General features: G+C 33.0%; 2 protein-coding genes across 7 annotated transcripts; one reads left to right on the top strand and one right to left on the bottom strand.

Moving 5' to 3' along the window:
- Positions 1-12,777: 12,777 nt before the first annotated feature.
- Positions 12,778-26,371, top strand: LOC145307210 (astacin-like metalloprotease toxin 2). 3 transcript variants are annotated; one of them, XM_080149590.1, is made up of 18 exons: positions 12,778-12,837; positions 13,047-13,107; positions 13,553-13,624; positions 13,996-14,063; positions 14,938-15,024; positions 15,128-15,184; positions 16,303-16,354; positions 17,366-17,466; positions 17,845-17,975; positions 18,054-18,125; positions 18,452-18,506; positions 18,729-18,803; positions 19,458-19,499; positions 23,463-23,582; positions 24,315-24,407; positions 25,208-25,272; positions 25,776-25,840; positions 26,261-26,371. In XM_080149590.1, the coding sequence occupies exons 1-17, from the start codon at positions 12,789-12,791 to the stop codon at positions 25,794-25,796; spliced, it is 1,221 nt and encodes a 406-aa protein (XP_080005716.1). In that variant the 5' UTR covers positions 12,778-12,788; the 3' UTR covers positions 25,797-25,840; positions 26,261-26,371. The 3 variants fall into 3 exon arrangements, with proteins under 3 accessions (XP_080005716.1, XP_080005714.1, XP_080005715.1); XM_080149588.1 differs by having other exon boundaries at positions 25,762-25,840; XM_080149589.1 differs by lacking the exon at positions 18,729-18,803 and having other exon boundaries at positions 25,762-25,840.
- A 10,044-nt stretch (positions 26,372-36,415) lies between these two features.
- LOC145307445 (uncharacterized) lies at positions 36,416-60,491 on the bottom strand. Of its 4 annotated transcripts, none has more exons than XM_080149891.1 (11): positions 60,433-60,491; positions 59,465-59,506; positions 55,600-55,677; positions 51,294-51,392; positions 51,031-51,129; positions 50,792-50,890; positions 50,524-50,622; positions 50,254-50,352; positions 49,345-49,443; positions 48,953-48,995; positions 36,416-38,230 (listed from the first exon to the last, which is right to left on the bottom strand). In XM_080149891.1, exons 1-10 carry the CDS (start codon positions 60,482-60,484, stop codon positions 48,970-48,972), a joined length of 792 nt encoding a protein of 263 aa, XP_080006017.1. In that variant the 5' UTR covers positions 60,485-60,491; the 3' UTR covers positions 36,416-38,230; positions 48,953-48,969. The 4 variants fall into 4 exon arrangements, with proteins under 4 accessions (XP_080006017.1, XP_080006019.1, XP_080006020.1 ...); XM_080149892.1 differs by lacking the exon at positions 36,416-38,230 and adding an exon at positions 46,439-47,338; XM_080149893.1 differs by lacking the exon at positions 50,254-50,352.
- Positions 60,492-72,089: the final 11,598 nt, after the last annotated feature.

Raw genomic sequence — 72,089 nt, 5'->3', positions numbered from 1 at the left:
ATATAAATATTATGTTTATTCAGTTCTGACACTCTACAAGTGTTAATGTTCGTTTGCCCCTTGCTTTGCTTTTGTGGATGTTGTCATCCTTGTTAAAACTGAAAAAAAGACATAAAAATCGCGAAACCTCTTCACGTGTATCTATATCTATAATACAAAGTATAATTATGTCTGTCCCGTAAGATTTCGATAATCAATGAACATATCGGATTCTACTATTCTAGGGAATATACCTACTGGTCCTGTGGTGGTTTTAGGCTATTTTCTTTGGGGATGGGACACCCCCAACCCCCCCAAAAACACAAAAAAAATCCACCTCAATTTTTCTATGCTGAAGGCTCTCAAAAAAAAATTTAGTTTTAAATTACCTCTTGGGCAAAGCCCCTAGAGGCTAGGGGCGAAGCTGCTTGTTAATTAATATAGTAATATATTCTTAAAAATACATATTTTCTATTTTTAAAAGCGAAGCTTTTCTATAATTAGGGTTTGTCCGTCCGTCCGTCTGGAACGGATAGCTTTTTTGTTAATTTAGGCATGTTACAATTGTCCTATAGATTCCTGTAGTAGTTAAATATGATTTAGAAAGCTTAGCAACTCTATAATCGTCACCAGAATGTCCGTATGTCCACTTTAAACATTTTTATTTTCAACTTTTTTTAAAATAATTTTTTTGTGAAATAATTATCTGATTGATCTGATTTTTGGAATACTGATTTCTTGGACATCAAAGTACAATTCTATACGCGAGGCAACTCTATAATCTAGACCTAAAAATGTAAGTATGTCCTTAAACATTATCCTGTAAACACATTTACTTACAATTTTATTTCGACGTTTATACATTATTATTAAATGTTTATTAAGTTCTGACACTCTACAAGTGTTAATGTTTGTTTGTCCTACCCTTTTAGAGCTTCGCTTAGATGGATGTTGTCATCCTTGTTTTATGAAAATCAAAAATTTTTAAAAATCTTCTAAATATTATTTGAAAAAATTATCTAATTAAGTTATAAAAATCTATCTGAAGATTGCGAAAGCACAAAACTTTGAGTTAAAGAAAAATTAGATTAAATTATTTCTCACATCGTATTATAAACAGCTTTCTGTGGATATAAATGTACAATTATTAGATTAAAATTGGTTTTAATCTTATGATTGTACATTTTATTATTAATTCGTAGAAAAGTGGATATAATACGATGCTAGACATAACTTTTTCGTATGGATGAGAACCAGTTCTAATTCACCGGATATTAATCAGTTGCGAATAAATTCGAGAAAAACAATGAAGAAATTTGAAATTTTAGCAGACAGTCCGTAACGTTATGGAGGAAATATGATTTTCTCAGCTGCTATTAAGGTTAGACGGCTAAATTATTTTTGTGAAGATTTCCTATATCCTATATCAGTCATGCTATAAAATATGAACATAAAGGGAAAAGGGTTCTTGATTTTTTTTCTCTCCAATATATCTCTAAATCCCCTTGTGCGTATTTCTGTTCATGTTTTTTTAGTGCTTTGCTACTTATGGACGTTGTCATCCTTGATAAAGAATAAGAAGTTTTTTTTATCCTTTTCTAAATTGAAAGGAGCACCATATTGGTTCAGTGGTTAGCGAGGTTCTTTGGTATACACAAACAGAAAGACGCTCACATAACCTGTTACTTAATTATAAGGATACTAGCGGCTTCGCCCCTAGCCTCTAGGGGCTTTGCCCTAATAGGTTTGATCAACCTAATTTTTAGAATTTTAGATTGAAAAAGCAAAAGTAAAAAAAAAAAAATAATAGTGCAGATATTCTACAGTTAGGTCTGTCTGTACAGCCACCTTACTGTATTTCAAAAATTGCATCCCAAATGATCTATGTGTGTCTGTGTTCACCAAAGGAATCTAACTAATCATGAACCGATACGGTTCTCCTTTACATGGTGGCTTCTAATAGGTCCTGGTAAAATTTATAACTATTTTGGGGGAGGGTAAGACCACCATCCCAAGAGAAATCTCACTTAGAAAATAATGACCCCCTCCAAAGAAAATGTTTATTAACTTTTTCTTTTAAAAAACTGTAATTGTAAGAGGGGTGGGGGTTGTCTCTAGGGGCGTAGCTGGTGCTAGTAAAGTTTTTTGTCTGAAGCTTAAAATTACGGAATTAATTATGAATAAAAAGCACGCAACCTTTCTTTTAAAAAACAATCCTAAAAGTTAAATAATGTGAAGTATAGGTTTAAAAGAAAAAAAGTCTTTAGTTAGTGCTATTTATTTTTGATGTTAAATAATTTGCAAAAAAATGTTTTAATGCTATGTTGATCAGAAATATGTTAGAATTTGTTGTTGAAATGGATGGTCTAAATTTGAAAGTTAAATCTTTTTTTAAAGCTTATATTATTTATATAAGTTGTTTGTATCTTTTTGTGAAAAAATTTTTAAAAATCATTTATTGATTGTTTTTTAAAGATTTTCATATTTTTTTCAGTACTTAAAATTGAAAGAAAAGACCCTGCTGAAATATTTTGATTTTACCTGGATTCATCATGGTTTTATGTCTATTTTCACCATACATAGGTCCCAGGGCTCGGCCATTACTTTTGTCTTGATTTAATTGAAGCCTGGCGTGTAGCAGCTATACCCCATGGAGGCTTTAGGTGGCAATTGAATGAAAGGTGCGAGGCAACCCTAACCCCTTCACTTTAATTTCAAAAAGAAAAAGAAATACTATTTTTTTGGAGATTTTTTTCTAATTTCTCTTTAGAGGTTAATAATACCCACCCTCAAATAGTTATATACCTTTTCTGGACCTTTGGAAAGTATTGTTGTATAGAAGGTTCATATCGGTTCATCAGTTAATGAGGTACACAGTACACACAGACAGTCACTTCCTGTTTCTTTTTAATATTATTATTTAATTTTCAGGGCCTACTGGTTCAGCAACATCCTTATTACTTTGAACAAGGATGACAACATCCATAAAATCGAAGCTATGAAACGATAGGACAGACGGACATTAACACTTGTGTAGTATCAAAACTAAAGAATCAGAATATAAATGTATAAGAGTCAAAGCAAAATTGTGAGTAAATTGTTGAAAAACTTCTTGATAAAGGATAATGTTTATGCACATACTTACATTTTTAGAACTTGATTATAGAGTTGCGTTGCTTCTAATATTGTACTTTGTTGTCCCAGGAATCAGTATACCAAAAATCAGAGCAATCGTATAATTATATCACATAAAATTTGTTGTTAAAAAAGGAAAAAATCAACATATTTAAAATGGACGTACAAATGGATTTCGATAACCACTGAGCCTATGGGCGTATCCGCTAGTTTAAACAAACATTAGCTCTTTATGGTTTAGGTCAATTGACGTTAACTTGTAGCAGAATTATAAAATTAATTTATAAATAACAATTCCTTCTTCTAACCTTGAATGGAAATAGCTCTTACGCCCCTAGAGACCTTTCATTTTTAGCTTTAAAACTTTAGAAAAAGTAAAAAATAAATAATTTTGGAGGAGGGGAGTGAATTTTTTATTGGGACGATTTTTCTTGGGATTAAGAAACTACACTGTAAAGGTAGTTAGCTAGATTTAGGGTGGGAAGGGGGCCGAGAGCGGGGGGGGGGGTATTTTCTCTTGGGAGAGTGGTGGTACCTGTCTCCCAAAAAGACGCAGCCTAAACTTTCCCACTTTTGTATTACTTTTTAGGAGTACGATTCCAGTGACGTCATATTTTTCTTTTCCGTAAAAGGGAAGGGGGGAAGAAAAAAAAAGATATGGGAGAAAAGGGGGTTTTCTCCCATATCTTTTTAAGAGATTTTCTTCCCCCCTTCCCATTTTCGGGAAAGAAAAATATGACGTCACTGGGATCGTACTCCTAAAAAGTAATACAAAAGTGGGAAAGTTTAGGCTGCGTCTCCCCAAAAAAACTATAAACCTTCCCAGGACCTATGAGAAGCTTTAATGTAAAGATGACCTTTATAGTTATCTAGATCCGTTTGGAATTAGTTGGTACAAACAGACAGACAAACATCCTGCTACTATTTATTGTACGAATATTATGCATGCAGATCCTTTAAAATATCATCCTTCTATCTTGAATAGCAGTAGAGATAATCACTTTCCCCGCCAAAGAGTGACAGACAGACGGACATTACTAATCTACTTTATATATTTAGAAATAAAATAATTTTAAGAAGAAAAAAAATCTTCCAAACTTATTGTGAAAAATCTTTGAAATATTTATGGTATCTCAGAAAATTAAACATAGAAGGTTGTTATGTTATAAAATGTGATGTTTCATGAAATACTTTCTTGTTTTCTATACTTTTAATACAGGTAAATATTATAATAATTGGTGTATTTCCTCAAAGAGTCTAGTCGAGCACATAAACCCCCCTGAAAATTGGTAGCTTTTTTAGAGAGAGAAAGGCCAATGAGCTGTTTATTACACTAGTCCCCATAAGTTTCTTATTCGATGACTTAATAACTTTGTGGACTTGAGTCAATTTTGATGGGTTGGTTTATTAAGTTGAGTGTAAAATACTTCAACAAATAATTGCAACATACAGAAGGGGTAATTTTGTGTACCATAAACGGAGATTTGCATCAATTCATTGACCATTGTCTTATCCCTTTAGATAGTTTTTTAATGATTATTATTACCTTAACAAAAATTTAAATTTTGGAAAATTTAATTATTTTTATAATTATGGCTCATGTGGGGGGTACTGCATTATTTATAACCGTAGGTCAGGTTAGGTTAAGTTGTAATGGTAGCCCTCTTGGGTTACCTAGATTACCTCGTACGGGCGGGATTGCAGTACCGGACCTTATCGACTTGATGTACTGTCCAGGTCCTGGTCAAGCAATCCAGGAGAACTAAGAATGACTAACGCACCCTTCTCTGTCCAAACACCCAAGGATATTAGTTTAAGTAACATCCATCAGACAACCAACTCTCGGTGATGCACGACCTTTGTCTGAGAAGTCCCAACTGTGCATGGTAACGAGTTGCGCCTGTTTTTGGCCAAGGCATTCCCCCTACTCTAACTATTTATGTCGCGCATCTGACATAGCAGCAGTAGGAACCATTTTTAACGTCTTTAGTTATGACACGGTGTCGGCCCGAGATTCGAACCTATCACCTTCCCGACGAAGAGCGGATGCGCTACGTGTTGAGCCACGGTCGCGGGTTAGCCCTCTTGGGTTAGGGCACTGAGGGGATAGACTCCGCAAGGATTTATCAGTTGTCAACAGTGATTAAAAAATTGTTTAATTAATTTCCAACAGTAGTACAGAAGCTACTTTATAAGTCGTCGGTTGGTAACGCTAAATGGAGGTTTACATAAAGATTTTAGTTCGATAAAGGTTGCGTGATTTTTATTAAAAATGGGACCAAATACAATTTTTTATTTTTGTTGATATAATGGTTTTTAAAATGGATAATTGTCCATTCAAAACATACTTTTTAACCTGAGGTACCTTTGACAAAAATTTATTATTAATGTCTTATCTTATTTATTGACTTTGGATTTCACAGTTTTCAACAAATTTGCCTAAAAAAATTAGACAAAATTTCAAGGTCTTTGTTTTCCTAATTATAGAGTTGCTATGCTTTATAAATCATACGAGAAATCAACATGTCCAGTTTGAAATTGAAAGGACTTCTCTAACATGCCTAAGTTAGCAATAATAGCTATCTATTACAGAAAGACCTGAGATGGGTTTTTGAAAGATGAATGCCTCGTTTTTTTGACATTTTTTAGACATTGATTGATTGAAAAAAGACGATAGGATTTCAACAGATTACAAACTTAACAATTGAAAATTTTAAAATTATTATTTTAGCCATTTGTATAATGTCTAATACAGCTCTAAAAAGATGCATAATTAATATGCAGCAAAAATGGAATGAAGATAATTTGTTTTTCTTCTATGAAGGCCATACCAACAAAAGCGAAATAGTTAAATAAATAGTTGTATACTCTGTTTAAATTTTGCGAATTGAAAAAAAACGCGGCATTCATCTTTCAAAACCCATCTCTGGCCTGATAATAAAAAAATGTTACTTTTAAAAATCTTCTAAAATTTTTGTGAAAAATTTATGAATTAGTTTTGGTATCTTTTAAACCTTAACGGTTTTTTCTATCTCATTTTCTGTGTGTGAAAGATAAAGAGCCCAAACTGCGTGACTTTTTAAGTTTGGGTATGACACACAACCGAGAGTTGGAATTTTTTGAATATCTCCATCCTGGCGGGCACAGGATGCCAGCAAACCTGGCAGGGTCATCCAGGTAAAGAGCAAAAATATTTTTTTGACTTAAAAAAAGCATTTTATCTTACCAAAATACTAAAATATCCTCTAGTAGTACATCCTCATATTAAATACAGGTGTTCAAGTCAATTTCAGGTTCCAGGTATGATCCTGCTGGTCCTGATCTTCCAGGTCTCCAGAAATCTTTAAGAGGCTCCTGTGGCCGCAATTTTTGACTTAGAGACTTCAAATTTCAAACTTAAGCTTTTCTTACATGTCTACATAACGTATTAAAATTCCATAAAGATCCGCCGCCGTTTTCCATTCGACCGCCGACTGCGGCGGCTGGCAGCTGCCAAGTACAGCTGAGGCCGCTGAAATTTATATTTTGATATTTGAAATATAAAATTTACATAAAGATTAACATTTTCTGCCAAAAAATTTTTATTCTAGCTTCAAAAATAAAAAAAATTACAGCCGTTTGAAATTTTTAAGTAAAAAAGGACCTAAAAACAAAGGTTGTTAAATAAAAGGGTGAAGGAATCGAAAATTGACCTTGACTTACTTAAGGTCGGAAATTTATCATAACACAGGGGACTTACACAAAAAATTTTAGCCCTCTAGCTCTAATAGGAACTGAGATAACATGGGGGGGGGGCGTTAAACGCCCCCCCTCCCGACTGATTAAGGTGCGGCAAGGGGCCCGACTGTAAGGGGTTAAAAAGATTAAGATTATTAAGTAAATAATATTACTTCTACTATCAAATGTTTTGTTCTGCTTCATAGAATACTTTCCTGTGGTAGATTGAATACTATTGGATGTTTGGATACTATTTATTTTTATTTTGTAATGTCATTTCCATCCCTTTACAAAGGTAAATAAATTTAATAAAGAAAAAATATCTAACATCAATTTTGAATAATTATTCCTTATAGAATACATGTGAAATAACAAGAATAACTATTTTGATACTTTTTGACATTATTAGATACTGTTTATGTTATCTTGGAATGGTTTATCTTTCTCTTTACTATGGTAAATTAACTCTTAAAAAATTTTTATTAATGAAGCTATTCATTCAAAAAAATTGCAAAAATTGTATTTGATATAATATACAATGAAAAAATCACACAACCTTAATCAAACTAAAACATTTACATAAAAGCAATAGGATGTTTGTCTCTCTATCTTTTGAATGAGGGAGGGTTAATGGTTCTCCCCCTTTCTTCAACCCTTTTATCTCGTAGACACAACTCAATCTGTCCCGATTTTGTATCACTTTGAAAAGTGCGATTTCAGTTACGTCATATACGTTTCGGGAAAGAAAAAGGGAGGGGGGGGGGAAACCTCTTTAAAAGAGATGGGAGAAAAGGGAAGAGATTTTCTTCCCCCCTTCCCTTTTTATATGACGTCACAGGAATCGCACTTTTCAAAAGTGATACAAAATCGGGACAGATTGGGTTGTGTCTCTAGGGGAGGGTGAGGGAGGTTAGAAGAATATCCTGAAAGCACCTCAAGACATTCTTAAAGCTTACCTGAAAAGTACAACTTATTTGGACCAACAGATTTAGATCTTACCCCTTAACGGTCAAAGCATTTTATCTTACCAAAATACTAAAATATCCTTTAGAAGTACATCCTCATATTAAATACAGGTGTTCAAGTCAAATTTAGGTTCCAGGTATGATCCTGCTGGTCCTGATCCTCCAGGTCTCCAGAAATCTTTAAAAGGCTCCTGTGGCCACAATTTTTGACTTAGAGACTTCAAATTTTAAACTTAAGCTTATCTCACATGTCTTCATAATGTATTAAAATATCATAAAGATCCGCCGCTGTTTTCCCGCCGACCGCCGACTGCGGCGGCTGGCAGCTGCCAAGTACAGCTGCGGCCGCTGAAATTATATTTTGATATTTCAAATATAAAATTTACATAAAGATAAACATTTTCTGCAAAAAAATTTTTATTCTAGCTTCAAAAATAAAAAAAATTACAGCCGTTTGAAATTTATAAGTAAAAAAGGACCTAAAAACAAAGGTTGTTAAATAAAAGGGTGAAGGAAGCGAAAATTGACCTTGACTTACTGAAGGTCGCAAATTCATTATAACACAGAGGACTTGCACAAAAATTTTTAGCCCTCTAGCTCTAATAGGAACTGAGATAATAAGGGGGTTGTTGAACGCCCCCCCTCCCCCCCGACTGATTAAGGTGCGGCAAGGGGCCCGACTGTAAGGGGTTAAGATTTAGCTTCAAACAAATAGTGGCAACGCCCCTAGAGGCTATATTAGCATTTAAGGTGGGTGGACGGGGGAGAATTTTCAATTTTAGATTTAGAAAGAAAAGAAAAGAAAAAATTTCTAACGGCGATTTATCTTTGGTGGGTGGTGGTACCCTTAGAATAGATATAAACCTTCCCTTGACAATAATAGTACAGCAGTTAGCAAGCTCTTTAAGTTCATAAAATATTCAAAACCAACCACAGGACATTCATAAAGCTTTCCTGAAAATTGCAACCTATTCAAACCAGTAGTTTCAAAGATCTTAATTAACTTAAAAAAAAATAGTGGCATCGCTCCTAGAGGCACTTGAGGGGGGGGGGGAGGAATAATGTAAACCTTACCCATTTTCAATTTTTTAATTAAAAAGAAAAAGAAGAAAATATTTTTAGGGGTGATTTATTTTGGGTGGATAGTTGTACCCTCCCTCCCTTGACATTAACAGTTCAGCAGTTTCCAAGCTCTTTTGGAACACACAGACAGACAGACACACATATACAAAGACTCAGAGACAACCTGTTACTTTTATATGAATAAACCTAGTATTGTTTTTTTAAATATATTTTTAAAAGCGAAGCTTTTCTATAATTGAGGGTTGACATGTTAGAATTGTCATATCGATTTCAAACTCTGCATGGGGATTCCTGTAGTAGTTAGGTATGATTTAGAAAGAGTAGTTACTCTATAATCGTTACAAGAATGTCTGTACGTCCATTTTTAACATGTTGATTTTTAACTTTTTTAACAACAAATGTTAATGTGATATAATGAACCAATTTGGAATTTGATTCCTTAGACAACAAAATACAATGTTATAAGCGTACCTAACTACTATAGGAATTACCCTGCAAAGTTTGAAATCGATAGGACAATTCTAACATGCCTAAATTAATCAAAACAGCTACGGACGGACGGACCAATCCTAATTATAGAAAAGATTCGCTTTTAATAATGTTTCAAAAAAATTTCTTGAATCAATCAGTTTCAGGTTCCATCTTCTTCCAGGTGATTGATCAACAGGAACTTCTCTCTGTGTCTACACTTTCAGTTAATCTCAGATCTCTTATTTAGGAGATTGTTGTCCTTGCTATAAATGATGTTTCATAAAATTACACAGTTTACAGGAACCAGAGATGGGAGTGTAGGATGGAGCTTGACTAATAATTAACCATTTCATATTAAAGTCAATGTTATCCCTTTTAAGAGTCCAGAGATAGGAAGATAAATTTGTTCTGTGTTGATATTTTGCTTAGTTAAAAAATTTATATATATGTTTCCAACTTCTCACTAGTTTTAAAATAAAAAGAAATTTAGGAGGGTAGAAGTTATTTTTGTTTATTACTTTAGGTCAGAATATCACAGATTATATTGGGTACTTCAAAGCCCCGCAGGTAAAGGCCCCGCAGAGTTATGCCTCCACCCCACCCATATTAGGCATAGTACATAGAAAAAGTACACTCTTTTATCTTCAATTTATAAATTTCATTTTAAAAACAATTGAAAGGGGTATTTAAAAGCTTGATAAGCAATTTAGGGGAAAGCGCCCATTTTCTTTGTCTACTCTATTATACATACACATAGTATGTATATATATATATATATGTATGGATGGTAGAAGTTGGTGATCATAACTATTTTCGGATATCTTGATTTACCCCCTCTCTTTTTTCCTTTCCCTATTTTTTTGCGTCATTCTTGAGTCTACAGGTGTTTATACAAATGTGCCAATTTAAATTTTTTTTTTTTTAAATGACATCTGTTTAATTTTCCTTTGCAATAACGCTTTTTTTTAGGTACAGGGAAGGTTTTTAACTATTTTGGGAGAGCGTATCTCCACCCTCCCAATTTAAAATCCCCCCCCCAAATTTTTTTCTCAATATTTCTTATTAAAACTTAAATTAAAAAGTAGAAGGGCGGTTGACTTATCCCCCTCCCACCTTAAGAACACCTAGAGGCTTCTTGGGGGCGTTCGTTGTCCCTAGTCTTTCTTAAAATAAAAGCTATGTCTTGCATTTTTTTTCAATTAGGTGTTTGATCACTAATTTCATATGGTAAAAATATTTTTCTTATTTAATTGTTATCCTAATAAGATAAAAGTTATGCTTGAAAATTGTTTTAATAACTATTATTATATGTTGCATTTTTAGATAAACATGAGAATTGTGATCATAATTTGCGTCATTTCTATTTTCATATATCTATTACCCGTCATCTATGTATGTATCTCTGTAACAGTGGCAGCTTACCTTGTAAGCCAAGTCAAGCACACAAATCCCCCACCCCATCTTTATAAAAAAAAGTGGTAGATTTTTGCTTGTTTGTACATTATAAAAAAACTAATGGTATAGTGAAAAAAGAAACTTTCCCCTCTTTATTTTCTACTTTTATGAAAAAAATTTAGGGGGTGAGAGTGTTTCTGTGCTCAATAAGAACTTTAAGGGAAAATCTTTAAATTCTGCATTCTTTGACAAACATACATATATTAAATGTGTCTATAAAATAAGTCAGCTGTGTTTTCCATCTAGAGGCTAGTCCAGAAGAGTTACCCCCCCCCCCTTCTTGAAGAGAGAAAGGAGGGGTAGGAGTTCTTTCTTTTCCTTATTTATCTCACTCACAGAGAAAGCTGTAGAAAGGAAGAAATCTAAAAAAAATAATAAATCCTTGAGACAGATAAACAAGAATGACAACTTCTATAATTATTAGGAAACAATTTTTGAAAAAAAATCTTTTAAGTCATTTATTTTCTTTAAAAAGAATACAATTGAATAGTTTGTTGATATATGTAGAGACAAAGTAAGTTATATTTGTTATTATATAATAGCTTTGCTACTAAAAAGAGTGTGTGTTGTATGTATTTATAAGATTAGGAAAAGTTGTCTAGAGAGAAAGTTTATGATTTCCTACGAAGTGTCTATCGAGAACTGAAACCCCCACCACCCTAAATTTTGAAATAAATCCAATATTAAAGGAAAGGGGAAATTTTTTATGTGTGCCTAGCCCCTACAGTTAAAGTGCCTTAATGCCCTAACCCTGCGGGCTACTCAGTATCCCATAGACCAAAAGGAATAAACAAATGAACAGCTACTCCATTTTTCCTTTATTTTCAAAACAGGGGGGGGGGGGGTAATGCTGACCATACCATGTAAAGGGAAAATGTGAAGAAAGGAAGAAAGTACTTTATCACAAGTAGAAAATTTATACAATATGAACATTGTATATCTAAACATTGTGAGAGTCAACATATTTTCAATCAAATATAAAGAAAACATTTTGTCAAATAATGGGGAAGGGATCGACACTTGCTAACTTTAACATTTACAGTTTTAGGACAGGTTAAAATGGAATATATAATTAGATTTCTTTCTAAGGTAGTTTGAAGTAAAAGGACAATTCTTTTCACGAAATGTTTTGTGTATGAACATTTTTTTACCTAATATTTCTTTTATCATTATCTGATAATCCTTTAATAAAGTAAAGGATGTTTGTCTGTTTGTATGGTTTTTTGTATCGAAAGATCTTGCTAACCATTGAACCAATTGGGTTCTCCTTAACAGGGTAGCTTCTGGTCATTTAATAAAGTAACAGGATGTCTGTCTGTATATTTGTCTGTATGATTGTAATGACGGATCTTGCTATCAACTAAACTAATATTATTGTCCTTCACAGAGTAGCTTACCCAGTTATTCTATCTCATTTACTGTGTATGAAAGATTAAAAACTATAGGTATGACTTTTTAAAATACATAACTAAGTTTTTGAGGTTAAAGTTTCTGTACAGTTACAAAGTACATCTGCAGCTGCAAACATTTATGCTTTGAGATTTTAGATATAAAATTTATGTAAAAACAACCTTTTTATGAAATAATTGTTCTTCTATCCAAACAAAAATAGGATAATTGCAGCCATATAAAATCTTAAGTAAAACATGACCTAAAAACAAAGGTTCTTAAATAAAAGGGTGAAAGAAGCAAAATATGACTATGACTGACTTTATCAAATAGGTGGCATGCACAAAAATATTTAACTTTCAAGTTCTAATAGAAAGTAAGATAATAAAGTGGGCATTCAATTCTTCCCCAACCCCCCTACCACACAACTGATTAATGTGCAGAAAAGTGTTCGACTTTTGATTAAAAATGAATACAAAATCTTAAAAGACAAAGTTGATTGAGGCCATCCTGGATATATACAATCATAAAATAAATAACATTGAAAACTTATTTATTGGTAATTAAACATAATAGTTTTTTATTACAGATAAAATGACCAAAGAAAAAATATTATTCCTACTATTCTTCATCAACTTAGCAGGTACTTTAGAAAAATAATTTTGTTAAGTTAGTAGCCAAGGCTTGAACAAGTACCAAGAAAATATTGAGTTTTATAAAACATATTTAAATTTTACATTTTACATTGAACATTATTATAATTTAATTAGTAATATTGCTCTACCCTCCTTCAAATACACAACACCTAGATGTTACTGGCATAGCTGCTAGTACTTCTACAATATTTTACAGGTGCAACAAATCTGGATTATGATGAAACAGATGAATATCTAACTGGTTTCAACTTTATCAGGTCAATTCTTTCATTTTCTTCCTTTTACAGTATGTCAAAATATAATTTCAATGAGCATTAAAGAAAAACTTTTTGTCCATAAAAGAAAACTTTGTTTTCTGGTTTTGGGAATCAACCAGATCATTTAAAAAAAACATTTTTAGATAATTATTTCTCCATGTTGTTTTCAAGTAAAAAAAAGGTTTTGATTTAACTTAAATTCTATATGAATGCATCACCTTACACAACTTTTTAATTCTTTAAGCTCTAAAATGTACTGCTGTTATAAGAGATATTGAAAGGCATCTGTGTATTTTTACAGAGAATATTGACATAAAATCATTTTTTTCCCATTCCTTCTATTTTTTTGTATTCTATTGCAATATAAAACTGATGTAAATAATGTAACTTCTTAAGAAGCACATCTAAATAGATTTTAGATTAACTCACTCAATAAAAAACTTAGAAAAAGTAACAAACTGTGGAAAGATGGCACCATACCTTACAAATTTCGTGATGACCGCTATAGTGGCAGAAGGTAAATCTTATTTTTCACCCCTGAAAGTATTTAGAGGGAAAAAATGTTTTTTTTTTACAAATGATTAAAAAAATTTTTGACTTTTATACCTTGATAATTCTTAGCATAACCTTTTGTAGCCATATTACTAATTTCTGGGAGTTGTTCTTAACTACTTTAAACATTTGGGAATAACATCATTTTATGTATTTTATTTTAATGATAATAATAATAGTGTTAAAGTTACTCTATAAGAACAAAATATTGCTGGAATGATTAAGCCAAACATTTTATGAAATTAGTATTTAGAAATTGTCAACTGCATCCACTTGCAGCCTCACTCCCTGTCACCCATAGCAGATAATTATTATAATTTAGCAATCATATTTTAGTTACAGTGAAGAAGAGAAAGCAATGGTTAGAAAACAAATGGGCGAAATGGAAACACAACTTGGACCAGGTGATAAATTGTTAAAAATTTATGTAATTATAGTAAGGATTTTCTCATACAATCTTAGCATTTTAACAACAGATCTAAGATGTAACTATTAAATGTAATATTTTTTTCAAAAATATGCATTTCTCTAAGCTGTTTTCATGGATAACTTGTGAAATTTTGTGTGAATAGTCATGTAATCTTATCACAAGCCCGCGACCGTGGCTCAACACGTAGCGCATCCGCTCGTCGTCAAGAAGGTGTTAGGTTCGAATCTCGGTCCGACACCGTGTCATAACTAAAGACGTTAAAAATGGTTCCCACTGCTACTATGTCAGATGCGCGACGTAAATAGTTAGAGTGGGGGGAATGCCTTGGCCCAAAACAGGCGCAACTTGTTACCATGCACAGTTGGGACTTCTCAGACAAAGGTCGTGCATCACAAAGAGTTGGTTGTCTGTAATGTACTGTACCACGGGTATGAGGTGAAGGACCAAGAGTCTGGCCTTGAGTTGACAAGTTGACTGTTCAGTCCAGGTGCAACTCACCCATACGACATTAGCATTATCACAAGCTACAAAGTCTTTATATGTCTGCTATACTGTGCTTTAGATAGTTATTATGTTACAGAAATATTATTTTTTATGGTTCTCAAAAATAGATGTAAAACGTTGGGTAAAGATTTTCATAAACACTTAGCATATATATATACGTAAACTACTTTAATGGGAATATGGTTGAATAGCAGCTGCAACAATCACATTTCCCCATAAATGTAGCTAACCAACAAAAGACAGATGAACATGAAAAAAATATACATATTTTTAGAATTATATTTAATCATCTTTACCAAAAAATAATATGATTAATGCCAGCTAATTTTTTAAAACATTATTAGGATGTATTAACTTTGTTGAGGATGAAAATTGCACCAATTGTCTTCATTTGGTCAAGAGGTTTATTGATAGATGTGAAGCTACAATAGGTATATTTAGACTATGATATTTATCACATTTAAAATAAATATTTCTACACTATTACTACTAAATATGGTTCTTAATTTAGTCATAATTGTTTTACATCTTTAGGGAACACAACAGAACCATATATGAATCTTGAAAGTCCAGAATGTTTTGAAAATAATGGTGAATACATATTTTTTACATTCAAAGCAAGTTCTAAAATGCTTATTCTCCTTCACTATGTCTTAACTAATTATGTAACTATGTATGACTGTCTAATATTTGTAATGCATGTTATGAGTTGTAAATATATTATTGTTTATGGAAAGAATAATAACCCTTGAAAGTCTGATCCATTTCCGCACTGTAATCAGTAATCTCAGCTCATATTAGAACTAGAGGACAAAAAAGTTTGTGTATTGAGGTCACAGGCGCCATTTGAAGATTTCTGAAGACCTCTAATTGTTTTATTTATCTTTCATAAGCAGAAAATAAGATAGAAAAACGGAATGGAAGTTGTTCCACGCCCGCCAAAAAAAAAGATCTGACCAAATTGTATTGTACTAGTAAAGTGATTTAGTAAAAAAAATTTAGTAAAAATTGGCGTAAAATCCCTTTTTTAAGGAAACAATAGCCTGTTTTGCCTTATCTTTGAGATCTTATAAATGAGATGATGTTAAGGTTTGACAATCAGAATTTTAAGTTTTTTTGCACAGGGTTTAAGAGATAGGCCAGATAACAAACAATTATTTTCTATTTTCTCCAATAAATTTATTCTTAATTTTTTTAATACTTTACATGTTCGCATTCCCCTCTACAATTTTTTTTGTGCCTTGCTACTTATGTTGTCATCCTTGTTTAAATTATAATCTACTCAAGAGCTCATTATGTTTGTCTTTCTGTCTGTTATGCTTTGTTTGAGATACATATTCTTTTGGTGAAATACAATTGTTTCAGTTCCTGCAAAAAAGAAATTTTTTAATAGTTATTTCTTTCATCGTATTATAAACCGCTTTCTGGAGATATAGAATGTACAATTATTAGATTAAAACCAGTTTTTTTAGACCTGAGGTGCCAAAGGCATAGGCTAAAAAAATGGTTTTAATCTTATGATTGTACATTTCTATATTCGTAGCATGCGATTTATAATACAATTCGAATGAATACAAGAAAATTCTTTACAGAGACTTCCATAAACTTATCATTTTTTTAAAAAGATTTCCTTTGAATGTTTTCTATAAAATCTAAGAAGCACATAATTCTGCAAAGATATATACTAATGGTTAGAACTCTTATTCTAGGCTTATTTCACGAGCTAGGACATGTTCTTGGTATGGCACATGAACATATAAGGTAACACCATTTGTAATAGGAAATAAACACTTTAGTAAGGTGGCTTTAAAAAGGTATTAGAAATCTTAACTGTGCAAATTAGTTAGAATTTAGTTAGAATTATAAAGAAAAACCTGGAAACAGTAAAACACTGCCTTTCTTTTATTGAAGCAGGAAAAATTTTGTCAAATATTTAGATAAAAACTGTAAAAAAATGTATTTTTTCAAAAATATTCACAAAAAGGCTTAATGAGTAAAGGAATTTTTCATTTACTTATCATATCAATTAAACTCTATTACACAGAATAAAGCATAAAAATAATCTACAGTTCTGATTTTAAAACATTTTGAAGGTATTTTTATACCTTTTCCTGATTTATTTTTCAAAACATCATGTTATGAAATGTTATTGATTTTTAAAGGTATGTATTTCAAGGTATTCAAATTCATTTAACATTTTGTTTTAAATGTAGAAAATCGGTATCTTTAAACATTCAAAAAATGATTTTATTAAATTTTCAACAATTAAATTACATGTTTGATAAAATTTTTATAATTTCTTATTTTGAATTGTCAAACAATATATGTCAAAAAAGGAAAAAATATTCTTCCCTCAAAAAAGACCAAAAACAAGAAAATCAACATATATAATAAGTAATTTTTCTTTTAGGCTAAATTTTAAGTAATTGTTGATTTTTTTGTAAGGTTGATTTTATAAAAAAAAAGTTTAAAACTCGATTTAAGTAGTGTTGCAAAAAAAGATTGCAAACATTTTCAATTTTCTAGCAAATTATTTTTTTTTGCATTTAAAAAATAGCAAAGGGTGTTATCATACGTCCTAACAGATACAAATGTCATTTGGCCTGACACTAAAAGATATTTTCTGTGGGGGGGTAGAGTGTCAAGTTTAGTAATCAAGATATTATAAATTGCCATACATAAGAAATGATTGATGTTTTAAAGGATTGAATATGAGTGATCAGTTTGTTCTTAAATCTGGAAATTGATTTTCTAGAAGCCTTGCTTTTATAGGGATGACAGAGACGAATATGTTGATTTAGATGAAGATTTGTTGGAACCTTATGCTAAAATAGCTTTCAGAAAAAAGCCTATGTTTGGACAGACATATCAGGAATGAAACTATATTTTTTCTATGTTTTCTATCAGCAACTACCACACCCCCCTGAAATATCAAGGTTCAGAATGAAGATAAGTGGCTAGAAGTTTTGTGTGATTCCTTTGTTTTATAAAGAATTTATAAAAAGTTTATGTATAAAGCTAAAATAGAAGTAATGTTGATTTTTAAGGCTAGCCTAACTTTTTTTTTTATAAATTTTTACTCTTTGGTAGGAGCTGCATCATACCAAAAACCTGAAATTGACTATGGCATCATATCATATATAAGGTTGTACTGTACATCACCCCCCCTTCACTCTTGTATATTTAGGATTAATATTTTTCCTCTCTCCCTGAATATAATTGTAAAATTTATATAGTCCAATAAATTAAGGCTCCTTATGACTTTAAAAGTATAATGCACTACCCTCTGAAAAAAGGTTGCGTTGGAAATTCAACATGTATGAAGATTAAAACTACATATAGCCTTGCACTGAATGAGTCAAATATCCTGAAAAAATATCCAGTAAGTTAAATTTTAAATGTTTCACATTTCTTATAAAATTAATGTCAGTAAAAGCTAATAAATGGTTTATTTATTTAGGTAAAACTGTCTCCCACTGATATTTACAAGATATCTGCGGCATACAATTGTAGTATTGATCATACAGTTGTGGTAAGTCATCTTTTGTGAAGAACATGGATTTTAATGTCAATCAGCAAAATTTTGGAAAATAGTAAAGTATTTAATTAAGTTTGTTAAACTGATTTTAAATACACTTCAATTACATCAATAGGAGGAATATTCTAACAAAAACCAAAACAAAAAAATAATTGTTAATATTATAACCCTACAGGGCAATCGTTAACATTTATCTAACCTAAAATAACATATCAAAAGCTACTATGAAAATACAACAAACCCTGCTGCTTTGTTTTCTTTCCAAAATCCAAAAATATTTTTCAAATCTTTATTTAATTCTAATTTGTTTAAATTTTCAGGCAGAGTATGTACAGTATGCTGTGAAAATAGCCGTTTCTAAAAATAATGTAAAAGGTGAATTTATAAAAAAAAGCCTGTAGAAAAGATATCACTCATAAATTTCCTTCTTAACCCTGTAACTAGAGGTCACTGTCTATCAAATAAATAAGCAGAAGGAGCGGCTTAAAGTAAACTTGGGTAAGAGCCAGCAGAATACAAGAAACATAATTTTAAAACTTTTTTTAAAATTCATTCACTGTTCATTTTGAAAATTTTATTTATTGCTTTTTTAATAAGATTGTACATCAACAAATACAATTGACACTTCAACAGCTGAATCTTCAACTACTGCCACAACAACTAATAAACCAAGTAATTATGTTTTTATTTTGGTGTGTTAATAAACATGAAGAAAGGCAAGTAGTCTATGATTCACTTCCTTTACTAAATATTATAGATAGATAGATTACTTGTAAGATCAGCCTCTCAGCCCTACATTAATATATTGAGGGGGAGGTTGGGCAAAAAAGCCTTTCCCTAATATCCCAATTTGACTCTATTATATACAGCTAAACCAGTTTCTTTCCTCAATTTAAAAATTTTTTGTATACTTTATTAGACGTGTTTAGTTTTAGGTAATTTTCAAACAATTTTTAGTAAATAAAGTATCCAAGCCAGCTGGAGCAGCTACCAGTGGTTGATATGAAAAAAAAAAAAAAAAAAATTAAGTCAATAATATTCTTGTATGAATTTCATAAAAAATATTGAAATTCTGAAAGAAAAACTTTAGCTCTAAAAATCGATGTTAATTGAAATGGATAAAGAACAAGAACATATGCATCCTTTTAAATTTCATCAAGAAATATATGTTGTAAGCTTTTTTGGGGTCAAGCTGTAGGTGTTTAAGTCAATTTTATTTTCCAGGTATGATCATGCAAGTCCCTCCAGCAATTGTGCAATTGTGAATGTTTATAAAATTTTTCTAGGGTTAAAAAGAATGATAATTATTCAAGTTATTTATTTCAGCTGTATGTGCTGCAAAAGGGTACACTATACATATAAATACAGGTAAATATATTCTTTATTTGTTGCAATTAGTCATCTTTGAGTAACTGTTTACTGTTTATCTGGATAGAACCACATATATATTCAGATCAAACAGAAATAGAATCAATAACAATTATAGATTAAATTTTAGCTTTTTAAAAGAAAACGAGGTTGACATTATCCATAAGTAGCGGAGCACAAAATCTATTATGAAATAGACAAACAAACAAAGTGAGTTATAGAGCAGATTATCTGTTATCATAACAAAGAAAAGAAAGAGAGATATGCAAATTAATATGTAAAATCTTAAAATCACAAAACCTTAAAAAATGAAGGTTTATGTCTGAAAGGTTTAAAAAGAAAAGCAGCTAAAAAGTTGCTTAGAAGCAGTCAGACTACCATAGATTTTTCACATCTAATTATGGAGCATAAAGAAGGGAATTGATGCTTTATACTTAATTAATTATGCTCCATATTTATTGGAATGTTGACAAGAAGTTTCAGCCTTGTATCATTCACAGGAACCAAGAAAATCAGTTTTTTAAAAAAAAAATCCCATATCCCCCATAGAGTTACTGAATGGACAGACAAAGTGAATCATAGGAGTAGCTTTGCGACTAAAAATGGAAAATATCAATATTTTTCTGTATCTGTATTTAACTTCTCATGTACAGTAGAAACTTACATATACATTTATATTATAAGAACAGGCAATTCAATAGGTTTAGATCAAATTCTATGTCATGATATTTAAAAATTTTGTAAGTATAGAAAATATAAAGTACAATAATTACAACATAAAATATTCAGATATATTAATTTTGAATGTAGGCACAGAGGTCCTATTGTTAAAAATCCTTGCATCGATCATGATATAACTTAAACTCATTCATAAAATTATTTTAATTATTATATCCAAGTTCCTGGTTTTTCTGTTCATAATTCATAGAGGTGTAAGTGTTAGGTGTTAGTAGTAGATGTAAAATGGTCCAAAGAATTTAGATATGCAATCGGTTTTTTGTAGACCACTTTTTTTAGAGGTGATTAAATTTTTTTTTAATTAAGTCGGTTTTAAAGTACTAAAACATAACAAAAAAAGAAGAAAATTGCCATTATGACTAAAAATAGTAAGATCTTTAATTTGACACCTTACTTTTTGGATTTTGTAGAGTAATTATTGAGAAAAAAATTTTTTAACCTCGGTGCATGAAGAACTTTGAACTTAAATAAATCCTAATACAGGCAAAAATATGTGTTAAATATACCTTTAGAATGAGAAAATTATTACAAATCCATTCTAAGCCAAATTTAACAAATATTTAAAATTTTTTTTTTTAAATGGCCAAAACTATTATTTTATACATGCAACACTTTAAAAGGATTTAAGATGGTAAAAGAGAATGGAAGAAGGGGGTAAGTGTTGCCTCTATAATATAAAATTTTATATAATTTCTTTTATCATAGTTTCTTTACTATTTTGTAAACTTTTTTTTTGTTGCATTTTAGTACTTTAAAACTGACCTAATTAAAAGAAACTTAGATTACTTCAAAAATAAGAGGTCTACAAAGAAATGATCCAATATTTAAATTCTATGGACCATTTTACATCTCCTACTTACTAACACCGACAAAGAAGATAAAGTATAGAATAGAATCCAGGTAGAAGATTCTGCCTGGCTAGAATGAATTAAAATTGGAACTTTTGAAGGGCCAAAACGTCTATATAGCTTTTAGTAAACCACATGAATTAAGTAATCATTCTTCCTTCTGCAATAATTTACTAAAAGCCACATAGACACATATCCAGCTTTCTTTACCTTATTCACAATGGATCAAAATTTAACTTTACGTGCAAAGCCTTAAAATTTAAGAAAATTACTTTTTTTAAATGTACCAAAAATATCAGACACAAAATTTTTCAGGGCTAAAACAACCTTCTGTTCACTGAGAGATTTACTGTAAAACCAAATATGATATTAGTTTTTGTACTGTTTAAATGTAAAGGCATGCAGTTAAAACATATTGTTACATACTCAATCCAGACAAGCCCAATTTTTCAATTATGACATAAAAATGTCTAGCTATAGAGTGCTGGCCAGGAATGGGATGAATGTTCAAGGAGGTGATTGTCAAGTTTTTATTAAAAAATCTCATAAAAGCGGTTAACAAACCTAATAAGATAATTTAGATCATTATAAAATAAGATATTAATTACTTATTCATACAAAAAAAATATTTGGTGTTATGACCAATTGGTCCTTGTTTAATTTTCAAAGAATTAAGTCAAATAAAAAAATCATCTAGGCTTTTTAACCCTTTACAGTCGGGCCCCTTGCCGCACCTTAATCAGTCGGGGGGGGGGGGCGTTCAACGCCCCCCCATGTTATCTCAGTTCCTATTAGAGCTAGAGGGCTAAAATGTTTTGTGTAAGTCCCCTGTGTTATGATATATTTCCGACCTTAAGTAAATCAAGGTCAATTTTCGCTTCCTTCACCCTTTTATTTAACAACCTTTGTTTTTAGGTCCTTTTTTACTTAAAAATTTCAAACGGCTGTAATTTTTTCATTTTTGAAGCTAGAATAAAAATTTTTTTGCAGAAAATGTTAATCTTTATGTAAATTTTATATTTCAAATATCAAAATATAAATTTCAGCTGCCGCAGCTGTATTTGGCAGCTGCCAGCCGCCGCAGTCGGCGGTCGGCGGGAAAACGGCGGCGAATCTTTATGAAATTTTAATACTTTATGTAGACATGTAAGAAAAGCTTAAGTTTAAAATTTGAAGTCTCTAAGTAAAAAATTGCGGCCACAGGAGCCATTTAAAGATTTCTGGAGACCTGCAGGATCAGGACCTGCAGGATCATACCTGGAACCTGAAATTGACTTGAACATCTGTATTTAATATGAGGATGTACTACTAGAGGATATTTTAGTATTTTGGTAAGATAAAATGCTTTTTTTAAGTCAAAAAAATATTTTTGCTCTTTACCTGGATGACCCTGCCAGGTTTGCTGGCATCCTGTGCCCGCCAGGATGGAGATATTCAAAAAATTCCAACTCTCGGTTATGTGTCATGCCCAAACTTAAAAAGTCACGCAGTTTGGGCTCTTCATCTTTAACACACAGAAAATGAGATAGAAAAAACCGGATGGGGGGGCGTTCAACGCCCCCCCCCCCCCCCCCGACCGTTAAGGGTTAAAGATAATATTTGCTCAATAAAGAAAAGTTATTTTTTTTGTTTTATCATTTTTTCAATAAAAAAACATTTGTTTACAGTAAAATATCTCTCTGTTTCACCACACAAAACACGCAATTTTTCTTACTTAGGGAGGATTAAAATAAATCACAAATTTACCTCTTAGACACATTCATTAAGCACCCAAACCACTACCAGATCTATGCTCCTAGAGACATCATGTTCCTCGAAAATAAAGAAAATAATCTGTTCTTTTCTCCAGAAAAATCAAACAATAACTGTCCAACATGGCATCGCCTCGTTGAGCGCAAGCCAGAGAACCAGTGCTACGCTTCATTTTACTCCCCCTTCCCATCACCTCTGGCCCCAGAAATGTCAGAGAAAGGGAAAATGTCGTCTTAACATCACAACAAACCTTATTCCAAAAGTACCATTAAAAAATCAGAAACAATTTTCATCTTTTCTAAAAACAAAAATCATTCCCAATACACATATATTTATCTATTTAGAAGTTGATCAAAAATAGATAATTCTAGTTTTGTCCAAATAGTCACTGTGATTTGTACTTTATTATAATTTTCTTTACTGCGCATGTCAGTATTCCTTTCAAATTTCCAAAAAAATATTTACAGTTTTCTATTCTATACTTTATCTTCTTTGAACACCGACTAGCTATTTTTATTAAAAATCAAAAATGTTAGGACACCTTCTTTGTTGTATTTAATTTTAGAATATTTCCCTTTCCAGTTTATTTAATTTTTATTATTAATAAATTCTATAATATTTTCAGGACATTGTTACAAAGTGTTAAAAACAAGGAGAACTTGGTATGAAGCAAAGTCTGAATGTGAGGCCCAGGGTGCAGAACTTGCTTCTATAAGGTCAAGTCAGGAGTGGCAATTTGTAAAAGGTTTGTTACAACTCTTTAGAATTTAAAGAAAAGACTATATGCCTGAAAGAATTATGGTTGGGGAAAGGTGAAATTTGTCATCTTTAATCATTTAATCTTAAGGTTGTTTTAGGCTATATTTCTACCTAAATTTTACCTCTTTGAACAGAGAGCCACTAGATACAATGGGCGGAGCCACTAGTATGAAATAATTGAATGACATGGTAACAATTAATGATAACATCCATAAAAGTGAAGCTAAAAATCATGGTAGGACAAACAAACATTAATTAAGTATTTTTCCAACTAATAAGGAAAGGTAACTTACAAATTATCTTATTATACAAAGTTACAAGATTTTAGGACACAGTTGCTATTATGAAACAATATAATGAAACTGTATCAAAAAAGATGATAATTCATAAGAATGAAGCTCTAATATCATGGTAGAACAACCATAAGCGCTTCTAGAGTGTCAGAACTTAAAAAGAATATATTTCTATATATTTAAACAAAACTGTATGAAAAGTTACAAAATTTCAAAAATTAGCAAAACTAGATAATTATTTTATTCAAAAAAGTTCTTAGACATACCTAACTCTTAAAGGAATAACCATGACAAGTTTGAAATTAATAGGAAAAATATATCTTTCCTAAATTAACAATACGATTATCCATAAATACCAACCAATAAAATTGAAACTGCAAATAGAACTAGTATCATGTTTATCTACATGTTATATTATTATTTAGATAATATACTAAGTGGAGTTAATTCTAATGTATGGCTTGGTGGTACAGATGCTGGACATGAGAACACTTGGTTGTGGACAGATGGATCTCCAGGTATTAACTGTTTGGTAGTTATTAGTAACAAATAGATAAACAGAAGTTAAAAAAGAGGGTTATTTTTTTGTAGTTCTGTAAAGTTGGATGCAAAATCTAGTCAAATGCACTCATTAGGTCAAACTGTTATTAATTTTGATCAAATGCATAGTATATAATAAAATGCAAACTTAAAAACAGTTAAAAAACCTAAAAAGTGGATTTGACTGAAAGCTTACAATTACACACCTCACCCGAAGGCGTGTTAGGTTAGAAAAAAAAAAACGTGGAAACGGTTTACACAGGATGTACTGGGACCTTATGGTAAGCTCAGAACATGCTTTCCCTAAATTGAGTTAGTACCTTCCCATAGTAGAAAATTTTAAAATTACTTTTGGTGATAAAATTTTACTTTTATTTTTTTTAGACTATTTTCACCTAACCTGCTTTATTGTCTTATTTTGTCTTTCATGTTTATCATGCAAATTCGCTAACATTACAGTTGAAATGACATATATTGGAGCTTTCTAAAATGGTCTCTAACATTTTTCTAGCTCTCATACTTTTTGAGATATCTTATTTCAAAGTATTGCTGTAAAATTATCTTTTACACAGCAAAAAGTTGAAATATAAAATTAGTTATTTTAGAGAAAATTACAAGTATCTTCATGTAAATCCCTGCAGGCCCCCATTTATGTTTAAATACATTTCAAGATAAAAATATCCACCAGGGTATATTGTGAAAACATTGTTGATGTTTTATGTTCATTTATTTCTTTTTATTTATATGTAATAGTTTAATATTTTACTTTATAATTTAGTTAGTTTTACTGATTGGTATACACGGAGACCAATGAACTCAAGAACTGATTTGAACTGTCTTATGGTAAATTGATTTTAATAATCTTAGTACCTGAAGAGTAGAATAAGAATAAAAATTCATTTAAAAATATTGATCCAATCAAAAGAACTTCTTACAGAAATGTAAAATTAAGGTCATTTCTGCAAAAACTTTTGGTTTTGATGGATATTTCAGGATTTCTCTGGCTAGGATCATTATTTTTAAAATTAATTTGCATCTTTGGTCAACTTTTCAAGACTAATTTGGTTAGAAGAGAGCATTGGTGAATTTTTTTTTTCATTTCAGTAGGTTTATGTACCATTTTCAAAACAAAACAATCATTGGCTTTAGTGATTTTCAAATTGATAGAATGACTTGGAAATCATCACAAAAACGCAATAAATTACAGAATAAAAATCATACTAGAATCATACAATTATATTGTAATGCATTTGTATATTACAGAATAATTTTTAACATTATCATTTCAAATACAATAAAAGCATGATTAAATGCTAGCTTTTTAAATTTTAGGCTCGTTCATTTAGTTATGGATGGAAATATTATGACCAAAACTGTAGAAGAGGTTACTATGCTTTGTGTAAGATACAAGGTAATTATACAGATATTTAAAATAACAATTTCCTGGGTAAAAAATAATTTACTAAATAAAAGGAAGCAAATAAATTATAGCAGGAACTTTTATATAAAAAAGAAAGCAAAATATCGGGTTAACCTTGTTATAGTCAGAACTTCTACGTGAACAAAAGAAACTCCACAAATTTTTTTGCCCTCTAGCTCAACTAAGAGATGCCTAAATATGAGACAGATAAGGTGTTTGTCCCCCCCCCCCCTTCGATTGATGAACAACTCGTATGTAAAGGGGCTGGTCCTTTAGATTTCTTCAAAATGATTTAAATCATTTAAGATATATTTGGAACATTAAGATAAATATTCATGATTTTAAAGCAACAGTAAATGTTCTTTAATAAAAAGATGTCGCACGTTACTAATTTCAATTTTTATTTTTTAGTTGGAGCAATTGAATTGTGATGACCTTGGTAATGATCAGTTGAGAAAATTTATTTTGTAATCTTTTTTTATTTTTCAAAATTTTCGACAAAATAAATAATTTTTGGCTTCATATTTTGACTTATTCTATTTATTTTAAGATCTTTTTGCCTGAAGCTTAATTTTTGTTTGATTACTGAAACAATTGGCTTCTCCTTTTTAGGAAAGCTAAATATTGATCTTGAGATGGTTTTAGGCTATTTTTTGTGACCTACTTACTACTTTGTATAAAGGGCGCATACATGCTAGGTGCGCGGCTGCTAGTATATAATAGAATGAAAAAAATAAGGTCTGATTATTATATTCATTTCATATAAAGAAAGAACTTGTAAATTAAAGTTGGATGCTTTTGGTTGATGAATACACTTTTCAACATACAAGGTTTTGTGATTATTTTTATAAAATATCAGCTAGTTGAGATTTTAATATTTATAAATGTCGATGTTTGGATAGGAGTCAGAGAGAGAAGGGTCAATGGGCTGTTAATAACACTAGTTCCTAAAGTTTTATAATAACGTTTTCTTATCTGTTGGCTTAACAACTTTGGGAACTTTCATAGAATTTTGAATGGTTGGTTCATAAAATTGATTGTCCAAACCTTTTAACCACTAATTTAAATCTACAGAAGGTGTAATTTTGTGTATTGTGATCACAATTGCATCATGTAAAGTCATTGCACAAGTTTATACTGTATTTAACAAATGACCACGAAACCTTATGATTATGTGTACTATAAACAACGTTTAGTAAATTATAGGCTTTAAGCTCCAGCTTGTACTCAACTTTATTCTAATCCACATCTTTCACAGTTCTCAAGTCACACCTAACATAAAGTTGTGTGGAAAACCCGCAAATTCAAAATTTTGCAAGATAAGTGAAATTTGGATTATTTCATAAAAAACCTCCTAAAATGCAATCTAAAATTATCTGATTTGAAACTAATGGCTAACAAACAAAAATTCTGATTATAAACATAGAATGAATAAATTTAAGATTAATATTAGTGTTGTTTATTTTGTAAAAGTAAAAAGTAAAACTATTCTAAAATAAAACCCTGTCAGTCCGCCGCTGTTTATACCACAGTATCATCAATGGAGACATCAATTTATTAACCATTGTTTTATACCTTTAAAACCCTGGCTATATCTATTGTACAGGATTTCTCCTTTCTGTGACAATCAAGAACAATCATTATTTGTTGGACAATAGATGTTATATTTATATGTATATTATGAAAGAGGAAAAATTGTCATCAAATTTAGGTTGCTCACATGGACATCATTTATAAGTCAGTTCGTGCATCTAGTAAAGTAGGAAAGGGATATTTTAGCCAGCTACAAGTTTCACTTTATTAGAGTATATGATAATCTGGTGTAAGATCCAACTAATATAAAAGATCTATTACCTCAATGGTAAAATTATTATAACAAGGATGACAACATCCATAAGAGCAAACCTTTCATCAAATTTTATATAAGTGAAGCATTTCTGTAATTAGGTTTGTCCGGCCGTCCATAACGGTTAGCTTTTGTTGTTAATTTAGACATGTAAGAATTGTCCTATCGATTTCAAACTTTGCATGATGATTCCTTTAACAGTTAGGTACAATTTAGGAAGCGTAGCAACTCTATAATCAAGTCCTATAAATTTGATTATAGCCCTAAGCAGTGTATCCTGTATTTAAGCAGTTACGAATTTGTTTAGACTTATTCAAGTCTGACACTATACAAGAGTTCATGTTCCTTTGTCCAACTATTTCAGATAATCGCTTTTATGAATGTTGTCATCCTTGTTCTGTAGCAAAGCTCCTCTATAATTAATGTTATCTTATGAAACATTATTCCGAAATCAGATAAATATAATATATCTTTTAAAAAGTTGTTGTCGAAAAAGTTTAACAAAAGACAGTGTGTTATAAATGGACTTATGGACTTTCTGGCAACTATAACGGATTTGCCACGTTTCTTAAATAGTACCTTACTTTTATAGGAATCATCAAGCAAAAGTTAAATAAATGATTCTTGCATGTCTGAATTAACGAAAAGAGCTATTTATTACAAGAAAAAAATTAGGCATTTTTTGTTTTCTATTTGTATTTGTTTATTTTGAATATTTTTGTCTGAAGCTCAAAATTTTGCTGAACCGATTCAGTTCTCCATTTTAGGTAGGCATCACATAGGTCCTCGGATGTTTTTTAGGCTTTTTAATTTTTCTATTGGAGGCTTTGGATGGTTTCAGGCTATTGTCTGTCATTCACTAAGCCTTCTAATACAGAGCCCATAGAAGCTTGGGGCGCATCCGCTGGTATAAACATATAGTATAACCTATCAGAGATCTAAAGGGATAACACAATTGCCGATAAATTGAGATGTACATTCCCAAGATGATACAAAAAATACCCCTTATGTAGATTAAAATTGTTGGTTGAAACGTTTGAACATCTAACTTAATAAATGAAATTTACTGAAGTCCCCAAAGTTGTTAAACTAACGAATAAAATTAAACGTAAATATAAAACTTTGGGTACTATTGAAATTAGTGTAGTAATGTTGTCCCTGTCCCTGCAGCAAGATTCCTGTTCCCACATTTTGTAACCAGCTTCAGTTATTGTTAGATCTTTGCTTCATACGGACCTGTCCTGCAAGATCTCTGCAGCCACGAATATTGTATGGTGGCTGCGTTTTAACTCCACATGCTTCGTTTTATCTATTTTCCTGCTATAGTAGCAGTCCATTTACCACTGTGCTTTGGTAGCACGTCCATCCCTTCCATCATTAATTAACCTAAATAATAATCTGTTTGCTATTTTTAAAAGCGAAGCTTTTCTATAATTAGGGTCGGTCCGTCCGTACGTCCGTCCGTCCGAGATAGATAGCTTTTATTCGTTAATGTAGGCATGTCAGAATTGTCCTATCGATTTCAAACTTTGCATGATGATTCCTGTAGTAGTAAGGTACGATTTAGAAAGCGTAGCAACTCTATAATCATTACCAGAATGTCCGTACGTCCATTTTAAACATGTTGATTTTTCTACTTTTTTAACATCAAATTTTTATGTGATCTAATTATCCGTTTGATCTGATTTTTTGTATTTTGATTCCTGGAACAACAAAGAACAATATTATAAGCTAAGCAACTCTATAATCAAGTCCTAAAAATGTAAGTATATCCATAAACATTATCCTGTATCAAGCAGTTTTTCAACAAATTTACTTATAATTTTCCTTCGACTCTTATACTTCTATATTCTGATTATTCAGTTCAGACACTATACAAGCGTTAATGTCCGTTTGTCCTACCGTTTCAGTGCTTCGCTTTTATGGATGTTGTCATCCTTGTTAAAGTATAAATATAATTCTTTTAAATGAACAAATTGCATTTAATTACTAATTTAAGAAGAAAGTCAGCTCTATGATTTAAGTCATTCCGTCAGACGTCGTCACAAGACATTAATATCTTTGACAGAATGAGTGGTTAAATCACCCATATGTTAAGTAACAACCAACCATTTGATTCCACGACCTTTCACTATAGGTCCTAACTTCCCCAATGATTTCCCTATTGTATTTAACCCAGAACAAATCAGCAATAGGTACTCTGACTCTAATACAGGCAAATAGAAAAGGGAGGGAGGGGACATTGGGCTGTTTATTGCATTAGTATCCAAACTTTTATCATATCGTTGGCTTAACTACTTTGGGGACTTTTATTTAATTTTGATTGAAAGGTTCAAGGGGTTAAGTGTCCAAACGTTTCATTTACTTATTGTAATCTATAAAAAGGGTAATTTTGTGTATTATCGTTGGGTATGTACAAAATTTATTGGTCATTGTCTTATCCCTTGAGATCCCTGCAGATGGACAAAGTAAAAATTAGAGGAGATGGTTATTAAGCAATAAAATCTAATATGTCGTATCCTTTTATATAAAGTAGTAAGCTTTTTTGTCTGTAGTGAAGGATCTCACATTAAGAGTCCCTTGACTCTTCTAGGGGGCGTAGCTGCTAATAACTTAAATAGCAGATGAGAAAATGACATTTCTGATAGATGTTTAAATTATTGAGTAGTTTGGATTGCTACAAACATTTTTATATAAAATTTATATTTTTGAGAAAAAAAATCTTCCAAACTTTTTAAAAAAAATCTTTGAAATATTTTTGGTATCTCAGAAAATTAAACATAGATGGTTGTTCTGTTATAAAATGGGTTGCTTCATAAAATACTTTCTTTTTGAATTTCTAAACTTTTTTGTACAGGTAAAATATAATAATTGGTGTATTTCCTCAAAGAGTTTATTCGAGCACTTAAACCCACAGTCAATTAGTAGTTTTACGGAGAGAGAGAGACCAATGAGCTGTTAATAACACTAGTTCCCAAAGTTTGTCATTACATTTTCTTATTCGTTGACTTAATAACTTTGGGGACTTGACTGAATTTTGATAGGTTGGTTTATTAAGTTGAGTGTTAAAATGTTTCAACGAATAATTGTAATCTACAGAGGGTGTAATTTTGTGTCTATTATAATTTGGGATGTACATCAATTTATCGGGCATTGCCTGATCCCTTTAGATACCTGGTAGTTTTTCATTTTATTATTATTAACTTTACAAAAAAAATAATTTTGAAAAATTCCGAATTATATTTATGATTACAAATGGCTCATGTTGGGGATAGTTTGTCATTTATTTCTGTAGGTCAAGTTAGTTTGAGTTATATTGTGTACTTGGTAGCCCTGTTGGGTATAGGTTTCGTGATTTTTTTTTACTTCATCACTTAGTTGATAAAATATAAGCTGATTCTCAACAGTCATTTTAAAAATGTATGATATAATTGTAAGTATAATACAGTTTATCAAACCTAATCGGTCAAGGGAGGAGGGCTTTTATTTAGAGTTACCCGGGTATTACAAAATATTTTATAAATCTTTGTACAGAAGAATACCTATTTAATGATATTATTTTTGTAGCCATAATATCTTCATGGGTTTGTCTGTCAGTCTGTTTTCTCAGTTGTTATTAGAGATATTACTTCTTAATTCTTTCACTTGCAAATGTCTGTCTTTCTTCTTATCTATCTGTCTGTGTGCCCGTATGTCTGTCTGTCTGTCTGTGTGCCTGTATGTCTGTCTGTCTGTCTGTCTATCGTCTGTGTGCCCGTATGTCTGTCTGTCTGTCTGTCTGTCTATCTGTCTGTGTGCCCGTATGTCTGTCTCTCTGTCTGTCTGTCTGTCTATCTGTCTGTGTGCCCGTATGTCTGTCTGTCTGTGTGCCCGTATGTCTGTCTGTCTGTCTGTCTGTGTGCCTGTATGTCTGTGTGTCTGTCTGTCTATCGTCTGTGTGCCCGTATGTCTGTCTGTCTGTGTGCCCGTATGTCTGTCTGTCTGTCTGTCTATCTGTCTGTGTGCCCGTATGTCTGTCTGTCTGTCTGTGTGCCTGTATGTCTGCATAATAAATCTATTGTCTGCATATCTAGAAACCACACACAAATTTTTATAATTCTATCTATATCATTATAACTAACCGTGCATGTTATAGTCATAACTTCTCTATAACATAACCAGCAGCTTCGCCATAGTCTCTAAGGGCTTTTTCCCTAAGAGGTAATTAACTGGGTTTGATCTGTTTCTTTGAAGCACATGAAAATGCATTTTTTAAAAAAATTTTGAGGGGTGGGGGGATTTGGATTTCTCACCCTCCAAGAAAATAGTATATAACCAGCAAGATCTTAAGTTTCAGACAGACATACAGACGGACAGACATCAAGCTACTTTGTATTAAAGATATGCCTTAAAAACCAGTTTTTATAAAGTAATTGAAAAAGTAAAAATTTCAATGTTATTGTTTGATTACTTTTAGAGCTGCTATGCTCTTTGAATCATACCTAACTGTTACAGAAATCATCATGTCTAGTTTGAAATTTATAGGACAATATTAACATGCTTTAATGAGCGATAATTAAAATAAAAAAAATATTTTTTTGGAAAAAAAATATCCTAAAATTTTTGTGAAAAATCAATTAATTAAGTTATAATAAATAATTTTAAATAAAATATAATTCTAGTTTAAAATATTTAGATTCATAGAATATTTTGTTATATCTTTCTTTTTAAAATCTTACTGTTACAGAAATCAACATTTCAAGTTTGAAATTGATGTGACAATTCAAACATGCATATATTAATGATAATAGACGAACTTAACCTAATTATAGAAAGCTTCTCTTTAAAAAAATCAAATATTGTTTTTAAAAAATCTTCTAAAACTTTTTAAAAAAATCTATGAATAAATTTCGGTATCTTTCAAAAGTTTGAAATGAATAAATAAATAAAATAATATTACTATAAAATGTTTTATTCATAGAATACTTTGTTTGATCTTTCTAGGGTAGCTTGGATACTAGTGGATGTCTGGATACTATTTATGTTTGTATACTATTGGATGTCTAGATACTATTGGATACTATCTACCTATGTATGTTTTCTTGGAATGGTATATCTATCTCTTCATTAAGGTAAATTAATTCTTATAAAGAACAAGGTTGACAACATCCATAAAGGCGTAGGATAAACGATAGGACAAATGAATTGAGAGTGTCATAATTGAATTAGATTAATATAAATGAATAAGTTGAAATAAAATTCAAAGCAAATTTGTTGCAAAACTGAATAAAAACAAGATACATTTAAGGACATACTTACATTTTAGGATTTGATAATAGAGATGTTTAACTTATATCATCGCACCTTATCCAGTGCTTTTATAAAGATTTTATTTTGATGAAGGTTGCATTATTTTTTTATTAAAAAATATATCAAATAAAATATTAGGGATCTTAAGGGATAAAACAATTTACGATAACTTGATGTATATCAGCTGCAATGATTATAAACAATATTACCCCTTTTTATATCTAAATTAACTGGTGGAAAGTTCTTAATCCAGCAAATAAGAGATTTGTTTATAACATTTGATTTTAAGTCCAGTGTTCCCTCCCTCCCTGTCATAGGAGATAGCAAGACAAACATAAATTCAAATTTTACAGTAACTCTAATCTTGGGGGGTTAAAAAATAATCACTATTTGTATCTCGGAAACTATAAGATATATCAAGAAACATTTAAAAGCAAAGTTGTTCATAATTAAAACTCTGGAAGACGTCAATTTTACCACTGTTAAAATAAGCTCTATAAAGAAGCTTTATAACTCAACACCTTTTTTTATCCTTCATCATAATTTTATGTTTTGTTCTAAAATTTAGAACTACAATACAAGCTAACCATAAACTTTTGCTTACATTTATGGAATGGACAAAGTTAGTTATAGAAAAGTTGTTGAATTGTATTTAATAAAAAGAAAAATAAAGATATTTAACATCTAAAAATTAAAGAAAATACAAAACCTTTAAAAAGTAAGATTTATTGAAGCATTACCATTAGACAGACGGAATGCAGGTACATGGATCTATAGGCCGGGATTTTAATAGCACTTGTTAATATAAAAACTAATCTTTCTGTCGGATTTTTATGTTTCTTGAATGTTTAGTAGCATTCCTGACAGATCGCCGACAAAGTAGATAAAGTACTGGATGTTAATTAGGGAATCTTCACACACAAAATTGCTGTATACCTTAAATAGCAATTGAAAAATCTCATTTACCCCATAGCGTTAAAGATATACTGACAAACGGACAGACAAAGTGAATTATAGAGTAGCTTTTCCGCCAAAAAAAAACGAAACTTTTGCTTTCAACAATTTTATGGGTTTTTGATTAAAAGTCCTAAAACTTCTACAATTGATTTCAAATGATTGTGACAAAACTTACTCTGTCTGTCAGTCAGTCCGCAGTACTGTGTGGGACATGTGATTTTCTTGGTGGCTATTGAAGATAGACAGATGAAATTTGCATAATAGATTCCTAAGATATATGCAAATTTTTACTTTTGATTTTGTATATTGGTCATGCTTGAAAAGACATTAACTTCATTTTTTAAAGATTTTGTGATTTACTTTGAGCATATTATCTTTTTCTTATCTTAAAGTTTAAAAAAAGTTTAAATTACAAAAGGGAGGAAATGGAGGAGACATTTGTGTAATATAATTTGTGATGTATATGATTTTACCATCAATTGTTCTATCCCTTAATATCCATGAAAATAGCTAATAACAAAATTTTGTTTCAAAGGATGGCTCTTAAAAAACGGATAATTGTCACCACCAGAAAGTCTGTTCGTCAATTTAAAGCATGATATTAAAATTATTGATAACAGCTATCCATAATAGCCGGACATATAACCAATTATAGAAAAGCTTCTTTTTTAAAAAATTAAATAATTTTCCAAAGAAAATCCTCCAAAATTTTTGTGAAAAATCTATGATTTAATTTTGGTATATTTTAAAAGTTCAAAATGAATAAGTAAATAGAATAATGTTACTTTTACTACAAAATGTTTTCTTCATAGAGTTCATTGTTATTTCTTTCTTGTGTATACTATTGTATATTATCTATGTTTATCTTGGAACAGTACATCTATCTCTTCACTAAGGTAAATTAACTCTTAATATTTTTTTTTTCTTTATTGAAGCTACTTATTCAAAAAAGGGGGAGGTAGGTTGTGCTAAAATTCAATATGTTTTAAGGCTTAAAAACAGTAGTAGATCGATAATATTAACTAAATATGCTTCACTAATATTTTTGTGCATAGATTTTTCCATACGGAATACACATATTTATGGAATATTATTGTTCTACTACTATTTTTAAGCCTTAACACTCACACCTTTAGAACAACTCCCTCACCATTTGTAAAAAATATATTTGATATAATTTATAATAAAAAGTCACGCAACCTTTATCAAAATAAAATAAAAGTATTATTGGATGTTTGTCTGTCTTTTATATGGCCTTCTTTTGAATGAAGGGAGTTTGATGCTCCCCCCCCCCCTTCCCTCATCCCTTTTATCTTTATATTTTTAATGATTTTAAGTGATAAGACAATGGACAATAATAGTAATGATAACAAAATACCTCTTTTGTTATTAGTGGAATTATTTGGTGTTAAAAGTTTGGAAACTGCTAGTTAATAGAAAAACCAATCTAGATTTAATTAAAGAACCCAGAGTTCCAACAGACAGACACATGCATAGACTCAGAGACATCCTGTTACTTTTATATAATGTTGCTTCACTCCTAGTCCTCAGGGGAGGGTGAGTGAGGTCAGAAAAATATTTTAAACCAACCACAAGACATTCATAAAGCTTTCCTGAAAAGTACAACTAATTTGGACATGCAGTTTTAGATCTAAAAATTTAGCTTAAGATCTTAAGCTTCAAACAAATAGTGGCAACGCCCCTAGAGGCATATAGACTATAGAGACACTTAAGGGAGAGTGGGATAATGCAAACCATGCACATTTTCATTTTTTGAATTAAAAAGAAAAAGAAGAAAAGAATTCTTGGGGTAATTTATTTTGGGGGGATGGTTGTACCCTCCCTGAAAAAAGTTATTAACCTCCCCTGGACCATAATGGTTCAGTAGTTAGCAAGCTCTTTTTGAACACAGAGACAGACAGACACACATATACAAAGACTCAGAGACATCCTGTTACTTTTATATGAGTATCTTTTGTGAATATATTTTTAAAAGCGAAGCTTTTCTATAATTGGGGTTGACATGTTAGAATTGTCATAATGATTTCAAACTTTGCATGGTGATTCCTGTAGGAGTTAGGTATGATTTAGAAAGCATAGTGACTCTATAATTGTTACAAGAAAATCTGTACGTCCATTTTAAACATGTTGATTTTTAACTTTTTTAACAACAAATGTTAAAGTAATATAATGACCCAATTAATCTGAGATTTGGAATACTGATTCCTTAGACAACAAAATACAATGTTATAAGCAAAGCATCTCTATAATTAAGTCCTAAAAATGTAAGTATGTCCTTAAATATTATCCTATGTTTAAGTATTTTTTAAACAAATTTACTCACAATTTTGTTTCAAATTTTTACATTTTTTTATTTCTGACACTCTACAAGTGTTAATGTTTGTTTGTCCTACCGTTTCAGAGCTTTGCTTTTATGGATGCTGTCATCCTTTTTAATTATAGAAAAATAACTATAGTGTGCAAAGAACTGTATTTTAAAACATATTTATACAGAGAACAATTAATAATTCCTAAATTACTAATTGTGGCCAAATCATTATATCAATCAATTCCGGGTCGGTAAAGCATGCCTGTGGTAATATCCAGGTTTATTTCTAACTCAATACCAAATTTTATAATTTAGGGGCTAAATTGACAAAATCTTAGAGAGAATTAAAATTTTTTATAACAAAAAAAAACTAATTTTATAATAAAACTTTAAAAATTTTTTATCCAAATATAGCTACAGGCTTGCTTTGTACACAAATCAAATCAAAATATTTACAATAAGTATTCAAATCTATCTTTTAATCTGATTATCATGAAATTTGAAAAAAAAAATATTTCATTTTTTAAAAGTAGATTTGGATACTTATCAAAAATATATATAACCTTACATGCTAAATACAAGAGGGGGGAAAAGTTTTGACACATTTGCGGAAACAGTGTGTATAGGCTTCATCTTTGGACTGAGGGGATAAGTTATTAAGGATAAAATCATTCTTATTTGATAAATTTCCCACAGCTTTAAGATTTTTTGGATAGGCGTCCAAGTTCAGGAGCTGCAGGCGTCCAGGTGGTGATAGGATAGGTAAATATAAAAATCAAATTTTTTTTGAAGAGTTAATGGTCAACTTATAAAACAAAATATGCATTTTTTTTTCTTTAAGTATGTAAATAACATTGAATAATATGCATATTTTGTACATAAGTTGACCTCTAACTCTTAAAATTTTAAATTTTTTTTGCCTGTCTAGAGACCACCTGGAGGCCTGCAGCCCCTGAACCTGGAGGCCTGCAGCTCCTGAACCTGGAGGCCTAACTAAAAATCTTGAAACTGGGGGAAATTTATCATATAAGAATTATTTTATCTTTAATAATCTATCCTGTCAGTCCAAAGATAAAGCCTATACTCACTGTTTACGCAAATGTGTCAAAACTTCCCCCCCCTCTTATATTTAATAGTTATATGAATAAATAGCGCGGCAATAGACTATCTTTTCATAAATAATCTTCTAAAATTTCAATATCTTTAATACTTAAGTAGATTAAATAATGTTTCCCTTTTTTGAAATCCTTCAATAAGAAAGTAAGACACATTCAACCTTTTTTTTTGGCTGTATGTTAGTTGGCCAAACCTAACCACATTATTCATACATCAGCTATAGAGTTGCTGCACTTCATATCATATTCAATATTACTAGTAGGATTTTATAGATTAGATAGTTGAAATTAAAGTTCAATTACTTTAGCCAAACAAAGTAATTAATCCTTTGAATATGAATTTAGACAATTTATATAAAACAATACTTGATATGTATTTCCATTATGGTTTAGAACCTGTTTGAATACAGCTCAGATAAATTAGATTCTAAGCCATGATGGAAAAGGTTTACAAATATACATATAGGACAGTATAGAACAAAGCAATAAGATAATAAAAAGTAATTAAATATCATAAATACCCACAACTTACCAAAATCAAATCAAGAAATTTAAACACAAAAAATCTAATTAGTTAGTAAGCTATTTCTTCCTGTAAAGTATATACATTATATATTCAAAATTTTTTACTGAAGTTTTTCAATTTTCAGTGTGTTAGATATATCTAATTTTGGAATAAATAGGAAAATATTCAATGTTTAATCTTACTTAATTACTCTCATTGTCTTGATTAGATTAAGGGAGAGTGTGTTGAATATTCATGATAATTATTTAATTTTTTATGTATCAATCTTGGAAACATTTGCAGACACAGAGCAAAGGACTTTGGAATATTGTGATCAGTCCTGAAATATTATTTATTTACTAGTTTAAACTATAAATATACATGGTTTAAACCTATTACAGTATACGTTACGAAAAATGAACGCTCTTTAAAATGTTCCTGCCTCCCATCTAATAAAGTTGTAACCCTATTTTTTGTATGTGTGCTTTTTATATATATGTATAATTGTGTGTGTTGTGGTCAATTAAATTAAAGAACTTTTACCGACATCCGGCAGGCTATAAAAGAAAAAATTCAAAGTGCCAAAATTATTTTTATTTATTATTTTTAGTGAAATTTACTTAACCCAAAAAATAACATACAGCATGACCCTCGAAAAAGTATTTTTAAGCATCTGCAGCCTATATTTCTCAATAAAATATTAAAAGATTCATATGTACTTGTTCTCTATAATTTTCTACATCAAAGGATATCAAAATATTTTTTTTACATCAATTAACAGCCTAGATTTTTAAAGCCAAAGTTTGGAAAAAGTGCTTGAGAATCTGGATATTGCTAAATATTTCTTAGTTTTTCATTAGTATATTACTTTTTATCAACCAGTTAAAAAACAAATAAGAAAGAAGAGCAAGTTTACAATTGATACATTTTTTATTGCATTAAAAAACGTTACTTTTACATATAAAAAACTACTTTTCAAATTTTACTGAAAACATTTTTCTTATAACCATTTTCCCTCAAATCTTATAATATCTCCCACTTATTAATATTGTGGTATTCGGCAACCGTGAGCCATGTCTATGGCACCCCTGATCTGGGGTTCGGTGGAGGGTCAATGGCCCTCCCCCGAGTCCTGGGGAAGGGGTCTAGTGACCCCCTCCCTACGCTTAGAATTAATGATTTGAATCTGTCATGTTTATTATGGTTAACTGTATTCTTAATTCTCCCCCACCCTTTCCAGGGATGGGGGAATCATTATTGCCCAAACTGACCATTGTATATGTATTGTTTATGCTTTCATGTTATGATTATTTATTCCTATCCATGTAATTATTGTTTGTTGTATATAGCTTTAGTATATCTTAACCCTTCAATAAAGTGACAACTGAAAATAGATGTTGATCATTATCTAGTGAAAGCTAGAGAAGCGTAGCTTCTCTATAGTAAGGTGTCCACGTCTGTCACACTGCCGTAATCTAATTGAACTCCGGTGTCTGCCATTTATCCTCGGCGGATACCACAACTTTGGTGACAGCTGTGTGAGATTACGGCGAACCACAAGTGTAGAGCAGACGCGCATCTGAGGCTAAGGTACTCCCAGCAGTGAATCTGGCAAAACTGACGCAAACAACCTGAATTACCCACCCTGGACAGCAAAGTTTAACTCTGCATCCGGCAGTTGTGGAAGCGAAACAGCGAAATCTGACGAATAACCGCGAGCAGCGCTGATATCTAACGGAGAATTGAGCGCCAAAAGGGCTGAAACAGGCCTGCGGACCGGCTGAAACAAGCCAAATACGTGTAGACGGCTGAAAATAGGCCAATTTTACTGCAAGAAATAGCAGGATCCGAACCAGCGGCGCTAGCAGGACGGGACATTCCCTGCCGCCATCAGCCGGATTTGGATCAGCGGCGCTAGCAGGACGGGACATTCCCTGCCGCCGATAGGCTGAAACATGCCACATAGCTGCAAGCTGCGAGCTAACATACGGGTGTAGTGCACCAGAACAGAGAAAAACTACGTCAACCCCGATTATCCTGAGAAGCTACAACGCAGCCACCCATCTAGAAAACAGATATTATATCACATTTGCAGGGATTACCACCCTAGTGTGATGGCCAAACAATAGATTTATGAGCAAAGCTTGGCAAACAAATTGTTGTGTTGTGATAAATCTAAGAATAGAACAGGCTTGGATTACTGTGTATTGTGATAACAGCTAAACATAGAACAGAGTTGGTCAACAAATCTGTTATGCAATTGTGATAAGGACAAAAAATAAAAGCTAGATGTAATATAATCAAAACAATCTCAAGCCCACAGCACAACAGCAATACACCCCTTATTCCAAGGGAAGGGGAGGGGCCCCTTCTCCATTGAAGGCAAATACAATCAGGGTGATATAACAGATAAGCCTAAGATTAAGAAGAAAAGGCCTATTACACCAGCACACAGTTACCCCCCTCCCTCACAGGGGGAACGGACGGAGTTACCCCCGTCCCCTCACGCGCTTCCCCCTTCCTACCCACACTAGACTAAGTCCGTCTGTGGTGTGGAGCTAGCGATCGGATACACAGAGCGCCATTCACGGGTAGCGCAACAGAGTGCGGAAAATATCATAAATCCAACGGACGAAACGGACCAATGAGAGAGCGAGCTGAGGGGTGAGAGCGCGTTTTCCCCGTGTGCGCGGATTTGACGGCGCGAACGCGCGTTACAAGGACAGAAGATTCCACGCACACACACACACACACACCCAAACTCTCACACCAGAGCGGAGCTACTCCATAGCATTTAACAGGGGTATTTTTAGCAAATAAAGAATTGCAAGTTTCTTTCCTCCTAGCTCTAGTGTGGTAAGGGAAAACCCAATCAGTTCCTGACAGCAGTTCAGACCCTCAACATCTATCTACCTCAACACCTAACTATTGATAAGTACAGCCAAGTTATATCTTTGCAACTAACACTCCCAACCTAGTGATACAAACAGTGTTGGCTGTTAGGCTAGGAAGCCTCAAGTGACAACCCATTCATTGTAGTACTGTATAACTTTGTGCCCGCCGTTTCACCGTTGACCCAATGGACCAGCATCAAGTCCCAGGAGGTGACCAAGCCCCAGGATGGCTCCAGGATGACCCTCAGCCGGCCCCAGCCGAGTACCGCAAGCTGATGCTGAGCAATCTGCCGGAGTTTAGAGGGCCGCCCAAGCAATCCTGGTCGGCACATATCCGCCGACTGGAGATGTCATGGGCGGCTTATCGCGTGCCACCTCATGATTCCCTCAACCGCCGCAACGCCCTACTACTGTCATTGGTAGGGCAAGCGGCGGAAATGGCGTCCCATCTGTTTGGCGAGGCAGGCCAAGCCTTGACCTACGAACAGGTCAAGACCGAGTGTGAATTGCTATTTCGCCCTGCTTTTGAATCTCAAACGCTTAAACAAGCGTTTAGGGATTACAAGCAACACTCGACAGAACCTATACAAGCGTACATATCAACTAAGTGCGCCTTGTATAGGGACGCCTACAACCATGAGGATCTTGAGTTGTTGGTGGACGAATTAAATCGTGGAATTCGTAACGCCAATGTAAAACGCCTCATGATGAACCATGAAATTGCGAGTGTACCTGAGTACACTCGCAAGGCCATGTTCACCGTGACCATGGTTACTAAGCAGCTGAAGGAAGGTGTGTGCTTAGTGGACTCAACCAACGGGCTGACTGGATCTGCCTGCATCCAGTTGCCCCAATATGACGAGTCGGAGCCAATGGAGATTGGCTCCTTGGCTCCGGGTCTCCACCAGATGGGGAAGGTCGCTCCAGATGACAAGGTTCCAGGCCGCTGCTACCGCTGCCAGGGGAGAGGCCACCGAGCTCGAGACTGTCCAACGCCTGTGGAAGTTAGCCTAGAGGAGAGGCGCACCCAGCCACGCCGTGACCGTTCTGCCAAGTGTGAGCGTTGCCACTATGACGGTCACACGGCGGCCGATTGTAGAGCTGACTGGGCCCAGGTAGCCAGCCGCAGGCGCACCGCCGACAAGGGTGCCCCTCCAGGGAAGCCCAGCAGAGTGGCCCATATGGAAGGGAGCGCGCCCCCAGCACCACCACCGCAAGCAGCCGCCCCCAGAGCTGCGGACCGAGCCGATGGGATGCCGCAGTTCGGGACTGTCCCAGCTAGGATCAACGTACTGGGCGGCGCGGCTGAACCCAACCGGGTTGGCCTAGGCTTCAGTCTTAACCATCTGGGGCCAGGGCTGGTACAGCCCAACAACATAGCCGAGCCAGAGGTGCTGAGGCCCCAGCCTTTCAGCCTCAACATGATGGAACCTGCCCGACTGAGCCTACCCAGCAAGAGTGGAGGGGCGCTGCCCAGCGTCCCTGAGACGGTGTATGGGGAGGCCCTGGCAGCCGCTGAACGAGAGAGGCAGGAGGTGCTAGCCAGCACCTCTGCATCGATGTATGGGACGCCACCCGGCGTCGCCACCTGGGATGATGGGGGGGTGCTATCCAGCGCCTCCCACCTGGTGCCTGGGGCGACAACCGTCGCCGCCACCGAGATACCTGGATCCTGGAACGAGCCAGCCTCCAACCTGATGTCTGGGGCGACAACCGTCGCCGCCACCGAGAGACCTGAGTCCTGGAACGAGCCAGCGGTCCCAGAGGAAGGGGTGACACCCGTCACCCCCGGCCAGCCAGCGCCACCAGCCTGCAGGGAGAGCCCAGCTACATGCCAGCCAGCGCCACCAGCCTGCAGGGAGAGTCCAGCTACATGCCATCCAGAGCCCTCTACCAGCCAAGGGAACCCAGCTGCTCACCATCAGGATAAGTTGAATTTGTTAAATGTGTTGTATCCAAAACATTGTAAACACCCAGCCTTGTCTGTGCCCCCCGCACCTGAGGCTGGGGAGATTGAAATTTGGGAAAATAAGGACTTGCCTGTGCCACATGCACCTGAGTTCCTAGGGCAGGGGAGGGCATTGAGTAAGGGCGAGCCTGTGCCACATGCACTTCAGCCCCATGCCACTGGGCATGCCTTGGACCAGGGAAGGGAGCACTTAGGGCTAGGGGAGCCGACACCCAGGCAAGTGCCAGTCGCTTGCCAGTCTGTCATTGGGGAGGGTATCGGGGTGCCTCGGCCGCATACAGATAACGCTCAATGGAAATTTGTATCTAGCCAGGAGCAGCCCAGCCGTGTCCAGTCCCAAGAAGCAGCCGTGACCAGAGCCGGAGATCCCCAGCCGCGTGTACGAGGAAGATGGTTACCTGGAAGCCTCTCCCATTGGTGGATGGTCCTGTGGGGCCTCCTGCTGGCAGCCGTGTGGCCTACAACCAGCTACGTCCTGGTGGGGTGGGACTGTGCCAACCCCACCCATGTCACGTCTTACAATAAAGAGAAGATGTGTGACACGGAGCCCCTACACCAGGAGGTGCCCCTGGGCCATGACATACACGTCCTGCAGCAAGTCAAGGTGAGGGAAACCACTGGGTTCAGCTGTCAGCTCACCGTGTCCCAGTGGACATTCAGGTGTGGGGTATGGGGTCACCTCAAGGTGACCTCGGTCCCCACCCTCATGAGGCCAACCAAGATAGACCCAGAAGCGTGCCGAGACCTGGCCAGGAACCGAGTATACACGTTGCCAGGCAAGACCCAGCCACTGACGTTCCAGCTGAACCACCCCCTGTTCTTCACCATCGACATGGTGGGCGCCCTCGTCAACAGCCCCGAGGGGGTGGGTTGCGAGGGGGAGGACGTCCACTTTGAGGGCCAGCTCTACCGCAATGAATTAGTGCTCCAGGAGCGGCGGCTGCTGGTCAAGGAGGAGACCTATGTGGTGGAGGATGGACGGGTGGAGTCCCAGTCTGACCACCTGACCCTCGAGTGTCCCCATTCTGAGCTGTCCTGTATCACTGGGGAAGCAACCTACGTGTGGGACCACCTGGGAAGAGATTGCCCCTTGAGGCTGATCCGCAGCCTCCAGCCCAGCCTGGTGAGGGATGCATATCTGGTTGACCATCAGGCCCAGTTTTTCATCAACATGACCAACCCCACCTCAATTGTGAACTGCGACTTCGAGGCCCATGCCACCAACCATCCAGCGTTGTTCGTGGCAGCTGACCCAGCCGCGGCTGCGCTGCCCAGAGTGTCGGCCAGGGATGTTGACGTTCCCCTCCAAGCACAGATCCATGCAGGTTATATTGGGTTTACCCTGGAAACGCGCATGAGAAGCACTGCAGCAGAAGAAGTAGCGGCCAACTGCTGGAAGCTCCAGCAACTAGATCCGGCCCACCCGGTGCGTGTCCAGGGGAGCACGTTCTCGGTACTGAGGGGAGACATCCTGCTGCAGCTGACCTGCCAAAGGCACAAGTATGTTGTCCGCGAACACAAGGAGTGTTGGGACAAAGTGCCAGTGGAGCCCACAGGTTTTGTAGACGCTGTGACACGGGTATACAGTGAGCACGCCACCAAGATTCCCTGTTCCTCCACCTACCCCCTGACTGTGCACGCGGAGGAAGGCTGGATAGAGTTAACCCCTGCTCCCAAGAAGAGGCCACCCCCGCTGGATACGCCTAAGCAGTTGTTGACAGAACCTTTAGATGACTTCAGTTCAGGTGGTTTGTATTCGCAGGCTGAGTTGAACGACTGGCAACAACTGCTGGCGTTCCCAGCATACAAGAGTGCCATGCTGACCGGCCTATCCTATGGCTCCTGCGTTCAGCAAGGCAGCTGTTCGGCCACAGGAGACCATGGGATAGTGTCCTACAACATTGACCGACTGGCGGAGGAAGGAGAGGCAGCCCTGGATGTCTGGGCAGGATTTAGACAAGCCATCCACGAGTGGGGAGATGGCGCCGCCATACTGTGCTTGCTGTTGCTGATCCTCAAACTGCTGGGGGACCTAACCATCATTTCTCTGGCAGCAGCACAAGGAGGAGTCCGGGCAGCCCTGAATGCGATATCACAAGTGTTCCTGTACCATCCAGCTTTGTATAGGAAAGCGCTGGCTAGAGCCAGGCTCAACCATGCCAAGTCCCGGGACTTTTCAGTGGACTGGGATGCCATTCCCATCGGCAGGGAAGCAGCCGAGGAAATGGTGTCTATGAAATCAACTGACAGCGGGCATGACCGCCCAGGTAGGCCAGGACCGCCCTCCGGCAGACCCCGCGGCCCCTCAGGAGGACAGGCCGCTGCTCAGACAATCAACCTGGCAGCCAGTGCCCCAGCCGCTGCCAACAACAACCCGCAGGCCCCACTGCTGACCGTTCCAGCAACAACTGTGCCACCAGCAAACCTGATACCTGCCGGCGCTGACCAACGTATCCAACCCAAGTCAGCCTCTGCCTTCTATCCCACATTGGGAGCCCATCAACCCTAAGAAGATACTCACCACTAGGATTCCATTGAATCATTATCGTTTGTATATATTTTAGCCCTAAGGAGCGGGCCGAAGGCCTCAACCACTGTCGGAAGTCTGATAGGGAAACCACCTCCCAGCCTTCCGAGGGGAGAGTTGTGGTATTCGGCAACCGTGAGCCATGTCTATGGCACCCCTGATCTGGGGTTCGGTGGAGGGTCAATGGCCCTCCCCCGAGTCCTGGGGAAGGGGTCTAGTGACCCCCTCCCTACGCTTAGAATTAATGATTTGAATCTGTCATGTTTATTATGGTTAACTGTATTCTTAATTCTCCCCCACCCTTTCCAGGGATGGGGGAATCATTATTGCCCAAACTGACCATTGTATATGTATTGTTTATGCTTTCATGTTATGATTATTTATTCCTATCCATGTAATTATTGTTTGTTGTATATAGCTTTAGTATATCTTAACCCTTCAATAAAGTGACAACTGAAAATAGATGTTGATCATTATCTAGTGAAAGCTAGAGAAGCGTAGCTTCTCTATAGTAAGGTGTCCACGTCTGTCACACTGCCGTAATCTAATTGAACTCCGGTGTCTGCCATTTATCCTCGGCGGATACCACAATATGACCTTAAATAAACCCCTCCCCAATTTATGCTCATTACCGGAAGAATTAGCGCTTCCTTTACCAATAAACTCACGCCCACTCATCAAATTAATCTAAGACACATAAAAATCATTTAAATTGTTAAATGTTTGATAAAAGTTTGTAGCTGTAACTTTTTGGTTTTTTAACTTATTTTGATAAAATAAAAAGTGTTTGATTTCTGTTTATGTAAACTTTCAATTTGCTACTATTTTTTATAGGATTTCTTTCTGTAAGGGTGTTTTTGCAATTTACACTAATCTAAAAATGCCTTTTAGAGCAAGTGAAAAAAGTGCTTTCAGCATGAAATAAATTTCTTGGAAACATCTTTATATAAGTTTTATAAAAAGTATTGAAATTATGAGGAAAACACGTCATTTCACTTAAAAAAAATATTTTTCTTGAAAAGTTACTTTTTCCTCAGCCACTTTTTCAAAACTTTGGCTCTAAAAATCTCAGCTGTAAATTGATGTAAAAAAAAATATTTTATATCTACTTATGTGGAAATCTACAGAGAACAAGGACATATACATTTTTTGATAATGTATTGAGAAATATGGGCTGCAGATGCTTAAAAATACTTTTTCGAGGGTCATGCTGTAGTAAAATTAATTTTAGCCTAGGGGTTATTCAGAGTTTTATCTCAAACATAAAATTCTGCTACTATAGACACCTTACTCAGCTTCCTACAAGTCATTTGAGTTCAAAAATCATGTATCAAGAACTCAAAATCAATGAAATTTGGGCTTTGTGCCCAGGGTGCCCAATTTTCAGATCTCAGCCCACAGAAGGGCTAGAAAAAAGTTCTTTAGCTTTTTAGTAATGGCAGAAGGAATAAAAAGAAGTTACCATTTGAACCCATAGTCTAAAATGATTTTAGAGTACCCTTAGGGCCCCTCATAGGCTAGAATCGAGACATTTTCGATTTTCGATTTTCAGGACTCCAGGTATGAGTCTTTGGTTTGACTTTAGCTCCCTATAAGTGGAGCTAGGGTTGAGATATTGGAGTTTAGTCTTCGATTACCTCTCACTGTGGTATCTCAGTGTACTATCCTAGCTTGGTAGCTTGATATCTCAACTATCAAAGAGCTGAACAACTTTTAGTGAGACCGCTTCGGAAGAGAAAGGAAAAAATTCACTCAAAATACATAATTGGTTGATTTTTGACATTTTGAATATTTTCTTTTATAGCCTGTCAAATGTGGGTAAATGTTCTTTAATCTCATTGACCGCAACAAACACAAGCATACATATGTTTAAGAGCACACACACAAAAAATATGGGTAAAACTTTATTAGAAGAGGGGCAATAGCATTTTAAAGACCGGTCATTTTTTGTAACGTATACTGTACATAAAGTGGTAAGCTTTTTTTGTCTGTAGCAAAGTATCTTGGTAACCATTGAACTGATTTGGTTTTCCTTTACAGTAAAGCTTCTTATAGTTACTGAATTGGTTTTAGGATATTCTATTTTTATTTATAAACTCTGGGTATGGTTTTAGGCTATATTTCAGAACTTTCCTTTGAATATATAGCCACTAGGTGCTAGAGGCACACTGCTAGTTACAGATAAGGAAAAATGATAGTAGCAAATAGAGACAAACAGGATATTTAGAAAGATACAGATACAAACTAAATATTACTAAAACTAAGTTAAAAAAACTGCTATAAAGTTAAACAGTAATTTAATAGTTATCAAATAAAAAAGCTATGTTTAAAACAAGGATGACAACATCCACAAGTAGCGAAGCAGAAAAAATATGTATAAAAATTTAAAGATTAGTTGTCAAAAGCATGTATATTAGGAAAAAAATCACGAAACCTTTTTAACATTTGTTTTTAATTTCTTGATATTTATATTTCAGTACTATGACTAACAGACTGTCAGTCAAAGTAAATGGATGCTCAAAACAACGGGAAATTTAATTTTGATATTTTTAACTATAAAAATTTTAAAAATTTACCATAAACACCAAAGATGTGAGGAAAAATGTGAAAAATATGAAAATAGCCAAAAACCTGCAAAAAGGCAGTCTGACCGCCATTGATGTTTTCTTGAAACGACAGGAAATTAAATTTTGATATCTATAACTGAAAAACTTTGGAAATCGGACCATAAACACCAAAGGTATGGAGAAAAATGTGAAAAATACAAAAATAGCCTAAAACCTGCTTAAAGGCAGTCTGACCGTCATAATTGTTTTATTGAAAAGACGGGAAACTTAGTTTTAATACTATAACTGAAAAAAAATTTGGAAATCGGACCATAATAAACACCAAAGATATGGACAAAAATGTGAAAAATACAAAAATAGCCTAAAACCTGCTAAAAAGCGGTCCAACCGCCATTGATGTTTTATAGTTAATTGTGCTCCTTAATAATGGGAATGTTGTCAAAAAATTTCAGTCTTTTATCTTTTATAGGAGCCGAGAAAATCACGTTTCCCCCAAACTAAGACAGACAAACATACGGACATATGGACATACAGACAGACGGATAGACGGACATTGCAAGTTATAGAGTAGCTTCGCTACTAAAAATTATGAACTAATAACAAATATATAAGTAGAAAGATTAGGATGTGAATAATTAGAAAGCTAAGAGAGAAATATTTGATTGATGAATAAAAAAAGTATTTTTCAAAATTGACCTTATACTATCTATAATAGAAAGTAAAATGATGTCTGTCTGTCCGTCTGTCTGTCTGTCCGTCCGTCTGTCTGTCTGTCCGTCTGTCCCTTAAGATCTCGATAACCACTGAACCAATCGGATTCTACTCTTTAGGGTATATACCTATTGCTCCTGTGTTGGTTTTTCTTGGGCGTGGGACACCCCAACCCCCCCCAAAAAAAATAAAATAAAATTTCTTGGGAACACAATAGACTATGAGCCGCACCAGTAGTACTTTATTTATTTATTTTTTTTAATTATCTCTTGGGGCAAAGCTCCTAGAGGCTAGGGACAAAGCCGCTAGTTATATTATATATAAGTTAAAATAGATATATCCGATAGATAGATATAAACTTTTTGATATAAGAATAGATAAATATCCTACCAACCTTTATGTTGTAGATAATTATATCTCACTTCCTCTCTTGGCACCTAAAATTATTATATCTTTTTAATTTATTTGAACTAGAGTTTAAAAGTAAGAGCTTCATTCTTGAATAATTTTTTACATGCAAATTTGTATACCTATTTTGACTATGTATACTGCTACATTATAAAATACTATTATTTACATTTGTATTCTGTTTCTTTTCATTGTATCTTTGTGTGTTATGACCATTTACTTAATATAGATATTTTATCAGATCATAGGGAAATAAAAAAATGATTTGTAAACCAGATAAATTTTTGTTTATTTTCTGAAATTTTAACAATTAGATAGACAGACACATAATACTATATAAGAATAATCAAAATATATTCATAGATTAATCAAGCTTACCATGTTCCTTAAGTATTTCTGCTACTTTAGCTTTTCCTCTTTTCCTTTCATCACTGGCAAATTGAGATTGCTTTAGAGCCTCATCTAGAGCTGTTCTTCCTTGAAATTTGATAAATTATTAGATATGTATATATAAAAAAAAATATATGATTAGGGAAGGTTTTTAACTATTTTATGGGAAGGTACCTCAACCCGCCCACCTTAAATGCCCTTAGAGGCTTCTAGGGGGATGTAGTTGCTAGTAAATTTATATAGAATGTTAGATAGTTAGCTTTATTGATAGATAGATAGATAGGTGATAGATAGATAGATAGATTGATAGATAGATAGATAGATAGATAGATAGATAGATAGATAGATAGATAGATAGATAGATAGATAGATAGATAGATAGATATATAGATAGATAGATAGATAGATAGATAGATAGATAGATAGATAGATAGATAGTTAGTTAGATAGATAGATAGATAGATAGATAGATAGATAGATAGATAGATAGATAGATAGATAGATAGATAGATAGATAGATAGATAGATAGATAGATAGATAGATAGATAGATAGATAGATAGATAGATAGATAGATAGATAGATAGATAGATAGATAGATAGATAGATAGATAGATAGATAGATAGATAGATAGATAGATAGATAGATATATAGATAGATAGATAGATAGATAGTTAGATAGATAGATAGATAGATAGATAGATAAATTGTAACTGAAGATTGCTTAATGCATGAAACATGATGTTTTACAAATAAACTTTTGTTCATTCTATGTGGACTATATAGATAGATAGATAAAATGATGATAGATAGATAGATAGAAAGATAGATAGATAAAGTTAGATAGATAAATATATTTGATTAAAAATATTATAATAACATGATTTAACTACTAACCATTATTTGTTTTATCATTGACATCAGCTCCTTGTTCCAATAGGAGCATCACAACTTCAGTAAGTCCTTCACTTGCTGCAAACATAAGACTGGTATCTCCTTGATATAAATAGATATATTAGATTTATTATATATTGTGTAGTATTATGCTCTTCTGCATGCATATAGTATATAGTAAGAAAGATATATACATATAAATAGGTAGATAGTCAGATAGATAAATATAAATATGATGGAAATAAAGTATAATAATATTATTATGAAACTAACCAAAATTATTCTTGGCATTGATATCAGCTCCATGTTCTAATAGGAGCTGCACAACATCAGTACGTCCACTCCTTGCTGCCCAGATAAGACTGGTATATCCTAGATATAAATATATTAGATTTAGTATATATTGTGTAGTTTAGAATAGAATCACAGATACACAGGGAGTTATATATAGAATAGTATAATTTTGTAATATATGTAGAGTAAGATAGATATATAGTTATATGTGATGGAAATAGTATTATAATAATATTATGTAACTAACCCTTAGTATTCTTGGCATTGACAGAAGCTCCATGTTCTAATAGGAGCTTCACAACATCAGTACGTCCATACAATGCTGCATACATAAGACTGGTCTCTCCTAGATATAAATATTTTAGATTTATTATATATTGTGTAGTTTAGAGTAGAATTATAGATACATAGGCAAATATATACACATAAAGGTAGAGTTAGATAGATGATGGAAACATAGAATTATAATAATATTATGTAACTAACCATAATTAGTCTTGGCATTGATGTCAGCTCCATGTTCTAATAGGAGCTGCACAACATAAGTACGTCCACTCCCTGCTGCCCACATAAGACTGGTATCTCCTAGATATAAATATATTAGATTTATTAATATATTGTGAAGTTTAGAGTAGAGTTATAGATACACTGGGAGTTATGTAGAAAGTAGTTTTATGTAATATATGTATAGTAAGATAGATATTTATGATGGAAATATATTATTATAATAATATTATTATGAAACTAACCATCATTATCCTTGGCGTTGATATCAGCTCCATGTTGTAGTAAGACCACCACAACATCAGTATAGCCAAACTTTGCTGCTTTCATAAGACTTGTCTCTCCTAGATATAATATATTAGATTTATTATATGTTGTGTAGTTTAGAGTAGAAATATAGCTACATAGGGAAATATATATGTATAGAAAAGTAAAATTTTAAAAATATAACATAAAAGTATAAATTGTTATGTGTATATAGTAAGATATATAAAACATAAGATTGATTGATGAATAATTTTACAGCTAAAGGTGGCCAGTCCCCTTACATAAAAAACAAGCTATAATATTTCAAATTGTAAGCATTAAACATTAAATATTTTTTTCTGATATAAAACTAGCCACGTCAAAAAAGAAAATAAGATATTAATATTCAACTTCTATTGGTGGGTAAGTTGGGTAAATTAACTAACCATGATTATTTTTAGCTTTAATCTCAAAGTTTTCAGTTAATTTTGTTGTACTCAACATACTTCAAACATTTACCCAACGCCCTCCCCGCCTCTACCTACTTAAATTATAAAATTCAATTGAAAAAAATAGGGTTAGACCTAACTCTTGTGTTATATGTCTATCTCCTGCAGAGTAGTCCTAAAACTGCAGGGCATACAATGCAACTGTGGTACCCTAACCATGCAGGGCTAATAAATACAAACTAACCAAACAGCAGACTAAAAATTAAAAAAAAACTAATTCCTTCTCTTATATTCAATTACATAAAAATGGGGGCTGTATCGCCAGGGAACCTGCTAATTGTGCACTCTTGTGAAAAATCCTATATCCATTATTTCCTTGTATGGAGGTGTTGATGAGATGAGTAAATCTCTAGTGCAGCATTCATAGCAAGGCACACTTAGCTCCGGCAGCCATTTCGCATTGTTGTCAGAGAATGTGTGTATTTTCATTGAAAAAGAATCGTGCTTATATGTTGAAATTCACCTGTAATTCCTGCTTGTGTATTATAGTAACAATAGTATCAAGTTTCCTATATACTTTCTCTATATTTTTATTTAATTCTATTAATGTTTTCATCAATTACGCTTAAAAATGTCCTTTATATCAAAGCCAAAGAATGTAATTACCTTAAAGGGAGTGTAAACAAAAAATTTCTCATCTGATTATCAAATCTTAACATTTTCTAAGCACATTTCACTACACTGATCAACCAAAAACGTCCTATTAACAAAAATATACAGGAATAATGCCTTGATTTTATGGTATTTTGGGAGGGAAAAAGGAAAAAACAGGGAAAATCTGAACGTTTTTGTTTCTTATAATGTTTGTAGGGATATTTAACTTGTCATATATAGTTGAAACAATTTACTTACTGTTAAGGATTTATTTTATGATATAAAATTGCCAATTAGTTTTTTTATAACGTAGTAATTAGGTAATAAGACCTATTTTAAATTTGTATTATTGACAAAAAAAATACCTCACTGTCTACAAAGGGTTGAATCTCATAGGTTATTTAAAATAATAATATCCTTTTTTATTGTGTTGGACAATAAATAACCCACTTTGGAGAATTAGTTTACACTTTTATCAGACTGTTTATAAAGAAATATTGCATCTTTATTATTTACAAATTTGTAATTTAAGGTGGGCGAGAGATTGGCCATCTAAAGTTAATTGGATACTAATAAAAAACCTGTTTCTGGCTTTGTTATTGTATTTGGTTTTCAATAAAAAATATTGCTTATTTTATCAAATTCCAAGTAACTATACATTGGTTTAAAGGAAGGATTATGTTAAAAGTCAGCTTAACCATTAGGAAAAATCAAGAACTATGTGAAAAAGTTTAATTTTAGCTATAATGGGAGAAAAAAAGCAATTTAATGCACATTTTATATAATACGGAAAATTCCTTCCTTTCCCTGTACCTTATAAAAATCGTCGGAAAAAGCCGTTTTTTAAGCAAACAAAAGCGCGTTTTGCTCTATCTGTGAGATATTATGAATGAGATAATGTTGAGATTTGATATTAAGATAAGAAAAATTTATGTTTACAGTCCCTTTAAAAACCCTTTAAACTGTTTTTAAAGTATTTTTGAATGAGGGGTCAAAAATATAGTTTGCCACATTTAGAACAAGACTGCAGGGCCCAAATTTTAATTAGGCCCCCAAGTTAGTTTTTTTGGGGATTTAAAAAATTATTTTTTATAGTAGATTGGGTAATTTTTACAACAGTGGAAGCATTTTTAAATTCAATTGCTTTTTTCTTCCTTTCTTTTCATTTGTACACTCTACTATGCCCTTGATTGGGTATAACAAATAAAAAATATTTATGAAAGTAAAATACATTGGTTTAAGAATATCGTTCAGCTATAAAATCTGCATTTTTGTTAACGAAACAACCGGACGGGTGAATAAAAGGAATTTTGGACAATTTCTACATTGAATAATTCTATCGTCTTTTCCCTGTAAAAATTTTGGGGGTTTAAAAAATATGAGAATTTTTGTTACGCGAATCCGCGACATTTTATATGGTTTCTGGATAAATAACTTTGTACATTTTTTCCCCCAACATATTCTATTTTCCTTAATGTAAAAATATAGAGAAAAAATTGGTAGAGAACAAACGGAAACAATTAATTCATATGGTCTAATGATTTTTTTTTTATTATGTTAATTTTCTCTATTGAATTCATTTTTTCAGAAAAAATATTATTTGCATTTAACAGAGTACATTGTTTTTGTATGCTATGCATATAAAGTGAATTATTAAAATTCTTCCATAAGCGACAATTTTACCACAAAATAAATAATGGATCGGGTGGGGTAAAAATTACCCAATCCACTATAAAAAATGATTTTTAAAATCCCCAAAAAAACTAACTTGGGGGCCTAATTTAAATTTAGGCCCTGCAGTCTTATTCTAAATGTGGCAAAGTATATTTTTGACCCCCCATTCAAAAATACTTTAAAAACAGTTTAATATGAAAGCAATAAATCCTAAAGAATCTAACCCATTGCAATTACACGTATTCAATGATTTAATGTTATTTTTTCTGTTTTAGGAGATAAGTTTTCATTCTATGAATAAAAATATAATTTGTAAACCCCAAGTCATTAACTCCCTCGGACAGTAGAAAAGGTGCTTATCTGTAGCCAGTACAATATTGGTATGACAAGATTTCTATTTTGACCGCCTGTCAAAACAGGGGACATTAAGTGCTCAAGAGGCAATTTAGGAAAACATCTGGAATTTAGGACAATTAGATTAACCCTTAACAGTCGGGCCCCTTGCCGCACCTTAATCGGTCGGGGGGAGGGCGTTCAATGCCCCCCCCCCTAATATCTAAGTTCCTATTAGAGCTAGAGGACTAAATTTTTTTGTGCAAATCCCCTGATTGATAATAAATTTCCGACCTTTTATAAGTCTAAGTCAATTTTTGCTTCCTTCACCCATTTATTTAACAACCTTTGTTTTTTCTACTTAAAAATTTCAAACGGCTGTAATTTTCTTATTTCTGAAGCTAAAAGAACAATTTCTTTCCAGAAATTTTTTTTTAATGTAAATTTTACATATGAAATATCAAAATATAAATTTCAGCGGCTGCAGCTGTCTTTGGCAGCTGCCAGCCGCTGCAGTCGGCGGTTGGCTGGAAAACGGCGGTGGATCTTTATGAAATATTAATACGTTAAGTTTAAAATTTGAAGTCTCTAAGTCAAAAATTGCGGCCACAGGAGCCTTTTAAAAATTTCTGGAGACCTGGAGGATCCGGACCTGCAGGATAATACCTGGAACCTGAAAGTGACTTGAACACCTGTATTTCCTATAAGGATATACTACTATAGGATATTTTATTATTTTGGTATGATAAAATGCTTTGTTTTAGTAAAAAAAATATCTTTGCTCTTTACCTGGATGACCCTGCCAGGTTTGCTGGCATCCTGTGCCCGCCAGGATGGAGATATTCAAAAAATTTCAACTCTCAGTTATATGTCATACCCATACTTAAAAAGTCACGCAGTTTGGGCTCTTTATCTTTCACACACAGAAAATGAGATAGAAAAAACCGGAAGGGTTTATTGCTCATAATTGCACGAACAGTTTTAACTTAAAATTTAAAATAAAGTATTTACAAAGAAATAATTCTAAGCAACTTTATAATTGTTTGATATATCAATCTGCTAGTTCTAGAATAATATGTTTTGGCATTTTACTTAAATATAAAACAAAAAGATTGATGAAGGATGTTATGACCAGTCAATGAACAAATGATTGGACATGCAAATATGGATATTAGAGATATAATAAGTAACTTACCTTCCCAATCCTTTAAATTCACATCTACACCATTAGATATATCATTCTTGATTTTCTCCAATTCTCTCAATTGTGGGTCTATAAATAAGAACAATTAATATGCCTTTTTTATACCAACATAAACTTTTTTTTAGAATTATAAATTAGTGAAGTAGAGTGGTAATTCTTTTATTGTTTTTTTTGTCAAGTCAAGTTAGGATGTACTGTGTGCCCTTATATACAGGGTCAAGGTACTCCAGATAAAGGACCCACAGGAGTAAAAGGAAATAAAACTCACTCCAACTCCTTTTGTTTTTATTGTTTTTTTAGACAAATATGAATTGTCTTATGATAAAGTTATTATGGAAAGATCTATTTTCCAAATTTTTTCTTCTTAAAATGTAAATCTGAATTTGTAAAATCATGTAAAGGGTATGTGTTTTAACCCTTACAGTCACTCTAGTATTTTCAACGTCATTTTTTTGTAGGTAAGATAGAGAGCTGTAAATTCATGACTTTTAAATTTAGTAATTATATGTAGGCAAGAGTTGATTTTATAAGGATATCTGTTCTGTGTCGGTCATGGTGTCCAGTCGAAGTCGGTTAGGTGACTCCAGAATTAGAAAAATTCTAAATAAATCTAAATTTTTACATTATGACTTTTGTCTATAAGGTAGAGACCTAAAATTTTAGTAAATTTGTTGTGGTGTCATTGCATCATTTAGTCTTATTGCATAATATAGAATTGACTTACTGTGCCTAACAATGACCTTATAATTACATGTATGTATATCTATTATAAATAATGTCTTTTAAATCAAAGTTCCCAAACTTCAGTTTGTATTGGTATGTGTTTTAACCCTTACAGTCACTCTAGTTTTTTCAACGTCATTTTTTTGTAGGTAAGATAGAGAGCTGTAAATTCATGACTTTTAAATTTAGTAATTATATGTAGGCAAGAGTTGATTTTATAAGGATATCTGTTCTGTGTCGGTCATGGTGTCCAGTCGAAGTCGGTTAGGTGACTCCAGAATTAGAAAAATTCTAAATAAATCTAAATTTTTACATTATGACTTTTGTCTATAAGGTAGAGACCTAAAATTTTAGTAAATTTGTTGTGGTGTCATTGCATCATTTAGTCTTATTGCATAATATAGAATTGACTTACTGTGCCTAACAATGACCTTATAATTACATGTATGTATATCTATTATAAATAATGTCTTTTAAATCAAAGTTCCCAAACTTCAGTTTGTATTGAACTCCTTTTAAGCCACCACTTATTGTGTTATCAAGCCGCACTTGACAATTTTGTTAGGTTGTGAAGACAACCAGCAATAAAAAAATCATAAAAAAGACAGGAATAATAGAACTTGATAATTGATAAAGAAAAAGTAGGAAATAAAGTTACAAAGAGTATAGAATACTTTAATTTTATACTCCTTGTAAATCTGTTTAGCTTTTTTTGTATTTTTCCTTCCATAGAGTATTTATGACAACATCCAAAAAAGTGAAGCACTAAAATCAGATTGTAGAACAAACGCACAATAACTAGTGTGAGAACTTAATAAGTCTCTTAAGGGGCGTTTCTTGGTATTTTCACAGTAGATTTTCTCCTAATTCTACTGAATGGGGGCTCTAACAATGCGTGGACATTTGCCTAACCCTTTGGGGCAATCACCTAACCTAACCTAAAATAACCCATCAAACATCCCATAACCATACTGTGAAAATGCCATTGAACGCCCCTTAAATGGCGTGTTCACTAAAAAATTTCAGTTGTCTTTCTTTAAGAAATAGCAGCCAAGAAACACACAAAACATGCTTTTAATGGACATACTGACTTTCTGATATATATCTTAGAGTTGCTATGCTTTCTAAATTGTGCCTAACTTTCATTGGAATCATTATAAAATTTTGAATTTAATAGGATAATTTTAACATGTCTTTTTTAATAATTATATCATACAAATGTTATTGTTAAAAAAATTAAAACTTTGCATGTTTTAAATGGACATACAAACTTTCTGGTAATTATTATAGAGTTGTCACGCTTTCTAATTTGTACCTATCAATAGGACAATTCTAACATGTCTAAATAACAAAAAGAGCTAACCATTAACCCTTACAGATCGGGCCCCAATTCCCACCTTAATAGATCGGGGGGGGGGGGGGGGGGCTCCTGTTACAGATAAAGACGTAACATTTTTTTCTGGTGGTTCATGTGTATTTTTAGAGAAAATTACATTTTCTAGTCATAGCGGTCAGACCGCTCCTTAGCCGCTTTTTAGCGGCCAGCCGCTAAATTTTAAAACGGCTGTAGAGTGGCCAATTTTGCAGCTAGGATAACCAAATTTTAGGACGAACTTTTATTTTCATAACAAAAAAATTACTTTTTCTGAACGGCAAATAACGGAAACCGCCATTTTTGGCGTTTACGGCGGTAAAACGGCGGATGGCGGCGCCAATTAATATTTTTATCTGTTTATTGTTGCTCAAGGATTTACCAAAAAAATTTATAGGTCTCTAGCTATAATAGAAGCCACGATATTCATGATATATGTCTGTAGTAAAAGCCGGACAAAAAACCGGTCAAAAAGTCGGTCAGGGAGCGGTCAAACGGTCATAACACCACTTTTCTCAGATGGTCATTGATATCTAAGTATTCACCAAAAAAAAATTAGGTTTCTACCTTATACACAAAAGTCATAATGTAGAAATTAAGATTTTTTAGAATTTTTTCTAATTTTGGTGCTACCCAACCGACTTTGACCGGACACCACGACCAACACAGACCAGATATCCTTATAAATCAACTCTTGCCGACCTATAATTACTAAACTTAAAAAGTCATGAAGTCACAGCTCTCCATCTTGCCTACAAAAAAAAAATGAGATTAAAAAAACTAGAGGGGGGGGGGGGGCTCCCCGATCTGTAAGGGTTAACAATGTGTGGATGGACCAATCCTACTAGAAAAGCTTTGCTTTCAAAAGATTGTTTATCCTAATCAATTTATAATTTTACATAACTAGTTTCAATTTCAATCTATCTATGACATAAATGTAAAGGTACAGGTAAAGGCTCTTATGTGGCTCAATACATTTATTTTTCTCCTTTTTTTTTTACAGCAACCGAATGAAAATAATTCTTTTCAATTTCAGATTATCATAAGAATTGGTAACATTTGCACACAACTATAAACATTTTCAAAATATATTTGTTAAATATGGTGTCTACTGGATATTATCATCCTTGTTAGACTGTACTTTTATATTACGAAGGCTGTATATTACGGAAAAACTTTTATAGCTACCTTCGTACAATTTAAATACGGTTAAATTTACAGATAACCATAATCTATTAATTTATTTTTTTGTTTCAAGTCCTAATCACATCAATTATAGATACATTATTATGCTTAATTAAAATTTTTTTACAAATATCTCAGTTTATTTAAATAGAAATTAGCTGTCTCTAAATTGAATATACAAATAAAATAACTCTGAAAAATTAATATAGATAAATATTCTCATTGAGTGGACGTGCAAATTTTTTTTAGCCCTCTAGCTCTAATAGGAGCTAAGATAAAAGAGGGGCGTTGAAAATCCCCCCTCCCCCCCCCCCCTCCAAACCGATAAAGGTGCGGCAAGTAGTCTGACTGTTAAGGGCAAATTGAAGTTACAAGATATTATAAAACTCTATATAAAGTGCTGGGTAGAGCATATTCTGCCATAGAGCTAAGACTCAGGCTGTGGTGTCAAGGGGTGGTAAGTAAATTTGTTGTTCAATGTTTTGATGATATTATAATTACACAAGAATAAACTGGATGAACCACCACTGTAGGGTTTTTATTGAAAAAATTAAAGTAATTGTTTGAAAGAATTACCTTGAGGTTCAGAACTTTTCATACATGCAAGTACAGTGGTACCTGAAATACAATATCAGTTAAATTGAGATGAAACTAAATATTTGAATAAATGAGATCTCAATAGTTAAGACAATGAACAATAAATTGTGTAATTCTTCATATTATAAACAATATTACCCCTTCTACAAATTAGTATTATTGAATGAAAAGTTTGTCCGATGTTTTATGTAAGAAATTGTTGAAAAAGATTTAAAGCCTCTGAATAAGAAACCTTGTTTTTAAAACTTTGTGTACCAGGATAACTTAGAGTCTAGTGTCCCTTTCTTCCCTATAAAATCTAATTATCAATGTACATATTTTAAAACTATAATTTAAACTATTATAGAAAATAAATATTTAGTAGCAAGCTGATTTTAGAATATAAAGATTACAAGAGACTGTACCCCTTGCATAGAGGGACTGTGTATTTGAAGGGACAGAAATATAGCATGAAAATCTTAACCAACAAAAAATAATTTTGCTCTTTACCTGGATGACCCTGCCAGGTTTGCTGGCATCCTGTGCCTGCCTGGATAGAGATATTAAAAAAATTCCAACTCTCAGTTATGTGTCATACCCATACTTAAAAAGTCACGCAGTTTTGGCTCTTTATCTTTATCACACAGAAAATGAGATAGAAAAGGCCTAAGGGGGGGTGTTTAATGCCCAGCCCCCCCCCCCCCCCCCCCGACCGTTCTGGGTTAATGAATTATACCCAAATTAGTTCAGTGGTTAACAAGCTTGGAACAGACTGCTAAAAAAACTACTTTATATGATAGGATTAAATCATCCTATTGTTTAAATAATTGGTCTCTAAATGTGTTAAATATCGTAGTAAACTTAATAAAAGATATTTAATTACTCACTCAATATTTATTATTTGATGTTATGCTTGTTGTAATAGATGTTCCAATTTTTGTTTCTAACATAAAAACATTAAAACCTACCTTGATTTAAAATTACACAAATGATGCTGACCCACAAAGTGGTTCTAAACATTTTGTAGGCTCTGAAATTAATAATATTCTTAATATTTTTATTCATTATTATCATTATTGTATAAATATATAGTGCTCCAATAAACTCTCATTGACCAAAACCTTCTATTTTTTTTTATAAAATGAATTTAGTTTTTCATTTCATGTTGATATGTGAATTAGATTGGAGTATTCAACTTTTATTTATTAAACAAACAAAATGAGAACATCCATAAGTAGCAAAGCATAAAAAAATGTGTATAGGAATTAAGTAGATTTAAAGATAATTTGTTGAAATAAAGAATAGATTTATTGGAGAAACACAAAACCTTATTTTATTTTTTATTATGAATATAATTATATAATGGATGCTTAGAACAATGAGAAATTTATAATTATCATTTCAAAAAAAGGCATAGTTGTTTAATTTATAATAATGCCTCTTAACCCTTAACAATTGGGCCCCTTGCCGCACCTTAATCAGTTGGGGGGGGGGGGGGGGGCGTTCAACGCTCCCCCATATTATCTCAGTTCCTATTAGAGCTAGAGGGCTAAAAATTTTTGTGCAAGTACCCTGTGTTATGATGAATTTCCGACCTTAAGTAAATCATAGACAATTTTCGCTTCCTTCACCCTTTTATTTAACAACCTTTGTTTTTAGGTCCTTTTTTACTTAAAAATTTCAAACGGCTGTATTTTTTTTATTTTTGAAGCTAGAATAAAATTTTTTTGGCAGAAAATGTTTATCTTTATGTAAATTTTATATTTGAAATATCAAATATAAATTTCAGCTGCCGCAGCTGTACTTGGCAGCTGCCAGCCGCCGCAGTCGGCGGTCGGCGAGAAAACGGCGGCGGATCTTTATGAAATTTTAATACGTTATGTAGACATGTAAGAAAAGCTTAAGTTTAAAATTTGAAGTCTCTAAGTCAAAAATTGCGGCCACAGGAGCCTTTTAAAGATTTCTGGAGACCTGGAGGATCAGGACCTGCAGGATCATACCTGGAACCTGAAATTGACTTGAACACCTGTATTTAATATGAGGATGTACTACTAGAGGATATTTTAGTATTTTGGTAAGATAAAATGCTTTGTTTAAGTTAAAAAATATTTTTGTTCTTTACCTGGATGACCCTGCAAGGTTTGCTGGCATTCTGTGCCCGCCAGGATGGAGATATTCAAAAAATTCCAACTCTCAGTTATGTGTCATACCCACACTTAAAAAGTCAAGCAGTTTGGGCTCTTTATCTTTCACACACAGAAAATGAGATAGAAAAAACCGGATGGGGGGGCGTTCAACGCCCCCCCCCCCCCGACTGTTAAGGGTTAAGAGACATTTTGTTGTATTTTTACAGTAGATTTTCTCCTATTTCTAGCCCCTGCAGATGGTCCTAACTCTGCCTGGCCAATACCCTAATCCTAGGGGGGAAAACATCTAACCTAACCTAAAATAACCTAACAAAAAATAACAACGAAATGCCACTAAAGAGGCATTGTCGTGTAAAGGACTATACCCTAAAAAATTTTGAAAATCAGACCAAAAACATCAAAGATATTTGAAATATTTAAAAAATATAAATATAGTCAAGACCTGCTAAAATCAGTCCGGCCACCATGGATGTTTTCATTGAACAATGGGAAATTTGATTTAGATATCCTTATCTAAAAAGTTTTGAAAATTAGACCATAAACACCTGAGATATGGGGAAAATGTGAAAAATATAAAAAAGCCAAAAATACTTTTACATAAATTGAATGGCTGTCCGGATATTGCCGATAGGCTAAGAGACTACTTAAATTATATATTCAGACAAATTAATTATAGAGTAGTTTCACTAATAAAAGATAGATTGATAAATCTGAATAACTTGATTTGTAGATGTAGTAATCACAACTAAATTTCCTAATATAATTATTGCTTATCAACAAAACTTTACTCTAAAAAGATGTCCTTGAAATTAATATATTTCATAAAATTTTCAAAAAAATAAATTGAGTGAAATATAAATATTATTAAAATCTACATGATAAAGAGAAACATAATTTTTAGTCATTATTAGTATTTACCCCTGATAGTAGATAGAAAAAAATGAGTGTAAAATTGCTGGAACAGTATGGGGCCATATTTGTTGTGACCTTAATAGTTCACACTGTATACACATGCTTGTTTTATTCCTTGATTCAAAACAAGATCACATCCCATCCTAAATAATGTTTGTATAATTTGTGATACATGAAATAATCCCAATCTTTAAGCTAGATGTTTCTGCATAATAACATTTTTCTCTCATTTTAATTCTAATCATTAACTTAAGGTAACCTGCATGCATATAGGAAATACTTTTAGTTGGTTTATAAAAGATTTTATAGTAGTATATTTATTCACATCCTTCCCAAATATTAATAAATTAACAATAAACAAAGATTTTTTTCTGCAATAAAAGGGTGTTATTAGTAGTATCACTCTCATAGTTCAATTGACCACATTACATATATTTCCTTCCAACAAAATTATCACAATTTCTTGTGACTATAGATACTTGCCCTGCGGGGTTCTCTTAAAATTTACTTAACTATAGCATCACAAGAAAGACTATTTAAAAGTTATTATTCAGAGGGTGGCATTGTTTGGCCCACTATCAATTATGAAGGATATTGCTACAGTATGTAAGAGTTCAAATCTAGCTTGAAAATACATGTGGAGCTTTATTTAGCATCACATAGTAAACCCTTCATAATAAAACAAGTTTAATTATACAGTAAACAAGGATGACAACATCCATAAGTAGCAAAGCTCAAAAATTATGGATAGACATCTGCAAAAAATTATCTTTTGAGAATGTCATAAAAAAATAAATCATGAAACCTTTTAAAATATGTATAAGGGTATTTTGAAGCATTTAGCTTATTCTTCTTGTAGTTTTTACAAGTATTATCTTTAAATGAATTAGTTTTAGAAAATATTTGTTTTTTTTGTTACAATTTGCATGAAATAGTCATATATTGCTATTATTGATAAACATCAAACACATACACTGTTATTTTGTGACACCATGGAAACTGTCCCAATTTTGTATAACTTTTGCGGAACATGTTCCAGTTACGTCATATTTTTTGTTCCCAAAAAAGGGAAGGGGGAAAGAAAATCTCTTCAAAAGAGATGGGGAAAACCCCCTTTTCTCCCATCTCTTTTTTCTTCCCCCTTTCCCTTTTTTTTCTTTCCCCCTTCCCTTTTTTGGGAAAGAAAAATATGACGTAACTGGAACATGTTCCGCAAAAGTTATACAAAATTGGGACAGTTTCCATGGTGTCTTATTTTGTGCTTCAATATTTATGGATGTTGTCATCCTTGTTTATTAACATAAATTAACATGAAATATTTAGAACTTTATATAAAATGTTAGTGTAGCAAACTTTTAGTCTATTATCACCTTTTAATTCTATGTTATCCAGCCCTTTTTAAATTTTTTTTAATACAAGGGGCTGTGGGGCTTTTAATGCTCCACAGACACTTTGAGAAAAAACAATTATTTTACACAGTGTTTTTTTTTATATTTAACTGAAAATTTCTTGACTCTCACAATGTTTAGATATAGAATGTTTATCCTATTACATCCTTATACTAAAGTAACAGGATGTTTGTGTGTCTGTGTGTGTGTCTGTACCGAAGGATCTCGCTAACCGTTGAAACGATTGGGTTCTCCTTAACAGGGTAGATTCTCATATGTCCCGGGAAGGTTTTTAACTATTTTGGGGGAGGGTACCACCACCCTCCCAAGAGAAATCACAATAAAATCGAAAAAAAAATTAAATATTTTCGCCGCATAGTGTCGCTAGCATAGTCGCGCTGCGTAGAAGCATGAATTTAAGAGCTGATAACATAGACAAATTATTTCTCAAATTAGATATTTAAAATAAATTAAAAACATTTAAATGCCCCTAGAGGCCTCTAGGGGCGTAGCCGCTAGTATTATATAAAGTAGTAAGCATTAAAGGCGCTGTAGCTGTAGGGGCTAAGCATAGATAAAAAAAATCTTCCCCTCACCCCTTATATTGGATTTATTTTAAAGTTAGGAGGGAGATGGGGAGGGGGCGGTCAGTACTCAGACACATCGCTTTCTCTTAGAATCTTATAAACACACTATTTTTAGTAGCAAAGCTATTATATAATTAAAAATGTCTGTCTGGACCTCTAAAATATTTTAGAACAAAATGTATATTTTTACACTAGTTTTTAGATGATTCAATTTTTAAGAAAAGAATCTGAATAAACTAATTTAATTTGAATGAGTATAAATACTTTATGGGAAATAAAATGTGTGTAAGGCTGAGAAATAATATGTTATTATAATAACCTTGAATACAGAATAGTGTAATTTCTTGTGAATATTTCTCTAACCAAAAGACTTCTTCTCTATAACTAACTGTACATATATCAACAATTACAACTTATAATCAGTTATAGAAAACTATTTAATTATATTCTTGGTAATAGTCCCTTTCGTGGCAACACCCCTAAAGGGGCGATTCGGCGTATTTTTAAATGGCTTTCAATAAGTTATTTTAGGTTAGGTTAGGTTACATTGGGGTAGGTGATTGCCCTGCAGGGATTGGCAATTAGCCGCGCAGGGTTAGAGCTCCCCGCAGGGGCTAGAAATAGGAGAAAAGCAACTGTGAAAATATGAAGAAACGCCCCTCCAGGAGCGTTGCCATTCTTTTTTTTTTTAATGACTTAAAATGCAAGGAAGATTTTTTTCTTTATTTTGAGCTCTGTTAATTATAGATGTTGTCATTCTTGTTTATTTCTGTCTCAAGTATTTATTCAATTTTTAAATTTCCTCCTTTCTACTGCTTTCTCTGTGAGATAAATATCAGAAAAAAACTTCATTCATAAATCATAGTTAAGAAAAGAAAGAATTATTACCCCTCCTCTCTCTCTCTCTTTCTCTTTAACTTATTTTAAAATAAATTACTCTAACAAATCTCTATTTAAACATATGCTTGACAAAAAACAAGCTTAATGATTTGTAGACACATATACACTCTTAAAATTATCTAAAGCAACAAGGATGACAACATCCATAAAAGCGAAGCACTAAAACGGTAGGACAAACGGACATTAACACTTGTATAGTGTCAGAACTGAATAATCAGAATATAAATGTATAACAGTCAAAGCAAAATTGTAAGTAAATTTGTTGAAAAACTGCTTGATACAGGATAATATTTATGGACATACTTACATTTTTAGGACTTAATTCGCTTCGCTTTTAAAAACAAGCTTAATGATTTGTAGACACATATATACTCTTAAAATTATCTAAAGCAAAAAAGAATAAACTTTAAATAAAGTAACAGGATTTCTGTCTGTCTGTCTCGCTAATTGCTGAACCTTTCCAAGGTAGCTTCTCATAAGTCCTGGGAAGGTAAACAACTCTTTTTGGGGGAGGGTACCACCACCCTCCCAAGAGAAATCGCACCTAGAAAAAAATACCCCCCTCCAAACATTTTTTTAAAACTAAAATTTTAAAATAAGGGGTGGGGGTTGGTCTACCTCCTCTGCCCCCTCGTTAAGTGCCCCCAAAAGGTCTCTAGGGGCGTAACCGCCAGTAAATAATAATTAACAAACTATTTGGAGTTTCCCCAAGCTTATGTCCTTTCATGCATGGAAACAAAGATATCTTAGAAGGACAGGAAATTTTATTTTACATTAGAGTATCCACATGAAAATAATTTTGTGTTGCCCCATTTTAATATGGAGGGAAATTGCCTCTTTATGAAAGTGTTTAAATCTAGCTTCACAACATTTGTGGAGCTTTCTGACACATTTTAGTCAGGGATCTAAAGGGATAAGACAATACCCGACTAATTGATGTACATTTCTAATGCTATAATACACATAATTACCCTTTCTGTATATTTCACTTGGTGGTTGAAACGTATAGACACTAAGTTTAATAAACCAACCAATTAAAATTCATTTAAGGTCCCCAAAGTTGTTTAGCCAACGAATAAGAAAAGGTTGTTATAAAACTTTGAGGACTTGTGTAATAAAGAGCCCATTATCGCCTCTTCTCTGCATTTTAGCACTTCTTGAAAAAAAAAAAAAAAAAAGAACAATAAGTAGCGAAGCACAATAGGGAATTTAATTTGATAATTTTATCCAAAGAAGGTGTATCAACTTTTTCACTTTTTAGTTTTATAAAAGTTTTTCAATTTTGCTTAGACTGGATTCGTATTATTTTTCTCATTCTAAAAGTATATATGAACACATACATGCCTGTGAGAGGATATTTTTAATTTCAAAGTTTTGATTAATCCAAGGTTAACAAAATAGATTTTTTCAATAATTACTTAACAGAATTTTAAAAGTAAGGTGTCAAATTAAAGATCTTACTATTTTTGTTCATACTGGCCATTTTTTTCTTTTATTTTGTTGCGTTTTAGTACCTTAAAACCGACTTAATTATTTTTTTAAAAAACTTAAATTACTTCAAAAATAAGAGGTCTACAAAAAAAACGATTGCATATCTGAATTCTATGAAAAATTTTACATCTACTACTTACTAAAAGAGCCGGCTAGCTATCTTAAATAAAAAGTGAAAAAGTTGATACAACTTCTTTAGAAAATTGAGCCAAAAGAGAAATTTGTGATATTATAAAAACAACGATGACAACATCCATAAGTAGCGAAGCTCAAAAATTATGGATGGATATCCGGAAAAAATGAACTTTATTGCAGTTTCATAAAAAAAAACATTAAACCAAAAAATCACAAAACCTTGTAAGATTTATAACGTAAAAAGATATATAAATCGATCTAGCACATCAGCAAATTAACAAATCTTAACGAAACTTTGTGGGGATATGTAAATTGTGAACTTATTTAATCCCTAAAAATATACAGGGTGAGTCAGAAAAAACTAAGTTTTCCGATTTTCTGATACAACCAGTAGGAATATGGAAAAATCAATTATAGGTTCTTGTTCGCTATAAAAATATACATTAAACTTAGAAAATGTGTTTTTGAATATCTCTGAAAATAACGGCGCTTTTTAGAGCATAAAGATTTCAAAAAGTGTGTGTGATGACTTTTTCGGCCATTATTTTGTACTTTTTAGGTAGATTTATTTATAATAAAAAATGTCTACCATTCTAAATAGATAAACAAAAATATTTTTTGATTATTAAAATTTTTATTCACCAAATTGTTAATATTTAACATCCTAAAAATACAATTTATTTAAACTAAATTATCACATTATAAATCAAACGTTTTGTTGTAATCTATTGTTTAGATTTAATACCCCATGACCGGAAAACCAGCTCATGACCGGAAATATTTCATCTTGTTACCTAAATTCCTCCCTCCTCCCCCTGAATTTTTTCTATATTTGGTGCAAGACTGGATTTAATCTCCAAAATCTCCGCCCCCTTTTGACAAATTATACTTGTGTGTTATAATCTATCATATTAACTTCATTTAGATAGGGTGGGGTTTCTAAAAGGTATTTTTATTTAAAAAATTCAAACCTTGATAACTTTTTTATCTTAAGAGATTTTTTTGTCAAATAAAAAGGTTTATTTTTCTTTTTACTATAAGCTACGTTATTATAGAAGATAGATTCTTTTAAACCACATGCATCACAATCAAGAAATATGAAAAAATGACAAATTGCAGTATTCTAAAAATGCTTGTGTGAGGAGCCAAAAAGTATTTCACCTTTAAAACTCATTAAAGTACTTTTCTTAGACCTTTTTCTAAATTAATATTGAAATATTAAGATTTTTAAATACAAAATAGATGAGTTATTTTAATTTTTCTTGATCAACATTTTTCACACAAGGCATTTTTTGACACCATACACCTATCATAGAGGCCGCATTTTTAGATATAATGAAAAACACCTGTTACAAGTTTGATGTGCTTTTGTACAGAGAACAAGGATATATAATCATTTTTTCGGTATTCCTTCTGGTTGTTTCTGAAAATCGAAAAACTCAGTTTTTTCTGACTCACCCTGTAGAAGTATAGAAAATCATGAAAACCTAAAAATGTAGGAATCGATCTAGCACTCCAACCAATTGACGAATCTTAATGAAACTTGGTGAAAATATTAAGACTGTTAACATCATTAATCCCTGGAAATTTTAACCTCTCTGTCTTTTACAAGAGCCGAGAAAATTACGTTTCCCCCTTTCTGTCTCAGACGGACAGACATTTTGAATTATAGAGTAGCTTCTCTACCAAAAACAGCTAAAAACCATAGATTTTTATTTTATACATATATGATTATGCCCCCTGTTGTTTGAAATGTTGTCTGAACTATGAACACAAGGACAATTTGGATAATAAAGTAGCTTTGCTACTTAAAACAAAATATCTACAGTTATGTCCATTAATTTACCCAATTAACACATATGAGGCCATATTTGTTGTGAAAAGTTGACACTGTAGCCTAAATAATACATCCTAACTATGCAGAGTGATGGGTTGCGCCTGTTTTAGGCCAAGGCATTTCCCCCTACTCTAACTATTTATGTCACTCACCTGACATAGCAGCAGTAAGAACAAGTATTAACGTCTTCAGTTATGAGATGGTGTTAAGCCAAGATTCGAACCTATCACCACCTTGACGACAAGCAGATGCACTAAATGTTGAGCCAGGTCCTGGGTACAAATATTTAAGAATGCTGCTATGCTATATCTATAGATCCAACCAATTTTTCGTATTTTAGATTTGATAGAAAAATTAAAAATTTTTTTTTTTTGGGGGGGGGGGCGGAAGTCGACCCCACTATTTTAATTTTAGTTTTAAGAAGAATTTTTTTTTTTTTGCGGGGGGGGGGGGTTCATTTTTTGGGGGGTTGGGGGTGTCCCACCCCCCAAGAAAATAGTTATAAACCTTCCCGGGACTTATGAGAAGCTACCCTGAAAAGGAGAACCCAATCGGTTCAGCGGTTAGCGAGATCCTTCGCTACAAACAGAAAGACAAACAAACAGACAGACATCGTTCTACTTTGTATTATAGATAAAACATATTGATATTGAAAATATTTGATCTTTGAACCCTGCATAAATAATTTTTTAACTATGGAAAATTACTAGATAAACATATGTGTAGCAAATAGAAAATATTTTTTTTTGAAGGCCAAGCTTTTCTATAATTAGGGTCAGTCCATCAGTACGTCCATAACAGTTAGCTCTTTTTGATAATTTAAACATGTTAGAATTGTCATAGTGCTTTAAAACTTTGCATCATAACTTCTATGACAGTAAGGTACAATTTAAAAAACGTAGCAACTCTATAATCTTAACAAGAAAGTCAGTACGTGCATCTAAAACAAGCTGTTTTTTTTATATTATGACAACATTTTTTTACATAATACTATTATCCCAATTATCTGATTTTTGGAATAATGATTCTTAGGACAAGAAGGTACAGTATTTTAAGCAATGCATCTCTATAATCAAATCCAAAAGATTAAAGTATGTCTTTTTTTACTATATCCTATATTTACGCAATTATGCATCAAATCTATGTACAATTTCGTTTAGACTTAGAAATTAATGTTAGGCTTTTTAATGTTACTAATTAAAATTAAAAACAGATTTTCTTTTCTTAGATTTAAATTAAATTTATTTTTCAATTTAAATTTTTCATAACACTTGTTGCTTTGGATTTGTACTTATTTTGATATATAATAAAATATTTTTGTATGTAATTTATCAGTTTGAGATATAACCTATTTAGATAAAATAAAATTTAAAAACTAATTTTCTGTTATTAATTCTTCCTTTACAGTCTGGCACATGAGTTATTAGTTTATTTGTCCTTCCTTCTGATTTTATGGATGTTGACATTCTTGTTTTAAATCAAGTTTTTGATGATTAAAACTAAACACCAGTGGCTTCGTCAATTAAAAAAATATTGGGGCTTCGCCCCAAGGTTTAATGGGGGTTTCCCTTTCCCCACTTCCCAAGAAACTAGCTTAAAACCAATACAGGACTAATAGCTATATTATGGTAGAGCCCAATAGGTTCAGCAGTTACCAAGATCTTAAGATTCAGACGGATAGACAGGGATAGGACAAGGACTAGCAAAAATATTAAACTGCATTCTATATGATGCATTCCCTCAAACATTGGAACCCCAGTGACCTATTAAATATTTATTCATATGACAACAAGGCATAATAATATCAGCAAGCATCTTTATAGTCAAGCCCTAAAATTGTAAATGTGTCCTTAAATAGTTTTGTTATTTTGATGTATAAATGCTTATTAAATTTTGACACTCTGCAATTGTTAATGTTCGTTTGTTCTACTGTCTGATTCAAAAGCATTATAAACCATTACCCTAGGAATTAACTTTTTAAAGATAATAGTCAAATAATAGCTAAGTAGAAAAAGATTGAAAGATAGAGAGAGAGAGAGAGAGAGAGAGAGGGAGAGAGAGAGGGAGAGAGAGAGAGAGAGAGAGAGAGAGAGAGAGAGAGAGAGAGAGAGAGAGAGAGAGAGAGAGAGAGAGAGAGAGAGAGAGAGAGAGAGAGAGAGAGAGAGAGAGAGAGAGAGAGAGAGAGAGAGAGAGAGAGAGAGAGAGAGAGAGAGAGAGAGAGAGAGAGAGAGAGAGAGAGAGAGAGAGAGAGAGAGAGAGAGAAAGAGAGAATTATAATCTGTAGCCTACAGAAGAGGGTAATTGGGAAATCATCAGAGATTATCGGCCACTGTCTTATCCATTTAGATCCCTGGATGAAAATATGTATTGTTTATAATTTCTCCTTTCTACGACGACAATTATAAATTATTATGTTTTGTTAAACCTCAATAATAGATGTAATATATATATGTGGATATTATGACAGGGGAATAATTGTCGTTAATTTAGGTTGCTAACATGGATATAATTTATTAGTCAGTTCGTTCATACAGTAGGGGAGGAGGGGATAGGTTGATATTTTTAGCCAGCTACAAGTTTTACTTTATTAGATTGTATTTCAATTGTATATAGTATTAATTTATAAAAATTGTTAGAATTGTCCTGTTAATTTCAAACTTAGCAATGAAAGCTCCATTTTGAATTTTTAACTATTTTTTATGTTAAAATTATTGTATTTATCTGAATTTTAGAATAAAGATTCCTAGTACAACAAAGTATAATATTGTAAGCAAAGCATTTCTGTAATAACATCTCAAAATGCCCTTAAACAGTTTTAAAGCAAATTTGCAATTAATTTACATACAATTTTGTTTAAACTTATATATTTATACTATGCTTATGAAGTTCTGCCACTCTACAAGTGTTAATTTTAGTTTGCTATCGTTATAGTTTTTAAGGTTTGTTTTTTATGTATGTTGTCATTCTTGATAAGTTCAAAACATTCGTTGCAACAAAAATTCATTTTTTTGAACAAAAATCTTCCAATATTTTTTTAAAAATCCATAAAAACATGGATTTATTATTAATTAGATCTTACATCGGATTTTCATGTACTATAATAAAGTGGAATAACAATAAATCTCATCGCATCCCCCTTTAATGGATGAACGAACTGACCAATAAACTATGTTAGCAACCTAAATTGACGACAATTATTCCCCTGTTATAATATCCACGTATAATCTA

The sequence above is a fragment of the Acartia tonsa genome, chromosome 15 (genome assembly GCF_053477335.1).
Source record: "Acartia tonsa isolate MP-2025a chromosome 15, ASM5347733v1, whole genome shotgun sequence".
Lineage (NCBI taxonomy): Eukaryota > Metazoa > Arthropoda > Copepoda > Calanoida > Acartiidae > Acartia > Acartia tonsa.
This window is presented reverse-complemented; position numbering and strand designations above follow the sequence as displayed.

Coding starts and splice junctions, on each gene's coding strand:
- LOC145307445 (XM_080149891.1), bottom strand. CDS start 60,484: ATGTTTAGAACCACTTTGTGGGTCAGCATCATTTGTGTAATTTTAAAT. Junction 55,678..59,464: donor GAAAAGTTCTGAACCTCAAG/GTAATTCTTTCA, acceptor TCTTATTTATAG/ACCCACAATTGAGAGAATTG. Junction 51,393..55,599: donor GAATTTAAAGGATTGGGAAG/GTAAGTTACTTA, acceptor TATTATATCTAG/GAGAGACAAGTCTTATGAAA.
- LOC145307210 (XM_080149588.1), top strand. CDS start 12,789: ATGACCAAAGAAAAAATATTATTCCTACTATTCTTCATCAACTTAGCA. Junction 18,126..18,451: donor GTATTGATCATACAGTTGTG/GTAAGTCATCTT, acceptor TTAAATTTTCAG/GCAGAGTATGTACAGTATGC. Junction 23,583..24,314: donor GGAGTGGCAATTTGTAAAAG/GTTTGTTACAAC, acceptor ATTATTATTTAG/ATAATATACTAAGTGGAGTT.